The 72,089-nt window shown below is 41.9% G+C and overlaps 1 protein-coding gene across 1 annotated transcript; it reads left to right on the top strand.

Moving 5' to 3' along the window:
• Positions 1 to 20,932: 20,932 nt before the first annotated feature.
• cdh6 (cadherin 6) lies at positions 20,933 to 71,817 on the top strand. The gene is made up of 12 exons (XM_057057542.1): positions 20,933 to 21,183; positions 39,290 to 39,621; positions 45,295 to 45,589; positions 45,678 to 45,797; positions 47,990 to 48,163; positions 57,111 to 57,298; positions 59,294 to 59,544; positions 61,398 to 61,534; positions 62,678 to 62,799; positions 66,453 to 66,570; positions 67,155 to 67,406; positions 69,368 to 71,817. The coding sequence occupies exons 2-12, from the start codon at positions 39,400 to 39,402 to the stop codon at positions 69,913 to 69,915; spliced, it is 2,427 nt and encodes an 808-aa protein (XP_056913522.1). The 5' UTR covers positions 20,933 to 21,183; positions 39,290 to 39,399; the 3' UTR covers positions 69,916 to 71,817.
• Positions 71,818 to 72,089: the final 272 nt, after the last annotated feature.

The raw sequence follows: 72,089 nt of genomic DNA, 5'->3' as shown, positions 1-72,089 counted from the left end.
CTATAATTAATTGAATGTATGTTGTGTTGCATTGCTTAGTAAATGTGAGCATTAGTAGATTAAGAAGTGTATCATTTATTCACCAGTCTTTTGTCCCTGGGGTGTGCAGGCCAAAGACTTCCAGAGGAAATGGGTGCCCTTTCTCCATCAAGGGCAGGGTGATGTCCCAACTGAATGTAGGTAAAGGCAGAGCACAACTCTGAATGAGTCTCTAGCTCATTGCAGGGCCCCATGTGAGCATTTATAGGTTTGGTACACTGCTCATGGGTAGCTCAGCAGTGCTATTTTTCTGGTTGTGGGTGTGTGCAGGTTAATGATTATACGCTATAAGTATGCACCACTTGGGTGTTGCTGTTCTGATGACTGTGTTGTTGGAGGAGATGGAGTATTAAAAAATCTACATCTGTGACATCCTTCAAACTTGTCTCCAGAGTATTTGTTGCTGGAACATCCAGCTGTAATTGTATTCATTCTCACATGTACTATCTAGCTAAGCGGTGTTGCAAACCCTTTCATAGAGGCAATATTCTCTGATGGCTCTGGCCACTTTCAGCAGCATTATGCTCCCTGACGCAAAGCTGAAATGGTTTAGGAATGTATGAGGAGCTCAATGAGTTTCAGGTGTTGACTTGGCCCCCAAATTATCCAAATCTCAGTCCTATCAAGCATCCATAAAGGCCCACCACACAAATTTCTGGATTTATTGGTGGAGTACAAGAGTTGTTCCTGTAGCGAAAGCAGCCTCAACACAGTATTAGGCAAGTGGTTATAATGCCTGACTGATGTGTGTAACATACAGTATATTAGTGTATGCTGTGTGAGGGTGCACAGTTGCTTCCTCTGGCTGAAAGTTTTGATCCGGTTTGATTTTGCAGCTTGTGTGCATTTTATTTTTTGATTATTTATATATTTTTTGGAATGTCACAACGACCCATTGACAAACCAAGGTTAAGGATTTACATTTTGATTATCCAAAAGCATAGTTGGAGCAGAACAGTTGAACCTTCTTTTCAAGTACTTTATATGTGGAGTTGGACATGGAATGAATGAATTGTGAAACCTGAAATTGAAATTCTGCCCATTTTGTCCCTTTTTGTCCCTTTTTGAAGCCCTGTGTTACAATGATGCAAAGGAGAGTATTCTTAATATGGTGCAATGGTACAGCAACATTTTTGTCTGAAACCACCTCTGTTTTGTAATGATAATTTTAAGGCTTCTAAATTTAAACAATATTATATTGGATGATGATGAGTTGATATTTCTCCATAACTTAATAGGTTATTTAAAGGCTTGCTTAAACTCTCTGACTTGTTCTCACAGAAGTTATAGTCATGTGTTATCTCAGAGTTCCCTGGAGTGGCTTCAAGCTTGACAGTAATACTTCAAGTCAGTGAAATTTAACCTCTTATGACTATATTGAAAACTGCCTCTGAAGCTCACCCAGGGAGTGTTCTGCTCTCCTCTGACTCTAAGCCATGAAAGAAAATATGTCACTTTACTGAACCACTTCTGTTTTTATGAACGATTTATTAAGCTTGGTTTGGCAATGCAGCTTGTAATTTAGACTGCGAACAAGTAATAGAAAAACCATCTCCAGCTGAGACACAGGATGTTGAAACATCAATAGTCACATGGAGAAATCAATTCAGAAGACCAAAGGAAAGCAGATTTTCAGGTTTTGGATGGATTTCCAAACTAGCCATGCTGTTGGATGTTCTGGACTGGGTCACATGTCCTCCTTTGGCAACTTCCCTTATATGGAATCGAAAATCAATCAGCTCTCCCTGTTCTTTTCATCTCCTCTTTCACCATCTATATGCGTGCACTCTGAGCTCCCTTTTTGCCTCTTGAACACTCTCCAGTTTCATGCATTGTAGAGGAAAATGACAAAAAATTTAAATTTAGGAGTCCACAAGTCTTTATCTTTGAGAAAGTCAGCCAAGTTTGACATCTCAAGAACTGTGGTAGATAAATGTAGGTTATATCCAGTTGGGCTGCACCTGTTTTTAAGGAAATATTTTACTGACAAACAGTGAGCTACAGTATTTGATTGATGTAAAGAAAACAGCTAATTGGCTGTACTATATCTTTAATAAGCTTTGTCTAAGAGTTATGTTGCTTATCTACAAGTGGGCTTAATGGGACCAATGTTTTGTGGGAAAATCATTTAAACAGGAAGGATGAGTGAAAGGGTCCAGTTATAAAGACAAGCAGGCAGGATGTGGGTCACAGGAAAAGGAAATTTCTTGGTTCAAGGTGACTGACACCACATGGATCGCATACAAAAAGAAAGCTCTGTGGTAGACATCAACGTCATCATGGCCTGTAAACGTAATAATAAAGTATTAACAGTTATTCATCGGTTACATCTTACTGATATGCATTTATTACTTTTAAGAGGCTTATTTTGTTCCAATACTACAATTTAAAAATCATTCTGCCATCTTGCATGTAACTGTTGCTTCTTTTGAATAAGAGTCCCCAGCAGTGGTGATGAAGTATATACCTGCAGTCTGAAACCATCTTATCATATAATAATAATTATTACTTAAAAACAAACCAAAAATACTTGGCTTGGTCTCAAGTAAGCAGTGACTGAAAGCAGTCAACAAGCTCCTGTCTTGCAGTTCTGCACAGTAATTTAATGTTTTTTTCAAATCACAGAAAAACCTTTACTGTTTCAAAAGTTGGAAATTAAATTAGCAACTGACATTAACACACCTGTAGGTGAAAAGTAAGAATGATTAAAGCATAAACTGGCAATCTGGTGTTGAATAAGGGCTGTTATCACAGTGCAGACCTGTGTGCCGAATGGTAATTTTTCTGTATATCCTGCTGTGATGCAGCTTTCACAACCTGCAGAGAACAATAAACACATAACGAACTTGGCACTTTTCATGATTATTTTCTGATTAATAAGGCTAAGGTTGGGTTAATGGTGCATTGGCACTGTTTTACATCAAAGGAGCTAACACATGGATTTTCTTTCATCTAGAATTTTTAGAGTGTTTCATAAAGAGTTGGGACAGACCAGATATTGAAAACTTGAACCCACCAAGAGACAAATCTCAGAATATTGTTGCCCTCTCTGGGCAGAAATTAAGCATCTATGTGGTCTGTCGACATACAAACAGTAGCATACACATCAGCTAGAACCCTATCTAGAACATCATGGGTGACCTGACATTGATGCTGACTACAGTAATATTGAATGAAATAGACATTTATTTTCTTAGATACTGTGAAAACCTATTCTGTAAATGACACCATGTCCCCATCTCAAAATTGTTGGATTTCTGGAAGTGAGATAAGGAACTGAGCTCCTCTCCTGGACAACGGCAACATTAAATTTAAGCAAGAATGGGGGGGAGATCTCACTCTAAACATGAGAGTCATTCTTTATCAGAAAAAGATGAAAACTTTGACATCCTCAAATGTTTTGTTGAGTGGACCATCCAAAAATATTCAGTTAATTGTCAGGAAATTCAAATATATTAATAGTAGTTAAAAAGTTGGATTCTCCCTGATGCAACTGTGACCAAGCACCATTCAAACGTCGCTGTTTCAACAGAGCTTCACTCAGAAAAGGGAAACTTGAAGGAATTCCTGTGGTTTAATTGCTAAAGTGAGACAGTCACTTAAGAATGGAAAGACAAGGTAGAAGGAGGAAATGAGACAGCAGGAGGGCAAAGCAACCTTGGAGAGGAATGACAAGAGGAGAAATGGCTGATTGAAGAAAGGTTGACAGAAAAGAGAAAGGAGGGTGGGGGGGTTAACATCAGGTCTGAATGGAGGATTAAACCCCCCCCCGCAAACACACGAGATTTGGATTAAGGCTGTACACCTGAAAAAGCCACATTAAAACGAACTAATAATGATAACCAGTGGTCCCCATGCTCATTCCAATGGCTCCTCTTTGGCTCTCAGGATTTTCAGGAAGTCTCATTTCTAAATCTTCTACTGACTCAGAGGATTTTTTTTTTTGAATATTTTGTCCAGCTCCCTGTGAAACTCGTCAATATTATTTGGCAGATGGAGAAATGGTGGCACAAAGCCTTGTGTTTGGTGACAAGCTTGATTCGATTTTCATTATGTTTGTTGAGAAATGCCCCTATGGCTGTTTGACAGAGCCAAAACCAGATTCTGAGGTGTTGTTTGGCGCTGCGGTGTGCCCAGAAACTGATGGTTAAAGCTCAAATATTGGACACCAACTGTGACAAGATTATCGGCCTGGATGTAAAGAAGTGTAATGCCAATAAAGTATGTTGAAAAAAATTTCCTGCTGTTGATGTAATAATGTGGCCAATTTTGTTCATCCTTTGATTGAAACTTACATATCAACAAAGTACCAAAATTTGATTGAGCCCATAATTCTTTGCCAAATCTAGAGTTTTTTTCTACCTATAGAATATGACATGTAGAAATATTTCCTGCTTTAACGAGCCTTCTGGGTGGAGCTGAGTCCAGAATTGACAGTGTGAAAGTCTTTCTGCGGGTTTCACCCCGGTCGTGGAACCGCAGATCACCTCTTTACCCTTGCTGGGGTGCTTGAGGGGAGTTGGGAGTTCGCCCAACCAGTCCACATGTGTTTTGTGGACTTGGAAAAGGCTTATGACCGGGTCCCCAGGAGCATCCTGTGGGGGGTGCTCCGGGAGTATGGGGTGGAAGGTCCCTTGATAAGGGCCGTCCAGTCCCTGTACCAAAGAAGCAGGAGTTGTAAGTCGGACTCGTTCCCAGTGAGGGTTGGACTCCACCAGGGCTGCCCTTTGTCACCGGTTCTGTTCATAACTTTTATGGACAGAATTTCTAGGCGCAGCCGGGGAGTGGAGGGTGTCGAGTTTGGTGGGCGGAAGATCTTGTCGCTGCTTTTTGCGGATGACGTAGTTCTTCTGGCGCCATCGAACAGGGACCTCTAACAAATGCTGGGACAGTTCGCGACCGAGTGTAAAGCGGCAGGGATGCGGATCAGCACCTCCAAGTCAGAGTCCATGGTCCTCGCTCGGAAAAAGGTAGAGTGCCTTCTCCAGGTTGGGGAGGAGGTCCTGCCCCAGGTGGAGGAGTTCAAGTATCTCGGGATGTTGTTCACGAGTGAGGGTAGGATGGAACGGGAGATCGACAGGCGGATCGGAGCGGCATCAGCAGTGATGCGGGCGCTTAACCGATCCGTCGTGGTGAAGAAGGAGCTGAGTCGGAAGGCAAAGCTCTTGATTTACCGGTCGAACTACGTCCCAGTCCTCATCTATGGCCATCAACGCTGGGTGATGACCGAAAGAACAAGATCGCGGATACAAGCAGCTGAAATGAGTTTCCTCCACAGGGTGGCCGGGCTCAGCCTTAGAGATAGGGTGAGAAGCTCGGACATCCGGGAGGGGCTCGGAGTATAACCGCTGCTCCTCCACATCGAGAGGAGTCAGTTGGGCTGGCTCGGGCATCTGGCTAGGATGCCTTCCGGGCGCCTCCCTTTAGAGGTGTTCCGGACATGTCCCACCGGGAGGCGGCCTCGTGGCCGGCCCAGGACTAGGTGGAGAGATTACATCTCTCGTCTGGCTTGGGAGCAGCTGGGGGTTCCCCCGGAAGAGCTGATGGAAGTGGCCGGGGAGAGGGCTGTCTGGGCATCCCCCCTGAAGCTGCTGCCCCCGCGACCCAGATCCGGATAAGCGACAGAAAACAAAATGAAACAAAAAACGAAACAAAGTCTTTCTGAATGCATTCTAATAAGCTTTACTCAGCTGAGTAATAACATCACAGCAAACTGATTATTCCAGGTATGTTTAAATATGACACTGACTCCTTTTAAGGTCTGACTGATATGAGTGTAGCTCTATTGGGGGTGGGGGCGGTGGTTTATTTTCCTTTTATTTGCTAATGCACTGTAATCTAGCTTTATTCATGCCTCAATCATGGAAAGATTTCCTGAGGGTGGTGTGGTGAAAACCCATGCAACACCTGTCTACTTGCAAAGGAATATTGCTTCGATGTGGTAGCCAACAGTATTAAGAGACCTTTTAAGTCCATTGTTCCGTCTTGGGTGTTTTTCATATGCAAACTAGTTTTCTAATGGCAGTGACAGCATCTTAGCACCAGTTATTTCTAGGGTTTGGTTTGTGTTCAGGTTTACTTTCATTCCTGATGTGTGAAGAGGTGCATAAATATGCATCAGCATTTGTTTTGACATAGGAGCCAGGAGGAAATGCCTGAAACAATCTAAAGTGGAACTCCAACTACTTCAGCTACTAGGGCTCACAAAACAACGATAAAATGCAAAATAACTCTTCATGGAGGATTCATCTATGATATGGTATGTCTGTCAACTCTTTACTGCTGAACTGTTTTAATTTTATTAAAGCTTTTATTCAACTTAATAGGTGGTTGGGAGCTCAGTCTGGGACCTTGGCTGAGAAGCGGAGGTTCCTTGGTCTGAGTGTATGAAAGGTAACCTGATAGTAGGGGAAGGTGCCAAAACACCTTCAGAGCACTGCCGAGGTACCCTTGAGCAAGGTACCCAACCCACAAATGCTCATATAGGGTCCTGTGATGAATTGGAAACTCATCAAGGGGTGGACCCTGCCTTCGCCCATATTTGCATCCTCCCCGTGACCCCATAATGGATAAAGTGGTGTGACAGCCCACTAGGTGGCCTCACGTCTGGGTCAATATTTGGAAATGGTGTTTTTGGCTGCGCTTGGTCTTGTGTTGTGTATAGGCTGCAGATGGAGCTATCTGGAGCTGTTTGGTGGCCACCACTCCAGGTGTGGCTCATTGACCTGATGAGCCAGGCGATGGCTTAAAACCACTGATCTGGTGATCGAGACGGAGGTCGGGCGGATCGGAGCGAGGGTCAGCTGCGGCCGTGCGCACTTGGAAAACCTGCCGAACGCGTCAACTTGAGAGTGCCAGACTCACTGCTAAAGCATTGTTGGCTTCCACCCTTTGTTTGGAATCTCGTTCGACCTTTTTGCACCTTACATTTTCATCTTTATTCAATAAATACTCTTTTTGTTAAAATCTTTAAAACGTGTGTGGTCTCCCCTTTTATGTTGTGGTCATTCTGAGCCAAGTGGCCATGACAGTGGTCAAGAAGGCAGCTCAATTTAAAAAAAAATCAATGTCTAAGGAATGATTTTTAACTTCCAAGCCTGAAAAAGGGAGCTGAAGATCTCTTATTACTTTTCATCTCTCTACTACTTGATAGAAAAGCTAACGGCTTATGGTTTCTCCTGAAACAAGTTCTTCCTTCCAAAGTGACATCATCATGAATTTGCATGTTGTGCCACAGTAACACCTAGCACATCCTCTGGTAATACATGTTTATACCTGAATGTCTGCCCCTGCATATTTGGTGAATATTAAGGATTTGAATATTAATTGACACATTCCTTTGTTCTACCTGTAGCTAGTTCAACTACCAACCCATTCCAAAGATATGTGACCTGTATGCCTTCACAAACCACCAGTGCTTGCAGATTTGGTAATTTATTCCATTTGCAAAAACTGTGCCACATTAGTAGAACATCTCAAAAATATATCCCGAGTGTATGTACAATATGCAAAACATGTCCTCTGTCAAGTAAATAATTATTTTCTGTTTTCAATAAAGTATTTCAATAATGTCAGGGTTTTTGGGTTGTGTCGGTCGTTGTCCTACAGGGGGTGGTGTGGGGCACAATTGGTAGCAGCTGGCACTGCTGGCAGGCGCACCTGTAGGCAATTTACATCGGGCTGCCTATTTAAGCAGGTTGCGCCTGCCTGTCAGTGCCAGGGTGTCTGTTTGTGTTGTGTGGGTGTTCTGTTAGTCTTGTCAATGTGTCTGTTGGTCTCGAGGCTGTCTGTTTGTCTTTTTCGTCATGTGCTGGTGTTCTGTGTCTCCTGGAGGGCCGCTCCAGCTTCGTGTCTCCTGGAGGGCCGCTCCACTTCGTGTCTCCTGGAGGGCCGCCCCTGTTCCCTGCACCCTGCAGCGCCGCCCCTGTTCCCTGCACCCTGGAGGGCCGCTCCAGCTTCGTGCCTCCTGAAGGGCCACTCCAGCTTCGTGTCTCCTGGAGGGCCGTCCCTGTTCCCTGCACCCTCCGCAGCCCTGGAGGGCTGCCCTCGTGTTCCCCATGTGCTCCGCAGCCCTGGAGGGCTGCCCTCGTGTTCCTCAGGTGCTCCGCAGCCCTGGAGGGCCACCCTCGTGTTCCTCGTGTGCTCCGTGTTCCTCGTGTTCTTTGTGTGCTCCCTCCTCCCTGTAAATAAAGCTTATTTGACCATTTTACCACTGTGTCCTGGCCTGCGTTCGGGTCCTGATCACCCCGTCCGTGACAAATAAATAATGATATTCTGGGAGCTGATATTGGTTTACAACACTAGTTCCTTATGGACAAAGAGTAGTGTGTGATTTGAGAAAAATGTCAGAGCAGGAGGATGGCAGGAGCCATCTGTGACATTAGAGGGGGGTCTCTAATCTCTGGCTCTCAATCCCCCTCTCCACCTCCCTCCACAGATGCCACAGCAGAAATGGACAGAGGAAACACTCAAATGGGAAGAAAAGGGGGGGGGGGGGGTGTTAGAGTCCAGCAGAGAGGTTCTGATCGTTCAGAGAGGGGTTTTTATTGTATCTCATTTAACACAGCCTTGCTGATTTTACAGTCAGTTTAACTGGATTTAATCCGAGTTTGGCATAGAAAACTCGGTCATGTGAACTGCAAGACTAAACACAAGATTGCAGACTTACTACTTACATCATCATACCTCATATTTTTTCATAAGTTCATGTTGATCATTTGGAAAGATTGTGTCACTGTATCCTCTCGCCATAATTTCTACAGCCTGAAGCATTAAGATCCAAATACAGCAGCAGTAGTAGTCGGGCCTTGACAGCCAGGATAAGCAGAATTCAATCATGCTCAGGCAAATGAGTTTTAATTTAAAATCTTCAAAAAGCAAAGTATTAGCCAAGGGCATTAGAAACGAGTTAGGGATTTCAAAGTAAAAGTACTGACTGACTGACTGACTGACTCCCGTAGAATTCCATTCATGCATTTCCACAGTGATGACTCTTTTCAGTTATTATAGAAACACATGTTTGGCCTTTGGTACCACAACAGCATCAGAGCCTTATTAAATTCCGGTCAGGTGCAGGGTGACAAAGCCAGGCCGTGTTGAGTTATTCAGAACAAACATGTTGATCACGGGTCACCATGATGTAGACCACAAGGAGTTTTATCCAGGACAAAGAAACAGCAATGTTTATCCCGACAGAAATATGACACCTGAAGAATTCTGCTTTAAAGTTCCTGGATATTAGCAAGTAGGAGAATTTAGAATTTGACTGCCACATGAGGACTTGAAAGAGACAACCTTACCCTGCATATTTTCTTTTATAGAGGATGAGATGATTTTTTTAAGGAATATTGTATTTAGAGAAACAGCTCAAAAGATCACTACACAGACAAATTTCTTAGCTCCTCCTCTCTGTTATCAGGGCCTAAAGCAGTCCTGCTCCCCAATCCCTGTGTGTGTGTGTGTGTGTGTGTGTGTGTGTGTGTGTGTGTGTGTGTGCGTGTATTTCTAATGTTGGCTCATCTTTGGATGTTTGTATTAACATTAAGTGCACAGCCATTGAGTAAAGTTTTGAAAATAAATTACTCCAAAGTGTATTAATCATTTAATCCTAGACATACAAACTGAGGAAAAACATCATTTTTCTTGAAATGAAAAGGTGGGTATTACAAAAAAGTGGGAAATACCAAATAAATAAAAGCATCTGCATGAAAAGTTGTGATTAAGTATGAATGAATTTACACATGTAAATGTCAATGTTGTCATGGAAACTCACATGTCAATTTGCAAACAAGGTTGTTCATCAGATTTGATGGATTCAGAACTTGGTGTCATATCTTCATTAACATTTAAAATGTCCATTCTTTTAATTAATAATTCCTAATGAAATTGAGAAAACTAAAGAAGTTTCTGGGCCAAGGCAGTAAAACACATTACCATCAGAATGTACAGCAGTATAGTTCTTTAAGTCTTTTCTCTTTACTCTTTTTGATTTGTCCCATCCTGTTTTTCAATATATTATATTTTGATCATGTTTCTACACTCGATTTATGAATGTGATTAAAATAATTAGTAAACTAAAAGGATTTATTTAAGTCCCTGCAGCCATGCACCTCATAAATATAGATGGATGACATGTTGGAATCCCTCCCTTTGCTCAGTCATCAGAATTTTTATGTATCTGTGTCATTCTGGTTACATCGGAGCTACTGAAGCAGATTGTGCCAAATAAAGGAGGAGCAAAAATGCCTTTTCAGTGTGCTGCACTCTCAAAATGCAGGTGTACTTGTACTTCTAGGGCCTTTTTAAAGTAGTTTGGGTGCTCAGCCTTCAGCCATTAGGCCCTGGTTCCTTGGAACCAGCACCCAGTCTGGAGCTGGGAGGCAGACACACTGAAACCTTCCTTTATGATAAGGCTAAATAAGTAAGGTCAGCACAGAAGTGCTCTGTTATGCTGCTATAGGCTCAGACTGCTGGCTGCTCCTATAATGCACATGCACCTCTCCTTCATTCTCCACCTCCTCTACACTACATAAAAGATAGAAAACTATCTTTTCTTTTTGTTTTAGTTTTCTCCCACTTATCCAGATCCGGGTCGCAGGGGCAGCAGCTTCAGGAGGAAGGCATTCTAGCCAGATGCCCAAGCCACCCCAACTGACTCCTCTCGATGTGGAGAAGCAGCGGTTCTACTCCGAGCTCCTCCCGGCTATCCGAGCTTCACCTTATCTCTAAGGCTCATCCCAGCCACCCTGCGGAGGAAACTCATTTCAGCCGCTTGTATCTGCGATCTCGTTCTTTCGGTCATCACCCAACGTTGATGGCCGTAGGTGAGGATTGGGACGTAGTTCGACCGGTAAATCGAAAGCTTTGCCTTCCGGCTCAGCTCCTTCTTCACCACGATGGATCGGTTAAGCGCCCGCATCACTGCTGACGCCGCTCCAATCCGCCTGTCGATCTCACGTTCCATCCTACCCTCACTCATGAACAACATCCCGAGATACTTGAACTCCTCCACCTGGGGCAGGACCTCCTACCCAACCCGGAGAAGGCACTCTACCTTTTTCTGAGCGAGGACCATGGACTCTGACTAAGTGTGCAGACAACATTTGTTTTAGCAGCTAATAGTTGCAACCTCACCTCTCTTCCACACTCACGATTGTAGGCCTTTCAAGTCTTGGCCTCAAAAGCACCCATATCAGGGTAGACACAACTCATGAACAAGACCCCAAGATACAGAAACTGCTTCACTCGGGGTAGCAGTATGCATATACAATAACACATATGGATAGATAGACAGATAAAAGATATCAGCAGAGACACTGCAAATGCAACTTTTATTGGATAACAACACAAATCGCTGTGAAATTGTCTGGACATGTTTATACAGCCTGGGAAAGATTCAGAATGAAAAGCTAATTTTCCTGCTCAATTTTTCGCTTGGTCTTGGCCAGGCACTCTAAACAGCCCTGCCAGAGCTGACTGGCCAGCCAATATAGTGTAACTGATTTAAGGCGGATTAGAGATTCCTGCACTAAGCCTGAGAGAATCCTCTGAAATATTCAGATTGAATTTAAAGAAAAAAAAAAGAAACAATAAAACCATTTTCAATGCATCTTATTTAGAATGTTCACATACTGAGATATTCATAGACTGAGGTGGGTGGGTGGGTGTCAGTCCCTTAACATGTGAGGGGATTATAAAATAATACAAACTTAACAGTGACACGAGTGAAAAATATTGACTTGCATTTCTATCTATTGATAGAGTGAGGGATCATCAGATGTCATGACTGTCTTTCCAAATCCAAATTTGGGTAATACACACACACACACACACACACACACACACACACACACACACACAATTTTAATAGAAAGGTGTGAAGATTTATGATTAATTACTGCAAAAATTACAGTATTAAACCAGCATAGAGCTGGATAGCTATTATAATCATTTTGTCAGAAGAGTCTCTTTGTGAAATATAATAGTGAATCGTTTCACTTGTAGTTAACTGGTTATAATTGTGATGTAAATGAGAAAAAATAGAAAAAAAAACTGTTTTTGGACTAAAAACTATTTATGATTACACATATGTTCGAATGACAGGGAGAATCAAGCACAACAGTTCTGTATGGGGTGTAAAATCAAAGTGATGTTCAACATAGCGTGGAGCCAATGCTCCAATTATGTTCTTACATTTAGCTCCCAAGGGCCATTTTGTTTTTTTATTTGGTTACTTGCAACCAAATCGTTCTTTATCTTTTAAAGTGAAGTTCAGCAGAAAAAAAATTGCTAGAGCGGCAAACGTTGATTTTCAACACCTCACATCTGTGATTAAGAAATTTCTTCATATTCGAATATGATATCAAAAGTGGATTCAATGTGAAACATGATTAGCATAATCTTTTAAGAGCAGTGGCCTCTTAGCAATGCGCAGACATGTGGAGGAGTGACAAGGACAGCCAGAAAATAGAATCTTGCAACAGTATACATTAACATCACCAGTTCATAGTCCAACATCAACTTTCAAGAATTGTCTGAGGGCTGATGGCTGTATTAACATCACAGGAGGACAGACATTCCCCAAGGAGATGAAATGAATGATGAACCACAACTGAAGAGCTTGTGCAGCCTCAAGTATCACCACACAGTGAACTGGATTACAAAGCCACCCGCTCTGCACATTAGAAATCAGGGTCACAAGTGTTGCAGCAATTTCAGACATTTCCTGTGAAGGTTGCTGGACAGTTGATTTTTCTTTGAATATTCTATAGGTCTTCATGGTGTTTGAAGAAAGATCACAAATAATACAGTGTTGATTTGTGTTATTCTTTATAAGTTTAGAGGAAATTCCACAATTGATTTAACAAATATTGGACTTGTCATGGCCCATTCTATCGGACTTGTTGCAGGTCAACTTGCAACAGTGGCATCCAAAAATGTAAATAATTACTTTTAATAACATAATCTGGTCTATTCGGTGGCTGCAATGAGTGAGTTTGGAAGTCTGGACTGTGCTAAAGTGATTTTACCAGCAGAAGCTAGTGTCTAGTGTAGTTTCCACATGAAGGCAGGCAGATAAAGCATGTGACAAATCAGACAGAGAATAAAAACCAAATAAACCCCAATGGAAATTTCAGTGTTATTGTCTGACAAAGACATGATTATTAACCTTGAAACTATGGAATTAAAAAAGGGCTGAATTGCAAAAAAGAAAAACAGATTATTTTTCTTTAGAGCAGAGGTGTCAAACTCAAATACCCAGTGGGCCAAAATTCAAAACTGGGATAAAGTCACTGGCCAACATTGATATTCATTGAAAAAACTCCTCCAGCTATAACATGGAACCTTTTGGTATGGACCCAAACTAGTTTTGCTCAACAACTTAACCTGGAACAAGCAAAGCTTAAGACGATACAATATATAATTTATCATTGCACACATGCAAAATCGAAATTCAAATAAAAAAACACATCACTGGCATTCATTTCTTCTCTTTTAAATTTCAACATTAATCTTTTACCATTGTAGGTTAATGTAATGTAAATGTAATGCTTTTTCATCTCTTCTACTTTCTGGCACCTTTGAGTCATTTCAAGGTGTTTGTGCTTGTCTTGGTGTTGCGTTTTATAGTGTAATCTGTTGTTGCTCTCCTTGTAATGCACATTAGCTCCACATACAAGACAGACAGGTCTGTCTTTTACATATCTAAACAGATATTCTGCCTCCTACCTGTTCTGTTATTTTCTGCCTTTCTTTTAATCATTTTTCAGAGGGGTACTGCCAGAATTAGCATTAGCATATAAGGTTGCTATGACTACTTCCTCTCTCTTGGTGGTTGGCAAGCCACATATTGATGCGTTACCACCACCAACTGATGTAGAGTGGATTTTCACACCAAAACACCAGCAGAGCATTCTGGTTTAAGCGATAATACTGGCGGGTCAGCACTAATAGTCAATTGGTATGGCTTCGCGGGCCAAATATAACTACATTGCGGGCCAAATTTGGCCCACGGGCCAGAGTGAGACACCGATGCTTTAGAGGCTCTATGAATTGTCTGTTACATGTGAAGTTTGCTCAGTTTCTCATATTCTGTCTTGGATTCTGTCTTACATGTTGCCTTCCCTCACATCAGGCAAAAGAGAGGTGATTGATAAATAGGGTGTTGTTTTTGCATTAATGTATTAGAAAAGAAATTACATAAACAGGATAGGAAATTTGCTTTGCAATCCACTTGTAGTATGATTTTCATTCTTTGGGAGGATCTTCCTGAGGCATGTACAGCATCCTTTAACACAAATGTGCAACCATGTGCTAGCTTTTATTATCGGTGACTGCCAGTCATGTGTTGATTTTTTTCAAGCCGGTGTGGAATATCCTGGTTCGTGTTTGTCCAATACAAAAATTGTGTAGGAGGGTAAAGAGAGTATACATAACAGATCAATCGCAGTTATCTGTACTGCAACAGTGTGAAGCGCATGGATGGGAAGTGCAAATTCATCCAGAGTTGGTCAATGCAGAGGGCATTTAAGAGTTAGAGCCCTTGACTGCTACAAGTGTTACAATGGCCGAATGGAAGCACTCTGGACATGAATGTGTGGACCTCAATAAATGCACACGCCCACCTCCTCCCCCACTCCAACACCTGCTTTCTCCAAATGGTGAACTGACCAGAACACAGACAGGATTTGTCGGACTGAGTCAGAATTTGTTGCTGCTTTATATGGGCATTATTTTGTGAAAGTCACTACCCCGAATGTGTGCGTGTGCACACACACACACAAACAGGCATACACACAAGCACACACATAAAACATTGTTTAATTATGATGTCTGTAGATGTAGTAAGCCCAACAGAGTGACAATTAATAAAAAAGGGAGTGTTGTGGAGATATAACACAAGAAATACCGTGCGAACAAACCTGCGTGGCCAACATCCTGGCTCACTGACCCCCTTGATCTTATTGGCCGTGTGCTTCAGTTTCATGAAATCTATTCATTGCACAGAGCACAATTCATGGCATCTTTTCAAAGACTGTGAGAAGTCCCAAACTCCCTAATGAAAAATTCTTGAGCCAGAACATGAGTGAAAACAAGAGTGTGCACACACTAGAGAGGAAGGGTCACATCCTGCGTGTTGAGCCAATTGTTAGTCCCATCTCAATGTTGGAAATGTTTCCTGAAGGTCTGATGTTGGTCTGGCTGACCGTCTTGATTTTATTTTTACTGAAGGATTTTAGTATGAGATGGGCTTTACAATAAATTCTCATAATTCAAATAAGCAGAGCTTTAGTCAAAAGTTTCCTGAATAATAAGCTATGAATTTTTGATGCTGTAATGTTTCCTAAACACATCTCAACCTTGATCACGGCTTGTCTATATTTATTTTACATTATCTATTATTTTGCCTTTGAAAGCAGCAAAGGCTGACTCAAGAACAGCTCCACATTGAGGCCACAGGAAATATTTCAAGCTATACTCCTCATTGCTACATTGCATTCCAAAAAAAAAAAGCCCAATCTGAATCTTAACATGCATGGAAAAAGGCCACAAGTCACAGTTAGACTAGAAAACAAGAGAATGAATCAAGCGCTACAACCTAAGAAAAGACAGCAACGTGACTGGAAATGCAATGGCTATTGACTTTCCTGGGTATTATCCACAGGAAAACATTAACAGCTCAGATAAATGGGACTAAATGGGCCAATCGAAACATCTGTCTCACAGCAGCTGAATAATTAAGAAGTGATTGTTTCCATTATGAACTTTAAACATGTATTTGTACTTGCAAAATGATGGCACCTAGTGCACTCAAACACATGTTGTTGTTTGCTTGTTTGTTTGTGTTTATTTGTGGGTAGTTAGGTAAACACACTTGGTAATTGCATTTTCCTTTGCTAAGAAATCTAAAAATTAGAGCACAAAAAAGACACAGGTATCAGACATTAAGTTATCACATTGAAGTTAGGTGAAGGAGAGGGACAACACAAAAACAATGACAGAGGAGGATAGCAAACAATCCAAACATGAAACTAAACCCAATCCTGAATAAAAGAAATGGACTGCCATGACACAGGCTTCATCTTTAGGTCTCCATGGTGACTATGCAGCTCCATTCTGTCCAGCAGCTGCCAAAACTTGCTCACTTATCTACCAGTAAAGAAACACAGCAGCTAGGCCCCATCCTGGCTGCCCTGCACCTCTCCATTTTATAATTGATTCCAGGACTTTACTGATCACCCTTGGAACACTTCTTGCTCTGGTCCCATGTTAAATGACAGAGTTCTTGGTCTTTTCTGAGCTGGTCCGCAGCCCGGGACCCTCAGTAGGATCTTTCTAATTTTTTCTGAACTCAAGGTTAATTAAAGACTTAAGGTGATAAGGCTTTTACCTTCAGGGCCCCTCCACTTTACAGTGATCAAGCTGCCAAGGTCAGTGAATTATTTTCAGACTGTTCTTTAATCCAATTTCTAGACTCAGGACTTTATGCCATTTTGATTGTGCTTTTTGGACCTTTTACATTTCTTATTGTTGATTTATTATTGTTGGCTTGTTTCTTTACTGCCTAGTAGCTAGTTTTTGGATTTAGCTGTTGGTTTAGCTGCTTTAAAATCAGAGATTATTGTAAAATATATGGTTGTTGTTTTTATTGGTTGTATTCAGCATGTCCCCTTCTGACAGGTGATGGTTTCATTGTGTGTAAAGCTCAGGGCGGTACCAGACAAAGTGTCATTGTTTGATGAGCTGGCAGTGAGAACGTGTCGGCCTGTCACAGCGCCACAGAGGTGTCCTTACACAACACTGTCAGGTGTTACTTTGACAGGGACTCGTGTTCAATGCCAGAGCCCTGAGCACCACCTACATGTCCCACTGAGGATTCACATGTTGTCTTCTAACTGTAACATGCAAGAAACATGTCATTGGACTGTAGCCGATGGGATTTCAGAAAAGCCTGCTGACAAAAGCTGGGAGAGGGTGGGCAACAGAATAATAGAATAGAGTTTGAGCGAACACTGCACTGTCACTGCCAGAATTTCTGAGACACTGTTGAGAAGGTATGAGGAAGAGGCCTCAACATCATATTGTGTTGCCAAGAAAGTGACAGTCGGCTCGCATCACTATGGCTCCAACTACTGAGTAGGAGCCATTGTGATCAATGTGTTGTTGAGGTTTACCTTTATTTATAAGTTCAGATCTTCAGCTTCTTCTAACATTACAGCGTATTGATCTGCTGTCAGTTTCAACAGTTGTGCCACTATTCCCATTTCTCACAGCCCAACAGTGGCCAGAAATCTACGGTTGAGTTGAAGAAATTGGTTGAGTCAACAGCTCCATGACAGTGATGCATATTACAGCATCAATACTTGGTATCCATAAACTATGTAAGCATTTTCAATTCTGAACCCTACAAACCTGATTCAACAAGACTTGGACAATGGTAATATCTGACTCTTTATCCAGACTTTAGATTTCAGGGTGATGGAGGCCACTGTGAACTCTTCAGTGCAGCAGAAGAGTTTTTGGAATCTCCTCCTCCTCTGTGCCTGGATAAAATCCTCCCTCTGAGCTCTGGAACCAGTTCTTTAGACCTCACACTTTGGTTTTTACTCTGATATTGTTAGATGAGACCGTAGCTTGTGTGTATTTCTAAATCATTTCCTATTAATGGATTTTTGGTGGACGTGAAAAACGTGAAAAAGTTAAATGGCCTGAGAGCTTTCTGAGTGCAACATAAGACTTCCATGGAAAACCTATTCAATGTTGATGGTGGGATGTGATGCTTTTGTGAAGGAAAGTCCATTTTTGTGTTCCCTTGGAGACAAAACATCACCCTTTTCTTGGCTACAAGCTTAACAATGTTCACATGGTAACTTATTTGTATCCACAACCTAGTATCTAATGGATTTTGTTTGCAGTTTGGCTTGAAGGAACTGGCAGTCAATCAGTCATTTTGTCCTCTGATTTCCATGCTCTGACTGCATTTGTCACATCATACTCCAAAAAAAACAATGTAAGGACAGAACTCAGATCAAAAAGTACTTGTTCCAAATATCTGTTGACACAGAACATTTCACACATTAACATCCCACGTTGGTTACACTGGGGTTTGCTTCCATGGGCAGGAATTATGCTTACAATGAAAACACAAAACTCTGATGCTCTGTTCTGCTGAAAGTGCCTGGAAGTGTTGTGCAAAGTTACATACATACAGATGGGTGCTGTTATCTGCAGTTATTGGCAGCATGACAGTCCCTTCATTTTGAAATCTGTTTATAACAAGCTGATTGTATAAATCATTGATGGGATCATTTTTATATAAGATAATTCATCAGTGACTCCATCCATCCATCCATCCATCCATCCACTACCGCTTATCCGGGGTCGGGTCACGGGGGCAGCAGCCTAAGGAGAGAAGCCCAGACTTCCATCTCCCCAGCTACCTCCTCCAGCTCATCCGGAGGGATCCCCAGGCGTTCCCAGGCCAGTCGAGAGACATAGTCTCTCCAACGTGTCCTGGGTCTCCCCGGGGGTCTCCTACCGGAGGGACATGCCCTGAACACCTCACCAGGGAGGCGTCCAGGGGGCATCCTGACTAGATGCCCAAGCCACCCCATCTGGCTCCTCTCAACGCGGAGGAGCAGCGACTCTACTCCGAGCTCCTCCCGGATGGCAGAGCTTCTCACCCTATCTCTAAGGGAGAGCCCAGCCACCCTACGGAGGAAGCTCATTTCAGCCGCTTGTACCTGTGATCTTGTTCTTTCGGTCATTACCCAAAGCTCATGACCATAGGTGAGGGTAGGAACAAAGATCGACCGGTAAATCGAGAGCTTCGCCTTTCGGCTCAGCTCTCTCTTCACCACAACGGACCGGTGCAGAGTCCGCATTACTGCGGATGCCGCACCGATCCGCCTGTCGATCTCCCGCTCCATTCTTCCCTCACTCGTGAACAAGACCCCGAGGTACTTGAACTCCTCCACTTGGGGCAGGATCTCCTCCTTGACCCGGAGAAGGCACTCCACTTTTTTCCAGTCGAGAACTATGGCCTCGGATTTGGAGGTGCTGATTTTCATCCCAGCCGCTTCACATGCGGCGGCCAACCGATCCAGTGATAGTTGGAGGTCACGGGCCGATGACGCCAACAGGACCACATCATCTGCAAAAAGCAGAGACCCGATCCTGAGGTCACCAAACCGGATCCCCTCAACACCATGACTGCACCTAGAAATTCTGTCCATAAAAATTATGAACAGAATCGGTGACAAAGGGCAGCCCTGGAGGAGACCAACCCTCACCGGAAACGAGTTCGACTTACTGCCAGCAATTCGGACCAAACTCTGGCACAGGGAGCGGGCGGCCCGTATCAGCGGGCTCGACACCCCATACTCTCGGAGGACCCCCCACAGGACCCCCCCGAGGGACACGGTCGAATGCCTTCTCCAAGTCCACAAAACACATGTGGACTGGTTGGGCAAACTCCCATGCACCCTCGAAGACCCTGCTGAGGGTGTAGAGCTGGTCCACTGTTCCACGCCCAGGACGAAAACCACATTGCTCCTCCTGAATCCGAGGTTCGACTATCCGGCGGACCCTCCTCTCCAGTACCCCTGAATAGACCTTACCAGGGAGGCTGAGGAGTGTGATCCCCCTATAGTTGGAACACACCCTCCGGTCCCCCTTCTTAAAAAGAGGGACTACCACCCCGGTCTGCCAATCCAGCGGCACTGCCCCCGATGTCCACGTGATGTTGCAGAGTTGAGTCAACCACGACAGCCCTACAACATCTAGAGCCTTAAGGAACTCTGGGCGGATCTCATCCCCCCGCGGGGCCTTGCCACCGAGGAGTTTTTTGACTACCTCGGCAACTTCAGCCCCGGAGATATGAGAGCCCATCTCCAGGTCCCCGGGCCCTACTTCCACACTGGAAGGCGTGTTGGTGGGATTGAGGAGGTCCTCGAAGTATTCCTTCCACCGATCCACAACATCCCGAGTTGAGGTCAACAGCACACCATCACCACTATACACAGTGTTGACAGTGCACTGCTTCCCCCTCCTCAGACGCCGGATGGTGGTCCAGAACCATCAGTGACTCATTTGCTCAAAAATTATTCAAAAGGATTGGAGTAATTGTATACTTTGATAGATGTGGAACTGCACACTGACCTTAGGACAGTTTGAAGATCTGTCATTACAAATGATTATGCATTGTGCTGAAGGGGTTTTAGAAGTTCAGCATGAGTTTAAATTTAAGGCAAACGTTAAATTGCAGATCTGTCTTATTAACCTCAATTGCAGCTACCAAAGCCCAGAGAGTGGTACCAAAACACAAAATGTGTCTTCACTTTCTACTGATTTCAGGATTCCAAACATCTCATAAGCAATGAGTGAAGATGATTAGCTGTGAATGGTGAAGCAGAAGTGCCTCCATTATCCAGGAGGAGCCATTATTCTGAAAAAGGTCATTTGGTATGATTATTCAACACGGTGACAGCAAAACTTAAATATTTCCTGGTATATTCCCTATTATGTTCCCTGGTCGAGCCACTGGTGGGCCGACGGCCGCATCACTTCCTGTGGAGACAAATGAGGGACAGCATGGAGTCCAGATGTAAAAAATACATTTTATAAAAGTAACAGAGCTGTCATTTTACAGTGGTGAACAACAGCAATTACTTTAATTTTTGAGGTAGCAATTAAAATTGTGAAGTGCAGCATGAAGCAGAAAATCCACTTTCCCACCTATCTTCATCTCTTCCATTGTTTTGTTTTTTTTCCGGCTCCCACTGTCGCCCCCTGCTGAACTTTAAACTCAACGCAAGTTTGAAGCGCCGGGATCTTCTTTAAAACTCCACCGATATTTGTAGGGTATTTAGTTTGCAGTCGGGAAGAGAGAAAGGCGGCGAATTCCTTTAATTGACAATTTCACTGTGAAGTCCAACCAGCAGCGGTTCCAGTTTGTTGAAAAGAAACAGAACGGGGGTTACTATGGAGTGAGGGAGAGAGAAAGAGAGATAGTGTGTGTGTGTGTGTTTGTGTGTGTGTAAGAGAGAGAGGGAACGATAGCGTGAGAGAGAGGGAGAGCGCGCGCTAGGGGGACAGAGATCTGGCAGCAGTCCGTCTTTAGGGCTCCATCCTCGGTGCGCCGCGGTAAGTGGTTCTGCTTTCTCCTCGTCGGTTTCAGTGTCATCAGAGCGGCTTTGGGTGGAAATTTTCCCCACAAATGTCAATGGGTATTTCCTCACCCCCGCATTTAAAAATTTCTGCTTAGATTTGTTGGTTTCTTGCGTGTGCTTTTGTACATGTACTTAAATGATGTGCTCAAATTGGAATCTGGTGCGGCGCGGCATGGTGGTCGCTGACGGCACATGGACCCACTTTCATGTCAAATGTGAGAAATAATGTGAGGTTTTTAACTAACTTTTATTCTATAAGGGATGCTTTTCTATTATCTATCACTAAGTAAAGGTGTTTCCTAGTTCGGTCTGAAAGTTCCAAGGTTCACTCACGCGTAAATTAGAACGCAAAACTTTGACGTAAATAATTACATATTAGCATAACTAAGTGTTTTGTCTTGTCCATTTAAATATTTATATTGTTTTTTTAAATAAAAGAATACACTGATCATTTATTTATTTCAATGTTGTAGATTTTATATTTTAATTATCTTTAATTATCTCTTAATTATCTTGTGACCGGGATTCTGAAGGAACATCACAGCCTTGCCGTCAAATATGGCAAATATGGCATTTATGAATCAGAGCTGTTCAAAGTGAAATGGTTTCATTTGATAAACCTTGAAACATCAACAGCATTGTACGGTTTTTCTTTGCCCCTGTTGTGATTTAATCTGGGGAGGGACAGAGAGATCTGAATCATGACGCTTCTTCTCTGTTTCTGCCTTTGACTCCATCTTAGACCCTCCACAGTTACATCTGAGACATCTGACACTTTATTCTGCTGATCTGGATGAGGATTCTTCTGTAAGATTGAGTTCATTTACGTGGATCCCATTAGAGGGCTTGATCGCTCACAAGAGTCAGCAAAACAGGCTAATCTTTGTGGGCTTTAATTTGGTTAAAGTCGGCAACATCTGGCCACTTGTGTAGCAACAGTTTTTTAATTAAATGCAAAACTAAATTGTATTTTAATCCTGTTTTGTACAATTGGTATTGAGTTGTGATGATGGATTTGTGATATACTGTAGCTTTGTGAGAATTAGCGGTTAAAGTAGTTTTCGTAGGTATTCATTTTTTATGTATGGTTCAGTATAATCTCATGTAACAAAATCCCTTCCATAACAGCAGCATTTGTAAAACTCTTCTGTTCTTGTTGCACTGACAATTAGAAATTGAAGAATTAAGTGAAGAGGCAATGTAGTTATCTTTTCTTGGCATGTTTCATCCACATTTTCACAATGAAATCTTCTTCATTTTAATGAAAATGCACCTGCAGTAAACTGGCTTTGTTCTAAATGATGATTTTAAGATGAAATCTTTCGTCCTTTTTAAAGCTGTGACACTTGTTTGCCCCTCAGTGGGTGGAGTGGTGTCTTTGTCTGGCTTGGTGATGGAAAATATTTGGCTTTTTGTGTCCCAGCACATGTTGAGCGCACTGTATTTCCGCCTGCTTTTGTGTTGATAGGTTTGATTTTTGTTGGAAAGTGTGAGGTATTTGTGAGGCATAGAAACAAACAAGAGTGTGAATTTATTGGTGTTTCTGGTTGTTGTGCTGCTCTCTAACTGATTCTTGAAAGTATGTTAGTTAAAATTTGAGAAGGGGCCTCAGATAAATGCTCATTTCTTCTGATGTGTTAATTGTTTTCATTAGTACATCGTCAAATATATTTTAATTATTTTAATCACAGCAAACCTCCCTTAACCACTAAAACATCAGGACCAAACCAGGACCACTTCTTTTCATAGCCTCAGCTAATTCAGACTAATTCTACCCACCCCCTATTGAGACCCACTGATTTATACCTTGAATGATTTGGGGATTTCCCAGCATGCCTGGCAAGATTCTAGAATCTATTGGCATATATCGTCCATGTTAGGAGGTGTGAGTCAGTCCTCACAGTCATTTCTCAGTGGCTCAGCTATGACTTTACAGCAGCCACTTAATTAACAACCATTCAGCATTGAGATATCGGAAGTGTAACTCAACTTTTCACCTGATTAAAGGTTCCCATCTACTGATCCCAGTGCATGCGAATTCAAAACATTCTTCTGATTTTGGTCTGCCCTCCACGGTGTCTCCACTGGGGACAGAGGAAGAACTTCTAGATCATGGTTTCTACATGTATCAGTATATATCAGCGTGGCTAATTTCACTTCTTCAACCACAATAGAGCACTTTGTTTCCTTGAGCTGAGCCTGCAGAAAAACACAGCCTCTGGGGGCATTCCAGGGTGGTCATAACCCTAAAGCCATGATCCTTTAACTGTCTTTAATCCAAAACTAATCAGAATGTGTGAATGGCAGGCTTTGTTGGGAATGGGAGCTGACAGAACTGTAGAACAGGGCCAGAACTTTTTAAAAGATTGCTTCCAAAAGAGGTTTTTCAGGTTTCACCCCTAACCATTGGCTTTTAGATTTTTGTCAGGGGCTCTTTGGTTCCAACAGCAAACCTTCTGTGACAACCAATCGAAACTGTATTGTTGCTCATAGAACCAAAACTTTTTTCTTAAGACCTTGATGGTTGTTTTTGTTGTTAGAAAACCTTTTTATGTCAACAGAAGAGTTCCTTCAGGAAATGATTATCAATCTTTTTTTCAAGTTTTTTAAATCTAGTTTCTTTATCAAAATTGTATGGAAATATTCAGTGATTTTTCTCTCCGGTAATTAAATGTCGCCCTCTGAAGAAATCTAAAAATATGTTCCATGTGCCAACTGGAAAGAAAAACCCACCAAACCCCTTTGTGGTTTAATTTAGCAGCTTTATTTTCAAGAGTACAGCATACACCAGGGCAAATAAACACTTCAACAAAAATCATTTTCAACAAAAGCTCTTTATCTAAAAGATGGCAAAAAAGAACCTTTTCAGGTAAATTCCTGTGCTCAGACTTTTTCCAGTTCACAATCAGTGAAAAATATTATTAAAAAGGAAAAGAATAAAAAACTTTCTCAATGATCGTAAAGATATAAATGTGGCTTTAATCAAGCACCAGGGAGATGTTTACAGACAACCCCAACACCAATAAAGTCAGCCACCTTTGCTCTTGCATTTGGTTCAATCGTGCAGCCTGTGGACATCTGAACAGTCCAGAGTTCTCAGACGGAACCTGGATCAAGAACAAGTCATTATTTGCACACAATTGCTGCAGAAAACAGGGTGCAATCAGAGAGAACAAGGTGTCGTTTGTCCTTCTCTTTGTTCAGGGTGAGAGCCTGACAGTCCCACCACACTGGGGGCAAAGGTTCTTTCTTTCCTTTGAAGAAGGGAGGAATGAAGACATAAAAGCATGTAATCCTCTGGATCACAGAGAAAAACTCAGAGCATCTATTTGACTGTGTCGTTCCAAATCAGGGCTTGGGAAAAACACCTACTGTGCTTATTAAGCTGGCAGAGCAGAGTTTGGGATGAAAATGCTGATTTTTTTTTTATACAGTGTATGCAGAGGCAGCAGTTTCACTTAAACAAATAAGATCAGCACCTGTCAGCTTCAATGTAAAGATGCGACTTGTTCCAAATTTACTTAAACAAATGGAAATCCAGGCAACAATATATGTTATATCGAAGAACATTCAGAAAAATGAATGATATTCCCATTTATGTAATTTATACTGAACCAGTTCTGGGGTTGGAATTTTTCATTTAAACTATAATGGTTTGGGATTTACTTTGCTGCAAACTGGGATGAAAGACTTTGGGGATTATGTTCAGAATGCTTTATCAGCAAAAATGGAGCACAAAGAATTGATTGAAATAGAAGCCATCTAATCATCAATCTTTTTTGGCAAAGCTTTCCTTGTCTTTAGAAGTGTTGGATTATGTTTAAATCATTAAATGTTTCCACCTTCATAATCAGTTATTTGCAATTTGTATTTTCTTTCTTTAGTTTAGCTACTTTCTCTTGGTGTCTTGAAAACATCAACATTTTCCTTTTATTCAGAAGAGGAGTGCTTAGTGAGCTGTACTATATATATTGGCAGAAGCTTCCATTGTAACCAAGAATACAAGTATGGTTTATAGATGTTTCCACATGATGATAGACTACAGAATTTTAAAGTAACTCTTGGTGAAATACCTGCAACTATTAGCCAAGTTATTGCGATGCGATGACGTGATGGTTAATCAGTGGAATGCTAAACTGCTAAAAGATCTGAGGTTCACACTGATATCTGTACGATGGGTCTTGGGAAATCATATAATCTACTCAGTCCTTGTTTTCTCGAGTGTGAGACTGTATTACAGTGAAACAAAACAGAAATGTCTCGCTGACACTGGGCACAGAGAAGTACAGGATGAGTTAATTTAGCTCTAGATAGACTTCACTTGCTGGTGTGGGAGTAAACACTGTTTTTTGACTATGATTGCTTCATTTAACAAGTCTAAACGAATAATTTTGCTTTGGATGCTGCTGGTCTGGGATGACTTGCTTTCTCTTTCAAGCTCAGTTTTAAAAATATATATATTATTCAGCATGTTTGATTTGTAGAAGCTGTGCAAACGAAGCCCTGAAACTTTACTGTGTGCTAATTGTGTTGACTTAGGAAACAGCCCCGACAATAGCCTTTGTATTCATGTGTGGTGGAGTGTGATAACACTCAGTCGGTCCAGGTGCATCATCAGCATCACTAATTTGATTAATGGAATGATTTCTATCACTTTTCAAGGCAAAGCACTTTCTGACCTGGGAAATTTACTGATGCAACCAGGTCTGCTTTTGTAACTCCTTCTCCAGGAATGTGAATAATTACCCAGGATACCTTGAGCCTTGAGCCAACCATACCAGTCAGCCTCCACCAGCGGTTCATATTGTAACTTTGGTTGACAGCAGATATCAAACAGGCAACTAGCACATGGAGGAGAAGCTGGGATCAACAAAGTAGCTTTGCTACGAAACTGCTGTTTATTCATGCACTTCAACATTTTTGGCTCAGCCGTACCTCCACTGAGGCCAAGATAACATTAGGATAATTCCCGAACTTCATCAAAGCCAGGAAAGTATCTTCTGTTTTGTCATCGCGTACATAATGTACTCCTAAATAGCAAACAGAAATATAAAATGTACCATTAACTTATACAATCAAGAGAAACAAATCACTAAAAATATGTTTCAAAGGATCTGAAAAAGTGATTTTGCTTGAGGTCACCTGATTCCTTTCGGTCTTACATTTTTAGTCAGTAATTATATCATTGTTGTAAGCCTGAAACCAAACCATAATGTGTGTGTGCCAAAATATACAAATCAAATGCAATATTGAAACAAACCAAACACTTTCTAAATCATAATTACAGACACCAACAGCAATAAAACACCAGTTACCTTATTATTAGAGAATTATTCAAGAGTTGTTATGTTTTGCATCTTGACTAGTGGCACGGTAACTTTTTGGTTTACATTTAACAATTTTTTGGTTTATTAATCATGCACGGTTATCTATTCATTTTTCATTTTGTTTAATTGCGATTATTTGTCTTTTGACATGGTCAGTAAAAAAGTAAAAGTGTAGTTCACCTTTTGGCAGGAGTCTTTAGAAGAATTATTATAAATTGCTTGTTAATGTCCTCACATTCAGGCAGAAAGCAGACTTTAATTCAACTTCTGCCATAACAAGGTTCAGAAAATCCGATATCTTCAATCAATTTTTTATTATTTTGTTAAATATTTTGCTCTTTTTCTTTAAATGCATCTAATAGTATAGCCAGCAAATCACAGGGAAGGGGACGATATTGTTAAAAGAGATATTTTGAAGTGGCTGATCGTGATAGTGTAGGATTATGAACTCCTGACTGTATGCAGACAGCCAAACATGATGGAATCAATCAAGTAGAAGACTGATGACTGCATGTTTACTGACATCAGGAGGGAAAAAATGCTCACTGACGATCCCGCGTTAGCTGGCATCCTGCTTGTTTGGCTGAAAAACTTGTCGTCAGATTTTGTCTGTATTAATTGGATGGGTGAAGGAAGAGCAGGAGCATGACAAAGCCAGTGTGTTGGGATCTGAGAAACATAGCATGCTGGTGGTGCTTGCTGGGTTTTGTAGGGTGTTTGGGCAGTACAACAGGGTAAAGACATGAGTTTCTATTCATTTTCTGACATGTCTGAATGTCATAGAAGGTTTCAAGTGGCAGGCATGGAGCACCCAGATTACCATCCAAAACCAGATTAACAGCTTTCATCCCAAATTAGTAGCTGGTGAATAGATTGGGAAACAAATCACTGCAGGGAAGATGGGTTTAATTGATATTGAATGTTATCAGAAAATATTTTAGCTTTGTATCCCTAATGAGCATTGAAAACATCTTACATAATCATAGTTGACATTACACGAAATCTGGCTTCATATTAAGTGCCTTCACTTCCATTCAGCCCCGACTGAGTATGAATACTTCATATATATATATATATATGATATTCATATATATTGATGGAACATTTGGATTTGACACCAAAACAAGTGGCAGACTAGTTTGACGGTGTGATGAGGGGCTTCTGCTCATCAGACTCAACTGAACCACTTACAAAGAGGATTGAACCTGTGTAAGATTAAGAAAGAAGTACTTGGACTCCCTGTAGTGAAGAGGAGGTTTTATTTTCCAGAAGAGCCTGAAGAGGCAAAGTCAGGAAATTAAAGTAGATTACAGGATGATGCTATAAATGTTCATCTCAACGGGTGACTCTCCTCAAAACAAGCTGGCTTCCTTCTGAGTGTTTTCTCATTGTTCCACCACATCCTTAAACACTTACATGTAAACACGCTGGTTTACATGAGACCTTGTTTGCTCATTTGCATAGTAAAGACCTGGAGCATTCCAGAGCTGACTGACAACAGCTCCATCACTGCCACTGCGGGTCCTCCTGCTGTTTTCTGGGCTCTGTGGCTGCCATAAAACTTGATCTCTCATCATAAAACACAACAGTGAATGAAAGATATGTATATACACACACAAACACACACACACACACGCAAACAAAGGTTCAGTGTGGTCGCTGTAAAATGAATTGGTGTATTTTCATGTTATCTGCAGGAGGTTGTTGGCCCTCTAAGGCTGGAACAATGGCAAATATAACAACAAATTGGAAAAACAAAAGACACATTGATATTATTTTAACAGCAGTACGTAGAGCAGCGTTGTAGAAATACTATCCATCCATCCATCCATCCATCCATCCATCCATCCATCCTCTACCGCTTATCCGGGGTCGGGTCGCGGGGGCAGCAGCCTAAGAAGAGAAGCCCAGACTTCCCTTTCCCCAGCTACTTCTTCCAGCTCATCCGGGGGGATCCCCAGGCGTTCCCAGGTGTTGCCGGGGGTCTCCTACCGGAGGGACATGCCCTGTACACCTCACCAGGGAGGCGCCCAGAGGGCATCCTAAGTAGGTGCCCAAGCCACCTCATCTGGCTCCTCTCAATGCGAAGGAGCAGTGGCTGTACTCCGAGCTCCTCCCGGATGGCAGAGCTTCTCACCCTATCTCTAAGGGAGAGCCCAGCCACCCTACGGAGGAAGCTCATTTCGGCCGCTTGTACCCGTGATCTTGTTCTTTCGGTCATGACCCAAAGCTCATGACCATAGGTGAGGGTAGAAACGAAGATCGACCAGTAAATCGAGAGCTTCGCCTTTTGGCTCAGCTCTCTCTTCACCACTATGGATCCGCCTGTTAATCTCCTGCTCCATTCTTCCCTCACTCATGAACAAGACCCCGAGGTACTTGAACTCCTCCACTTGGGGTAGGATCTCCTCCTTGACCCTGAGAAGGCACTCCACCTTTTTCCGGTTGAGAACCATGGCCTCGGATTTGGAGGTGCTGATTTTCATCCCAGCCGCTTCACATGCGGCGGCGAACCGATCCAGTGATCGTTGGAGGTCACGGGCTGATGACGCCAACAGGACCACATCATCTGCAAAAAGCAGAGATCCAATCCTGAGGTCACCAAACCGGACCCCCTCAACACCATGACACCTAGAAATTCTGTCCATCAGTGACAAAGGGCAGCCCTGGCGGAGACCAACCCCCACCGGAAACGAGTGCGACTTACTGCCAGCAATGCGGACCAAACTCTGACACCGATCGTACAGGGAGCGGACGGCCCGTATCAGGGGGCCCGGCACCCCATACTCTCGGAGAACCCCCCACAGGACCCCCCGAGGGACACGGTCGAATGCCTTCTCCAAGTCCACAAAACACATGTGGACTGGTTGGGCAAACTCTCATGCACCCTCGAAGACCCTGCTGAGTGTGTAGAGCTGGTCCACTGTTCCACGCCCAGGACGAAAACCACATTGTTCCCCCTGAATCCGAGGTTCGACGATCTGGCGGACCCTTCTCTCCAGTACCCCTGAATAGACCTTACCAAGGAGGCTGAGGGTTTTGATCCTCCTATAGTTGGAACACACCCTCCGGTCCCCCTTCTTAAAAAGAGGGACTACCATCCCGGTCTGCCAATCCAGTGGCACCACCCCCGATGTCCACGCGATGTTGCAGAGTCGGCTCAACCACGACAGCCCTACAACATCTAGAGCCTTAAGGAACTCTGGGCGGATCTCATCCACCCCCGGGGCCTTGCCACCGAGGAGTTTTTTGACTACCTCGGCAACTTCAGCCCCGGAGATATGAGAGCCTGTCCTCAGGTCCCCAGGCTCTACTTCCTCACTGGAAGGCATGTTGGTGGGATTGAGGAAGTCCTCGAAGTATTCCTTCCACCGATCCACAACATCCCGAGTTGAGGTCAACAGCACACCATCACCACTATACAGTCCCCCTCCTCAGATGCCGGATGGTTGTCCAGAACCTTTTCAAGGCCGTCCGAAAGTGGCTTTCCATGGCCTCACCGAACTCTTCCCATGCCCGGGTTTTTGCCTCGGCAACAGCCGTAGCTGCACTCCGCTTGGCCTGCCGGTACCTATCTGCTTCCTCAGGAGTCCCACAGGCCAGTAAGGCCCGATACGACTCCTTCTTCAGCCTGACGGTATCCCTCACCTCTGGTGTCCACCAACGGGTTCGGGCATTGCCGCCACAACAGGCACCAACCACCTTGCGGCCACAGCACCGGTCAGCTGCCTCAACAATGGAGGCACGTAACATGGTCCACTCGGACTCAATGTCCCCCGCCTCCCCCGGGACATAGTCAAAGCTCTCCCGGAGATGTGAGTTGAAGCTCCTTCTGACAGGAGACTCTGCCAGGCGTTCCTAGCACACCCTCACAATACATTTGGGTCTGCCGGGTCTGTCCGGCATCCTTCCCCACCATCGGAGCCAACTCACCACCAGGTGGTGATCAGTTGACAGCTCCGCCCCTCTCTTCACCCGAGTGTCCAGAACACGCGGCCGCAGATCAGATGATACGACCACAAAGTCGATCATCGATCTGCGGCCTAAGGCGTCCTTGTGCCAAGTGCACATGTGGACACCTTTATGCCTGAACAAGGTGTTTGTTATGGACAATCTAAGACGAGCACGGAAGTCCAATAACAGAACACCATTCGGGTTCAGATCAGGGGGGCCTTCCCAATCACACCTCTCAAGGTCACACTGTCCTTGCCAACGTGAGCATTGAAGTCACCCAGGAGGACGAGGGAGCCCCCAGAAGGAGCACTCTCCAGCACTCCCTCTAAGGACTCCAAAAAGGGTGGATACGCTGAACTGCTGTTTGGACCATAGGCACAAGCAACAGTCAGGATCCATCCCCCCACCTGAAGGCGAAGGGAGGCTACCCTCTCATCCACCGGGGTAAACTCCAATATACAGGCACTAATCTGGGGAGCAACGAGAATTGCCACTCCTGCCCTCCGCCTCTCACCATCGGCAACTCCAGAGTGGTAGAGAGTCCAACCCCTCTCGAGAAGACTGGTTCTAGAGCCCTTGCTGTGCGCCGAGGTGAGGCCAACTATGTCTAGTCAGAACTTCTCAACCTCGCGCACCAGCTCAGGCTCCTTTCCCACCAGAGAGGTGACATTCCATGTCCCTAGAGCCAGTTTATGCAGCCGGGGATCAGACCGCCAAGGTCCCTGCCTTCGGCCGCTACCCAAAACACAATGCACCCGACCCCCTTGGCCCCTTCTGCAGGTGGTGAGCCCACGGGAAGGGGGTCCCATGTTGGCTCTTCTGGCTGTGCCCGGCCAGACTCCATGGGCAGAGGTCCGGCCACCAGGCGCTCGCCAACGTGCCCCACCCCCAGGCCTGGCTCCAGGAGGGGGCCCCGGGAACCCGCATCCGGGCAAGGGAAACTTGGCACCAATGTTGTTTATCATCATTAGGGGGTCATGGGCTATGCTTTGTCTGATCCCTCACCTAGGACCTGTTTGCCATGGGTGGCCATACCAGGGGCATAAAGCCCCAGACAAATGAGCTCCTAGGATCATTGGGACACGCAAACCCCTCCACCACGGTAAGGTGGTAGCCCAGGAGGGGCGTAGAAATACTAATATGTACCAAATTTATCTTGACTACACCAACTGTTGAAATTATAGCTGAACGCCGTCTTATTGATTCATGTTATATTTGTTTAACGTGATCAACAAGTTCAGGCTCTTGCTTCTGTAAAGTGTCTTAACATGATTGATTCTGTATTAAGATGCTTGTTAATATTGAGTCTAATAGCTGATCAACTTAACATTTCAAAAAGCAAAACTCCTTTTCCAAAATTGCTGCAATGATGGCCCAAAGTGTTGCGATACTTTGATATTAATTGTGATATTTCTCGTCTCTTAGTAGTCCCTCTGATTTTTTTTTCAGTCCACTTACATCTCAGTGTTCTTGCTGTCTAATCAAAATCTTTTACAATGTGCCGTGACATTTCAATATTTTCAGAAGGATGTTTTTCTGAATAAAACAACTGCTGTGCCACCATCCGTGCTGCAGCTGTAGTTGCATGTGTATATCATTATCATCTTTTTGATGATATAGCTGAAAGTACAAGTCATAGTTATAAAACTGGACTTGCCGGACAAAATATAAGAAAAGATAAGTTTCATTAAGATTAATAGATGCTCTCCCCCCAGATAATGTATCTACAAAGGAGATGATTGTGAACAGACAGCCTCCTCCTGCTCTCTGGAGTCTGCTGCTGTGTGATAAAAAAAACTATTCCTGATGTGTCAGGTCTCTCATCTTCCTCAGTCCTGCTGATGCAGCCTCTTTCCTCCTCAAGCCCTCACTGATGGTTACGTAACTGTGTAAATCCTAAAGAGCCATCTGCTACCAACAACATGCTCCCTCACTAATTGTTCTTGATGAACATGGCAACAGTCACAATACTGGAGAACACACACACACACACACACACAAACACATACACACACACAAAGCCTCAAATATCTCTATCTTCGTCATGCCTTTCATAGACATACTGCATTGCTCAGTCTCCTACCATAACCTAAACTATCCCAACTAACCCATTATCCTAAACTTAACTGAACCCAATTCTAATCTTGACCTTGAAAACATTTCTTAACCCTTAAACAGTTCTTCCAAGGTATCAGGACAAGTAAAATCTATCTATCTGTCCGCCCGCCCGTCCGTCCGTCCGTCCATCCATCCATCCATCCATCCATCCATCCATCCATCCAGAGCAGATTCCACTGGTGAGATTTCAGTTAATGCTTCATAATTAGGCCCATAGATTGGTTTAATACTCTTTTCCAAGTTCAGCACCAACAAATCCCGCTATCTGTTGCCAAATCCAAGCTGTGGATCACAACCAAACATTGCAGAAAAAGCAACAGTTTCTTCTGACTGATGCTGGGTCAGTTTGTGCCGAGGAGTTCTGCTGATTTGTATTGTGTAAACGCTACATTTTAGTTTCTATCAAAAAGTACAAAAAAGAACTAGAAATCTTTCTCTCATTTTCTCGCTCTAGCACACATGTGTGCACACGCAGACACACATGCACACACTCTTCAAAATCTATTATCTCCCCTTTGTTCAGATTAAAGCTGCTCAGGTTGTCAGGGGGATTAGGCTGGTTGGGACATTGTAATTGCTCAGAATGGGTCAACCACATCGTGCACGCGTGCTTGTGTGTGTGTTATGGGGGTCAGGCATAAGGGTAAGGATTACACGACCTTGCCATGTACATGTCCTATTGTTTGTTTTGTCAATTCCTGTCACCCGTTGCACTCCACTAAAAGCATTCTTGTAAAAGCACTCCAGCTGGATAATGCACAAGAGCTTTAGATTAAAGGCTTCATGTAGTTTAGTTTAAATCTAAGATATTACAGAATTGAATATTCTTTCAAATTACAACACTGTACACAAATACATTTGTATGCAAGTAGTAGAGAAGGATGTTGAGGTTCTATTGATACTAATAGTTTTTCTATATGAAGTAGAGATGCTAAACACAGGAGATGTCAGGAGCATCCTCTCCTTACTTAAAGATAAGCCATCAGTGCCAGCTGACTGACTGTACTTACTAGCCCTGCTGGCACATTGTGAGTGAGAGCATCGACCAGTTCAGTGATTCCTAAAATGCAGAGTGACCCCCAAAAATCAGTCCTAACCCTGTCATAGCAAAACAGATCCCTTGGGTGGACAGAGGACACTCACTAATTTCACTAAGGCCAGGATTAGAAAAGTTGATTTAATGTTTTTGAGCCTAATCATGATCATCCCACTTTGGAAACATTATATTTTATGGTTTCAGTTAATTTAGTAGAAAACATAAACCAGGCTGACAACGAACAAGTTGCAACATTTTGTTTTGCACTGGAAAACTGTTGTCTCAACTGAAATGTGCAACCCTACAGACACGCAGCTTCTTTTAAGCACACATTAAATACACATAAATTCCAGCATCACTGTCTCATCACGATGTCTAGAGAAACCCCAGATGCACAGACAAAACTATCGTTTTGTCCTTTATGTCTACATCCTGTGAATATAAATATTTTCACTCAGTAATTATTTTCTATATTATCATATTACTGTAGCTTTTTTCCGAAACTTGATGAGGGATTTGCCTCTTACTTCAAAAATTAAAACAAAATTATATCATTACATCCAGAAACATGTTCACCTGACAGGCCTCTGTCACCCCAACGGGTCATGACTGCCTCTCCTCTCCTCTCCTCTCCTCTCCTCTCCTCTCCTCTCCTCTCCTCTCCTCTCCTCTCCTCTCCTCTCCTCCACCTGTCCTCCACCTGTCCTCCAACCTTCTCCTCCCTCTCTACCCAGCTGGCCATCTGCAGGATGGTCCCCCTACATGAGCCTGGTCCTGCTCACGGTTTCTTCCTGTTCAGGGAGAGTTTTTCCTTGCCACTATTGCTTGTTGGTCGGTCAGGCCCTGGGATTCTGTAAAGCACCTAGAAACAATTTTGATTGTAACAGACACTATATAAATAAAGACTGATTGATTGATTGATTGATTACATATATAGTTGTATCATTTTATCATCATATCAATGTAACCGGTGTAATTAGTTAAATAATATAACAATAGTTAGGATTCTGGGCCAGTATTATTGCTTATTTGAACGGTGATAGACATAATCTGCATGTTTTTTGTTTTTTTTGTGCAGCATCTTTGTTCTCCTACAAAAATATCATGGGACCACATGGGTGAATCTAATATGGACCAGGAGGAGTTGCTGATCTTTGCTGCAGGGCTTGGGCAGCTCATTGTCATTGTTTTTGCTTTTTCTCCTTAGAACTAAAGTGTTGACTTGGAGCTCTTTGTTGTGTTTTGAAGCATCAGTGAGTAGGCTGGTGATAATAGCAGTCTTGATCACAGTTGGAGTTTTGAGACCAGAGAGAGTATAAACTGCAATGGCCCTAGATCTGTGTGTGTGTGTGTGTGCGTGCGTGCGTGCGTGCGTGCATGTGTGTGCAAAATGTGGATCTGTATTTACAGTACATTTTTACAAGGCTCCATAAAGCCTCACTTGGCAGAGAACCTTATTTTTATTCAGGGTCAGTGTTTACTTTTTGTTAATTCAAGTCTCTTATTCCCATACTTGTGCTCTTTCGACTGCTCATTCACACAACATGACACACACACACAGACAGTCAATAGCAGATCAATATGGCCATAAATAAGTGGCAGTGGACATCATCCCCTGTTTGGATTGCGGAGCAGTGGAGGCTCACTTCTCATGGGGAGAGATGTAATGTGATGTAATTTGCCCTTTGGCAGCCATATTGTAGGTCATTGGTTCATGTGCAATGATAAATGTCAGCGGCTGAAAATATTTCAACATTTGACTTTTCCATCTTAACAAATATCCAGACTGAAGGTCCTTATTTCACAGAGACACATCTTCAAATGCAGCCTTGTTCTGTTTTATGTACCGTTTTGACTGTTTCTCTTTTTTCTAATTTACATCTAAGTGCAAAAAGGTGTGACATTAAATCCAGAGATCCTTCATTCTGAATATTTTAAAACATAACTGAATTAGGAAAACAACTGTGTGCTGATTCTGGACTGAAGTCAGTTAATTACAGTGCTACTACTGTAGTGTCAGTGACTTAGAAGAGAGTGACTTATATGGGTCACAAAAAGGAAAAGTTGTTTTAAAAGTTTTCTATTTTTGTTGTGAAAAGTCTAAAGTCAAGGTGCAAGTTCACTTTCTCATTTATGGTTTATTCATAATGAGGCTTGATTCTGCCAAAGCTCGGGGACTGGACAGGATTTATGTGTGCGTGCGTGCGTGCGTGCGTGCGTGCGTGCGTGCGTGCGTGCGTGCGTGTGACTGTTGGGGGACTGGACAGGGAGTGGATGCTGTTGGCTGCTTTCAGATGACTGCTCTGGTCTGATGTGAAAGTGTAGCTTGTACTTGTCAGCCTCTGTCTCTTTCCCTTTTTCTCTCTTTCTCTCTCTCTCTCTCTCTCTCACACACACACATGCTGCTCTGCGGCTGAAATTGTCTTTTTCACCTCTAATTAGTCCTTTGGGAATTCTCTGGTCTGGGCGACTGTCTGCGGAGTGGTGCCTTGCACAGCAGGTGATGACAGGCACAGTGATTGCCATGTGAAGATCATGAACATTTGATGCAGAAGAGAGCTTCTGCAGGTAGTCTGTCTGCTACTCTGACTTACACACATCGATGAATCCTGAGTGCCTCCACCTGTCATACCATCTCATACGGGCTGTCTAATTGCACTACTGTAAAAAGGTCGTCCACGGTAAACTGTACTGCTTCGGCCTCCGGTGTGTCCCACAGGCTCGCAAAGGTCTGATACACACCCATCTGAGTATTCTTCTTCTTGTATTTGCTGTGCACTTGTTTATCTTATTAGTTGATTTGAAAGATAAGGTTACTGCATGTCACCAGCTTAGCATTCACTTACTATCCACCGCAGAGTTTACGGGTTTAGTTATGAATGTGTGATTGATTCTACACAAATCAGACAAGAGGTTATTGTTACTACAACATGCTGTCCTTGCACGATCTCAGGGAAAATCGATGCGGGTCTTTCCAGCAGTTTGAAAGGATTTTTGCGGCATTTTCTCCTGGGTCAAATGACCATGCCAGTGACCTTGGAAATTTGTGTCTTGTCTTGCCTGCAAAATGAAGGGCATCCAGTGCCGTAAATGTACCTGGCTGTCACGTTTGGATATTGTCACTGGGCAGCCTTTCAACAACCTGTCATTGTTGAAGCTGCAGCGCTGTGAGAGCTGCTCATTCTGATCTAAAAATGATCAAAATTTTGGATGACTTTCATAAGGTTTTCCTGTTGAGCTCCCCCAAAAATGATCTCTGAAGGGCAGAATTTTTCTCTCTCCATGTTTTAGAATCAAATGTGTCACTACATGATTTTTAATGGATGAACATACGTGAATTTCATCATGTAGCTCAACGACATCCCAACAATCGGGGAATACTGATATAAACTGCACATGTGCAAGAGTATATATGTACAACTTGTGTAACGATATAGCAAACTTCGTGTTATTATTACTGATAGCACGGTGGCAAGATCACAAGATACACTAGCTGCTCAACAAAGTGTGAAAAAAAAATGCTGACGTATGAGGGAGAGGCAAAAATATGCAACTCTCAGTGGGAGGTCGGACAATATGAAAATTCCCAAATGGCGAAAACCTTGCACATTAATGTGCAAGCGGTGTATGTTTCTCTGGTCCTGTCTGGTCCATTACCGCCACCTATTGGCTTGATTTGTATGACAACATGTTGGTGGTCTGCGGATATCAAAAAAACATCAAGTAAACAGGGCTTCTGTCTCTCTCTTTATGCACACACAAATACTTGCAGAGCTACATGCACATTTGAGAAAATAACATAATTAGCAAACTTTAGTCGCTTAAAAGTGTAAAAGTTGACAACATAAAAAAATCCAAGATATTTTCTCATATTTGTTTTATAAATTCAAATGTCTCAAATTATGCTTGATTATAAAATATCAATTGAAACCCAGCATTGCTTTATTTTGTCAACAGTGAGGAAATTGAAAGGAGCAAACTGAATTCTGAACAGAAGCCTGTATTCACTTGTGGTACAGACTGCTGTAAGACAGGCACAGTGATGCTTTAAGGAGTATTTTGGTAATTTGAGTCAAACTCTGAGGCTCATTAAAATAACTTTAAAAAACTATGTAAAACTGTTATGGGACATTAAATATAATACTGCTGCAGAAAGACTTGAAAAGAAAAACCCCAAAAAACAGAGTGAAGGCACCCAGCTGGGAATCTCTCCATTTTATAACTTTTAATTCACAGCTTTTTGCAGAGCACTATTTCATTAGAATGAGCGGTAAGAAGAATAAGGTGGTAGAAATGAATGTAAAGGAGTCTTACTTTGAAATTAAAAGCTACACATGGTTGAAGTAAGATCCACTCTTTCCATAAGAGAAATGAAAAAGACTGAGCTGTATGTCCTGCAAGCAGAACATTTACCTGCAGAAATCTCTGTTGGACTCTTGAGCTGAAATCTTAATATGAACTGATGGACTGGTTCATCCTTCATCTTCCTCTGGAGGAGAAAATAACTATATAACAAGGGGTGAAGGATAGAAAGAGGAGTAGAAGAAACACATCACATATGCAGCTGCATCAGGTGTAGCACTGTTCATGATTCTTTTACTGCAAACCCAATATACAGTATACATACACACACACACACACACACACACATATATATATAAGTCCAAACAAACATAGAAGTACAAGGTGTGTGTGTGTGTGTGCGTGCGTGCGTGTGCGTGCGTGTGCGTGCGTGCGTGCGTCAGGAAAAGGAAAAGCTTCAAAATCCCTGAGTAGATTCTAGTTATTTGTTGCAGCCCAACCCTTATTAATAACACTTATAAGAAGGAATAATGATGAGTGGAAGTTGGATTTGGTCCACTGCTGCAGTTTTCTACGCAACAATGATGATGTGTTACTAATCGAAGTAAAAACTCTTTCTTTTCCAGTATTTATTCACTGTAGTGAGAAAGTAGTAAAAAAAAAATTATTATTATAGTAGTTTCAGAAATCAAGCTCACTATATTAGCATCGTATTTTCATTCATTTGAAATACAGACAATTCTAAAATGATTTTTTTTCTCCTCTCCATTATTTCCGTTTACTGCCTTTTGGAAATGATGGTGATGTGGGACAGGACTGTTCTGGAGAAATGATTGTTCAGTGCACTTTTCAAAAAACATTTTCCTGGGTTACTAGTTACTATGGTGACAAGGCTTTTGGATATCTCATGGTTGTAGAATTCAAACCTTATACACTGGGAGGCAAGGAGATGGTTGCTTTAAAGGCTCAGTGGAGTGATGGTGGAGGCTGGGGATGAGAACAAAGAACATGGTAAAAAGCAAGTATTTAGCATTGTCTTCATGATGAGTAGGTCAGTCCTGTCACTGCGAAGAAAAGAAGTGTCACAGGATTAGGGAATAAAGAATATTCATGTTCTTTTTTTCTTAACATTTGAATCAGTCCTCTCTGATGTCACTAATGTTTCCATTGCTGCAGCATTTTTGTCTTTTCGTGGCTCTCTTTCATGGCTTGGGTCTTTTAATTTCAAATTGTCATCTGGTAAGACTTTCTGCTGCTACTGCAGGCTGGTGGGTAGATTAAGTGTCTCCACGTGCTGTTTCTGTTACACAAGGTTAACATATACTTTTGTTTTTCTTTTACAGCTTCAAAAATCTAAAGGACTACAGCTGACAGAAATCTGCCCATTCGGGTGGTACAATTTGAAACGAGAGAATACTGGTGACATTTGCATCCCTCACTCCCTTCAGGCAAAATGAGGACTATCATTCTGGCCATATTCTGTGTTCTCTGTCTGGGCCTGTCTCTGGATGCTTTGTCACTGAATGGACAGAGGACATGGAGAGCTAACAGAAAGGAAGCTGCAGCAGCACCCAGGGGAGAGAAGCTGCTCAAAAGAGTGAGACGAGGTTGGATGTGGAACCAGTTTTTCCTGCAAGAGGAGTATACAGGCAGCGACTACCAGTACATTGGCAAGGTAGGACCTGCACTCCAAATATGTGTTGCATACCTCCTGCAGACCCCTGTGACGTAGACTTAAGTTAGACTTAGACTAATTTATGTAAATCCTACAACTTGAATCTCTTCACAGATTGAAATTAGAATACCGGTACTATGTTGGTTTGTCTCCTCACAACTTTGTGTGCAAGTTGTAGGAGCAATCTCAAAAACTTACCCAGGCACAGTTGCATGATATGACTGTAATGTATGCATCAGTTTTCCCTCAACTTTTGGGTTCCTGATTTTGGCTCACAAATATATATAAAGTCTTATCTTATTCAATGCTGATTTGAGATATATCAATTTGGATCAGTTAGTCAAATGAAATAATAAAATATAGGATGTATTTATTTTCCATCTCAAACATTTCACTGTCTATAGCAGGCCTGACCAACCCGCGGCTCCTGAGCCGCATGCGGCTCTTTGCCTGGTTTCATGCGGCTCTAACGTTCATACCGAAGTTTGGGTTTGTGTTTTTTTAATGTGCGTGTTCGCTTCGCTTGAGTTCAATACGGTCTTTTGCCAAAAGCGCATGCGCGTTAGATGAAAATACCGCAAAGTTTCTCAGTAGAGACAAGATCTTTTGAGTAAACAATTAGTGTCAAATTCGCCTTCAAAATGGCAGGGAAAAAATGCACAGCCAAACGAGAAAACCTGCACGAAAGCTTCGTGACTCGGTTCCGTGATCTACAACTGAAAAGGCCACAAATTGCATTCCTCGTTGCCCCTTTTAATGTGGAGCCGCACTGTTTGAAAGCCCTGCTAGTCACAGATGAGGCTGCAGCTGAGTTGGAGATTATCGATCTTTATGAGGAGCACCAACTGAAACGTGCTTTAAGGGAAGGGGCCATTGAGTTCTGGCAAAGTGTGCCAATGGAAAATACCCCAATGTCAAATGTGCTGCGCTTAAGATACTGTCAATATTTGGGTCAACATACGTCTGCGAGTCTGTTTTTTACCCTAAAACACGTGAAACCAAAGCATCGATCTGTTCTGACTGACACCCATGTGAAAGAATTGCTTTGCGTGGCAACAACTGAATACAAGCCAGATTTAAAGAAGATTGTTCAAAGCAAGGAATACCAGAAGTCCCACTAAGCAACATGCATAGTAAGAGAAAAAAAGATATTTTAATTATTATATTTTTGTTTGTGGACTTAGTTGAATTGAGAGTTTGTGTGTGAGAGACAGTGCACACAATGTTCATTGTTGAAAATGACTGGCCCGTGGTCTGTGGAAGTCAAATTCTGTCATTATCATGTTGGTGTTTGCCATTTACAATAAATCTGGCTAAGCAGAGGTCTGTGTGTGTGAGGAAGGGATGAGGTGATGTTCATGTGTGCCCATGTGTATGATGTGGCTCGTTGCGGTAACACAGTAAAAAATCTCTTAGGCTCTTAGGCTCTGACTGGTTGGCCACCCCTGGTCTATAGAAATCTAACAGCATGATAAAACCCCCAAAACTTTTGATTTATCAGACGATTGGTGAATTAATTAGTAACTAGAATGAGATGAAAGATGCATCTGTGGGTTGTCTTCGTCTTCATGCAGTCCACAGTCTGACTGCACAAGCTGGACTTTTCCACCTTTTATGCAAACAAAGAAGCAAGATGGAGTCTGCATTCTTCTCCTTCTTTACCTGTTACATTGTGCTTAGGGGCAACAATATAGTTTGGAGACAGATTAGCAAAGAGGAGCCTGTTTTGATTCCAATACCAGGAAGCATATATATATAACAAAAAAAGACAAGATTAATGCCATCCTGTGTCCATGTTGTCAAGTCCAGCTTTCAGTCTGGAAATCACCTCAGTTGTGTTTAAAGAAAATCTAATCCAGGAAGCGATATGGTGCATTTATGGCCTGTTCGCAGCCCAAGCCCAAGTCTGCAAGAGCGATTCATCAGTCAAAAGCCAAGCAGACATGAAGACATGTCACTGTCCTGACAGTCATGGGAGCTTATCTCACAGCCTCATGTCCCCTGTCTTTGAATGACACATTGCTATGACATAGTGATTTATGATGCCATTTAGTTGATTCCATAACTACAACCATTGTTCACATAGTGGGAACAGCTTTGATGTTTATTACAGACTCCCTCTGTTATAAAGTGAGAATAGGATGCTTATCATAAATTCCAAGTATTATTTGATGTCTTTAGGGCGGCAATGTGTCTGCAGCTGTATAAAGGTCAAAGCTTTATATGACAAACTCATCCTGAACACACATATCGGTGTGATCACAGCAGAACACATGGAAGTTGTGTGTGTGCGTGCGTGCACAGGCCTCAAATCGTCCATCTTTATTTAAACTGTGACTTCACGATGAAGGTGGAAATCACTATGCCAATCACAACGAAAAAGAGAGATGCTGTAACTGAAATATGGGTTGTGTAAGATGCTGCTCATAATGTGTGTTAGGTGCACCGCACACCGGTGCAGACGTTTGAAAACCTCAATAAGAAGGAAGAGTGTTTCTGTATGGAAAGAGTGTTGTGAGAAGCCATCTGGTGGAGATGCTGTAGAAGAGGCAGCAATCTGGGACACATAAGGACTCTAGGAAGCAAAGTCTACTGCGGAAATAGACTGTGGTGAAATGTCTGCAGGCTTCGTCAGCTTGTGTTAGGTGAAAGCTACAGAGGTGTTGCAGCCCTGCAAGACTGACAGATCAAATCAGACCCAACTCTGCTGGGGAGAAAAGGCGGGGAGGATCAAAACGACGGGGGAGGGAGAGACTGAGGGCAAAGTGAAGAATCAAATAAAGTGTTGTTTCTTTTTTCTGATGTAAAGAGATGATGTTGTCTAACCACTTTAGTTTGTGAAAATAAACAGACATTTGTTTTATCCATCAGCATAACAAGGTGTTACTAATTCCACCAAATGCATTTCTGTGGTGAGTGTGTGTGCATGTGTATGAGGACGTATCAGCAGAAGTGCCCCTGAGGTTGAAGCTTGTTGCTGTCTTTTGAAAACTGCTGCTTCTGTCAAAGGGCTTAATTACCCCCCAGCCTCATTATAGTGCAGAATTTTGTTTAGAGTGGTTTGCTTCTTCCCAAATTTATCTATCATCCACTGCAACACCAATGGCACACAGAGACTCACGCTTTATTAAAATCATTACTCTACACAACACTGCAGTATTTATGAGGAACACATGCTTGTAATACTCTATTAACATTTCGTTTTAATGGAAGGGTTTTTTTTGGACCACTGTTGCTGTCCACTCTCTTTCTGTGAAAGGGAATTCACAAAGACACAAAAGGTGTACCATTTAAGTTCTCGGCTCATCTCTTGCACAAATCTTGTTGTTGTTGTGACTTCTTGAGAATGTGGGCAAGGACACACAAAAAACCTTTAACCTTTATTAAAATTCAGAAAATATGGGGACTTTTCTATTCAGATTTTTCAGAAAAGAAAATTAAGTAACTAAACTCTCACTAACTGCATTCATTAAATGTATAAACGATTTTTTTTTTATTCCTCATGGAGGCAGCTCTCACTGCCTAAAATCTGTAAAAATGTATATTACCCTTAGTGGAGTCCTTTTATCGGTGATAGCTAATAGATGCTGTTGTCATTGACAATTTTGCTTGTATTGATGAAAGGATGTTGCCTTTATTGATTGCTAAAGAGAACAGATGCAGTTTTGATGTACGGCGTGAAGCAATAAGCATGGCACTAGAGTGGAGGCCACTAAAACGTGACATGTGTACCTGAACAGATGAAACTGCAAAATATTTTCTGTTGAAATATGAACTAAAAAGGTGCCTCTGCAGGAACTCATGTCCACATGGACATAATGGCTCCTCATATGTTTGTCATCAGACTCACAAGACATGTCGATGCATAAATGCTCATTGCAGATTCAGCGTTTAGTTAGTTACTCTGCAGCCGAAACTCCTGCATGTTTTGTACTCAAAAAACTGAGATTGTGCGACTTTCTTTGTCCGATAAAAGACTCCATTTTAAGATGAATATGAGCTACACTGGCCCTGATGGCCCCTGCAGTGACATAAACTTGGTTCTCAGAACTTTTATCAGGTTTATGTGACCCCTGATTTTGAGCTACGCAATCACAGCCACTCAGCTTTGCCCTTTCAGGTGTTAACACGTGCTTGTATGATTTCTGTAACAGACTGCAAAGATGTCTGTTGGACAACCACCAAACTTGTCTCTTTTCTGATAAACCCATGACTTCTGGAAGGTGTGCTGCTGGAGATGGTGTTAGATTTTGTCCTGTGGCGGGGAAACAGGAAGTGCTGATTGTTTTCATATCTACAGAAATTTCCACAGGTTGCTAGGTTTCCATCTGAAATCTTGAATACACTGCTGAGCTCTGTTATCTGCTGAAACTGTCAGTGGTTCTAAAGTTGTTACTGGAATACATTATTCTGAAATATAATCAAAGCTGGATATAGAACAGCTTTAGTTTCAGAAATGTAAACGGTTTCTATGATATATATCAATAGGTAAAAAACACAATATGAGATGTGTGGCAGATTTTTCATACGACTAAATATTAAATAGGTGGCCTAACAAGTCTCATAGCCTATAATTTCAAGAAGCTTTTTCCACCAGCACTGTGTTAAGCAACAAAATGGAAAAGGCTTCTTGGTCTTCCTCTTTCTGTCTCTCTCACACACGCACACACACACACACACACACACACACACACACACACATACACACGCATAATATATAATCAAGTATTCACCCAAGTACCTGCCCTCAAGGAGTAAACCAGGGATGAAGGGAAGAAAGGTGAACAACAAGCCAGTTTAGGTCAAGAGATGCAGACAAAGACGAGAGACGAGAAGGAGTGCTGCCGGGTTCTTGCTGCAGGTGTTGGAGTAAAAGCGGCCGATCTCACAGCAGATCCAATAGATGGTTACTCCTTCAGGAACAGTACAAACTGTGTCTTATTTCCAAGTGCAGTTTCTCTGAAGTTTTTTTTTTTTGTCAGTTGTCAAATCTGTCATTTGGGGTCCTTTTGATTCATCTTGTGTAAGGATGTTATCTTCATGGTAACCACATCATCCTGTATTCATTCAACCAGGCATCGCTTCTTTTGCTGTAAATATATATGGTAGTATATGACCTGAAGTTTAAAGTTGCTTGAGGCTGTCTACTGACCAAGAAGACTGCTTTTAAAACCACTGTAACTAGCAATAGCTGGATATAGGATCCAACACGTTTGATGTATATCAGACTGATTATGATCAAGCATACAGATGTGTATTAAGATTTCTGTTTAAAAGAAGTAATGGTAAAATTTTTGTCCCATGCTGTGTTTTATCCATGTCCCAGTACTATTTTATTTCTTTTTCAACCTTGCGTTTTTCAAAATATGCCCAAGAATAAAGTGACCCTAATACTATTATTATAAATTAATATGTACCCAATAATTTAACACAATATAAATAGTTAATGGAAATTGGGTTGAGCATTTTAGCATTCATTATTGATATTTGCAGAGGAAACAAATGTACTTACATCTGTGTGTATTTGCATCATGTGTAATACAGTGACAATGACAGAAACCTGAATCAGCAAAAACAAAAGTACAAGGAAAAAGTACAGCTGATAATTTTCTGTGAATAGTTTATTTTTAGAGGATATTAATGAGGAACTCTTGCGTTTGTGTCCATCTGCAGCTCCAGTCTGATCAGGACCATGGCAACGGCTTGGTCAAGTACGTTCTGTCTGGTGAAGGAGCTGGCACCATATTTGTTATTGATGAGAATAATGGTGATCTGCATGCCACCCGCCGCCTGGATCGGGAAGAGAAGGCTTTTTATATCCTGAAAGCAACAGTGGTCAACAAGAGGACGGGACAGAAGCTGGAGCCAGAGACAGAGTTCATCATCAAGCTCCATGACATCAACGACAATGAGCCTCACTTCAGTCAGGAGGTTTACACGGGCACTGTGCCAGAGAGGTCCGACATCGGTGAGGAAACGTCTTTGTTGCTCATTTGGATGAGAAACTAGCACTTGCGAATATTGTTCAGTGACAATTATGTCAACTTGTATCTCAGGAACATCAGTCATCCAAGTGACTGCCACGGACGCCGATGATGGGATGTACGGCAACAGCGCAAAACTGGTCTACAGCATCAGTCAGGGACACCCTTACTTCTCTGTTGACCCAAACACAGGTAAATTCCACAATTATTTCTGCCTTTCATAAATCAAAGTCCCTATAAATACATATGCATACATATGTCCACTAATGCAGATGCCTCACTATATCAAAAAATGTTCTTCAATAATAGGAGCATGTAAACAAGGCCATTTTCTGTGATCTCCAAGGGATGACATTGATGCACAGCATGAAGAAAATTATGATATACAGAGAAAAGATTCATTCTTAGTTGGAACATTTCACATGAAGAAGTACAGTATGTATTGGAGGCACAAGAGATATTCTCCCACCTTAAATTTAAAAAATTGTTCATTTTCATATGCAGTTTACTATTAGCCTACTTATGCTTACTGCTGTGCACATTTAGCATTAAGTTCAGTTCACACACACACACACACACACACACACACACACACACACACACACACACACACACACACACAGTTCCCTTTAAATCAGAATGACATTTTGGGAAATGTCAGGGTTTAAACAGAACAGACCACAGGCCTTCATCTTTATACAGTACACACAGAGTGTCAGGGACCAGATAAGAACCCAAATGCGACACACGAGTTTGGCTGAACACCGCTTTATTGTCGGACACAGACAACAGACAGGATTCACCCGGGAGCGAGCAGAACAGAATAGTCGTGGACAGGCAAGGTCGAGATCGGGCAGAAGCCAGACAGAATTTACAGGGGAGCAGGCTAAACAGAATGGTCAGGAACAGGCAAGGTCGGAACCGGGCAGGCAGGCAAACAGGAATACGCTGGAAAGTCATTGGGAACGAATAACGATCTGGCAGAGAGCAGGTGTGTCTCCGGGGTTTAAGATGAGCGCTCATTAGAGTCCTGATGTACAACAGGTGTGCAGGGCGAAGCGGCTCACGGGCATGAGTGCCCGCAGCTGTGACACAGAGATGAAAGTTGACATCGGCCTTTACGTCAAACTTTCAAACTGATGTATGACTATCCTCCACAATGGCATACCATGTCTTCAATAGCGCAAAACCAAAGCACTGGGTTTTCCTATTGTTGCGTTGACATGATCGACAGCTTGTGGGACAAATACAAGCTGCACTCAAGCAGTGGCTCCCATTAAATTTGGATTAGACTTTCACATTCTGCTTTGCACTTACCTGAAACGGCTCGCACCCCTGCATTTTCATTAGACATTTTTATCTTTGTGCAAACATCAGAATTTAAACAGAGTGACTCGTTGGTGTCTCTGGTGGCAGGATTTGGGTGTTCTTTGTTCTCTATATCCCATTAATCCATAACAATCTGGGAAGAGGTGGTAATGAAAAGTAAATACACTTATACGCTCTGCGCTGTATTGTTCATGCCACACTAAGAAACATTGCTTTGAAAGCTGCTATAGTAAAACTCAGCCAGGACAGCAGCTCAAATGGGCTACTGTCGAAACTTTTGTAGCTCTTCTGCAGAGATATTTAGCTGACCATTTACATAATCTGCACATGCAGATAATGTCACTCTCTGCTTATGTGTTTGTCTGTCTGCTGTGAATAAGAAAAGTCAGGGCTATGAGTCAGTAAAGAGGCAGAGACGGATGATTTCCTCTTCTGCTATCACTGCATGTATGGAAAAGAACAAGTAGTTTCAAGCAAAGGTCAAGTCTGACATTAATGTGAGGAAAATTTGTTTAACACATTGGAAAAGCCTGATAGTTCAACAGCAGCGTGTTGTGATGTCAACATCGGCACATTTGTTTCCTAGTATTTGACAGGCAAACGTAACAAACTGCATCATGTCCTGTTTTCTTCTGTCACATTTAAGGTATTTTTTTGTTTTCTTTCCTTTTTCCTTTCAATAGTAGTTTACACAAAAAGTGTGAAGTCAGATAAGTCGCTTTAAGTCAGGATCTGCTTATTTTGTAGGTCAAAGGAGAAAATTACCTTTAAGCTTCGACTCAGTTTTTTTGGTAGTGAAGTTTGAAGTTCAAACTAAAACTTTCAACTGCATGAAAGAGCAACATCAGACATGTCAAGATCCCAGCATGTAAATCTGTGATCGTCCGAGTCATTAACATTTGATTTTGTTGTACAATGAAACAAATGTATGACTATATTAATAACAATGAGCAAGAACAAAATTACCTTTTCATAAAATCCAAACGTTACTTCTACAACCTGTTTTGTCTGATGAAGAACAACAATCAAAAGAGTGGTGGCATCTGTTTTGACAGGCGTTATCCGGACAGCTTTGGGTCCTGGTGACATGGACCGGGAGCAGAGAGAAAATTACCAGGTGGTGATCGAAGCAAAAGACATGGCAGGGCAGAGAGGGGGCCTGACTGGGACCACCATGGTCAACATCACCCTGACAGATGTGAATGACAACCCTCCACGCTTCACTCAAAGTAAGATAACAGCAGTCAGGCCACATACAAAGGCTGAAACACACACACATTGACTTCAGAGGCAGAAGAAAGCAGTTTAATTATCAACAGAAGATGTTTCTCCAGTGCCCCACACTTGTATTTTCCTTATCCTTATCCTTTCCTTAAAATAATATTGCTGCACTGTGTTCAGTATCAATATTGAAATTTTTTGTGGCTGATTTTTTGCAGTATCAGTGTCAATCAATTCAGTTTGTTTTATAAGGCTGTTATTAACATTAATTCCATTCAGCAATCATCTGGCATTAAACCTTTATCGTGTATTTGTTATTTTATAAATCTACATTGAAAAAGCAGTTTGTTTAAATTGCTTTCCCCGTATATTCCATGTAGCAAAGATTACTTTCAAGTCCTCAGATGCTGCTGCTTCTGCTGCTGCTGCTCTGCACCAAATAACACAGTATACTGTAGAAATGGAGCGCTGCAGGGAAAGCCGGAACATTGTAAACAGGCAGGCGAACACAGAGGAGATTTCAGTGGAGGGCATGTTTGCACATATCAAGGAATGACACATGATGTAGAAAATTTCTGCATCACCTTTGATTCCACAGTAATGTTGCAGCCCTGCTGGTCCTGCTAATTAGTGTTGAAACATGAGCACTCATGCTACAGCCTTTATTGATGAGATGACTGAGCACAGAGGGATGGCTGTTTTTTTTACACTTGCTGGCTGCCTTATTACTTATGCAAGCAGCTCTCCTAATCAGTCCTTTTACTGATTGAGGTTTGTGGCAGCTGTCGTCAGTGCAGTGACTCCTGTCCGTTCAAGTGCAGGTGAAATCAGCACACCCCCAATCATCATCATCATCATCAGCATCGTACAGAAAAACATATTTATCCCGAATTATTCCAGATGAGCACTAACAAGGAAAGCACACCTCCTTGATTAACTTGTAGAGGTTAGTGCCACACAGTGAACTACTGCCTTCAGTTAACAGTTAGACCATAGTTGCAGTAGCAGTGTGATAAATTTCAAACCTAGAAACCAGATAGAAACTGACAGAAACCACAGTTTTAAATTTGAATGTAACTAGCACAAGCAGCGAATGAACATTGAATAGGTTGATTATATTTGGACAAGTAAATGTCATAACTTGGTAGAGAGGCTCTTTCTGACCGTTTGGAAGAGGTTACCACAGCACTCAAGATTTCGGCCACCGCACGGTCCCCATTCTGCCAGAATGAATGCATAAACTGCTGGGAAAGATGGAGAGAAACAGACAGCGAAGCATCCAAGCAGAATTTGGTCATTTTGAATGTTTAAGACCTTGCAGTGTCCAGCAGTCTGGTGGTAGCAGGATGTAACTCTGTGGCCAGAATGAGGTCTGAACGAGCCCCAACACACAGAGATGCTGCATGATGCTTTGCTGAAATGTAATTTTAGCACTCTTGACTGAGTGTCACAAGCAGCCCTCAGCGCAGATGCTGTACCAGTCTGAATGAGCTGTTTTTGTTTATCAGAACAGAAAGATTGAAATGTAAAAGTCACTTACAGTACCTTGATGTTATCCCTGTGCTGATTTGATCGCTCTTCTTTGTGCTGTCCTCATTATGTTCTTCATCATCGAAAGATCAGTATAGTTCCTGGAAGTTTTGTCTTTCCGTGATCACAAAAACATGTGGGTCTCCTACTCAGCACAGATTGTTATAGCTTTAGTCTTAACACTGGATTTTATCCTGCTGGAAAATGTATTTTCTATATTAAAATAAAGTCAAATGATTATTGCCACCACGTGGAGCCATAAAACGTGGGACTTAAAGTAGCAGCTGCTGATAGCAGTACTGTAATCATTTTAATAATTTGAGGCTGTGCTATCATAGAGAAGACATATCTTTGACTTCAGCCTTTGTAAAACCATCCTTTTCCAAAGAAAAATTGTACATTCTATCTTCAAAGAGAATCAAGCCAAGTAGTGTAAATTCCTACAATTTCTTTAATTATTGAAACCTAATTAATCCTGAAATTGGAGGAACACTCTGTGTAAACATGTGGGATTTGCACCTCAAATTCTTAAAAGACTCTTCTGTAATCAAAGAGACTCAAGGGAAAAATCAACAGTAGTAAACCTCCAAAAGCAACAGATAACTGTTAAAAACTATATTATTAATAATCATTACAAAAATCATTACAACAATAATTATTGTTGAAAGTAGTGATGTTATCTGGTTATATATGTAAACATGTTAACTAAACTGTCATCATGTAAGCACGGAGGCTTAAAAATGGGTTAAGCTGCGAGAAAAAGCACCTCAAACCTGCACGATGGAGTTGAACCATGGTTGGCACCATCCAGTAGCTTGCCCATACAGTATACTCGTTAACGAGCATTTGTTGTTATATGCCTGTGTGCGCTTGTGTCTGCAACTCCATTTGTGTGTGTGTGTGTGTGTGTGTTCACTCTCGCATTTCCAGAGCAGTCTTTCTAGTGTTTCTGTGAAAAGACAAACATTTCTGTCTTCAGACTTTCTTAATCACCTTCAAATTGGTCCAAGGTGGAAACTGAAGCGAAAAGTATAAATACATAACAACAACAGTCAGGCATGGTGTGTTTGGCATTTAGCTACTTTTGTAGCATGTTCATGTTATGAAAGATGGACAAATATTGAAAGTAGAGCATGACCACATCCTTACTAGTACATTCTTAATTGTAACATTTGTCTTTAAGATGTATGTGCTATATATCAGAAATCACACAGGGTGAATGTTGTCTGAATGTTGTTCTTAAAAAGAACTAATCAGGTGAACAGTCGTCACTGTGTTGATGGACGAGTGGATGGATGGGCCCGTGGACAAGGCTGAAAGTTGTCATCTGCACCAGTTATCGCCCCCATTTTTAAGTAATTCTGCATGAGTAGCTGGCCGAGTGTAGGGTGTGTAGGAGCGGTGCATCTTTCGAGATAAGGAAATATTGTGATAGTGTATTTTCAGTATAGTTTTAGTAACTTCAAAGACTTGAAAAGATCAGTTTTTTTTTTACCGATCAACTGGGGTTTTCTCTGCTGAAGGATTGGGTCTGAGGTAGTGGTGCAGTGAGGCCTGCATAGCAACTGCAGTCACGCACAGAGAGGCATTCCACAAGATGACATTTCAAAAAAATATTTACTCCACCATTATGAGTATAAATTGGTAGTGTGCAGATGCTCTCGTACTATGACTCCTGACATGAGGTTCACTAGTTTTTGTCACAGTTACTCGTGTTCCTCAGTTGGTAAAAGCCGAGATCTGAATGCAGGCGCAGTTGATGCCTTTGTGACATCTGACTATCAGCAGTGTTTTGGCTGTTTAGGCTCAGTGAGTAATTCTTTGCTCCATTGGCTTCAGTCAGATCAGTCATTCCACTCATCCACTTCATTCCTCACTCACTTTCTCACAGTCACTCACTTCTTCTGGCACTCTGATTTCAATTCTTCAGCTCTTGTTGTTGTTTTTCCTCATCTTCTCCATCTCAGCCTCCTTTAATCACAGCCGCGACATCAGTATTAGTATGTCGTTCCTCCTCTCCACCCAGCCTCAACACCCAGTCATTTACTCTTTGGTACTCTAATGCTGGGATGCTGAGCAGATTGCATGTGGCATCATTAATCTCTTTAAATCCCCACATGAAGTGCACAGACACATCCATTTATTTATGTGACCAATTCTTTTCGCGTTGCAGGTAAATCATCAACTGGTAAAATGAAACAGGCAAATTAGAAGGCCACCTATCTGAAAATGCCAGTTTGGAGTTAATTGGATATATGGACTTGTATGTTAAAAAAATAAAAAATAAATAAAACCTGCTTTCAGATTTAAATTAAATTAGATATATCTTGTGATGATTCTACTAATGTGTCTGCTGCAATTAAGTGCTCCCTGGTCCTGTTGACATTTAATTTCTCCTCATCTTGAGATTTAGTTTAGTTCCTCAAAGCCAGGAGGCAACACAATCTCCTGCAGGAAAGTGAGTAGAGATCACAGACACTCCCCAACATTTGAGTCAGTGGTATTTTCTCATGGATGTATGTCCCCTGGTCTTTTCTTAAAATCGGAGCTGTCATTTTAAAAAAAAAAACATCCTTTGAAAGTTTTAAGTAATTTTTTGTGCTGTGGTATCACTATAGTTAGTATCATTTACAAGATTTGAAACGGTATTTGGCAGAATACAATCAGAATAAAATACATTGTGTTTTGTTACAGCTTCTCAATTCAAATGAACTTTGTTGATATAGGATCTCTTTAAAACATTATTTCTAGGTGCAAAAAATGATGACTGCATTAAACTGTGTTAAACTTTAATGGGAAGAAACTGAGCAGGACAAGGCTCATATTGGGGGGAAGCCTCCTGCTGATGAATGGGTGGATGAAGGAGAAAGATGAGGACAGATAAGGAGAGGAGAGGAGGAGAGGAGAGGAGAGAGGAGAGGAGAGGAGAGGAGAGGAGAGGAGGGGAGGAAGCCTCTGTATTCTTCAGAGGCCCCCACCCCCCATTCTACTGATATTGTTTCTGGGAAGCACAAGTAAACCAGCATTCTGAGAGAAGAGTAGTCTAATGGGATGAACTGGTGCTAAGAGCTTCTCCAGATATAATGGAGCTTGGCCTCTGAGGACCTTGTAGGTACTGTTTCTGCACTATGATGAAATGACTGAAATAGATTTTTTTCTCTGCAGGTGGTCACCACCACCTTCTCAAGATCTATAGAGATGAAGGGATAGTCATTGGCTAACAATTTAACTGATATATGTGGATCAAGTGATATTTTTTAATGCAATGGTCAGCTTCCTGTTCCTCCAGAAAAAATAATCTGGCCTTGAACGGACCTGCCAATCAAGGGAAAAATATCCCTCACTAAGATCATTGAGATGGGCTCTAAGAGACATGTGGTAGATGTGGATCTACGAATTAGAAAAGACTTCACCAAAATTTCTGTGAGTTCTGGTGAGTTTAAGGGCCTGATTCTTTTTCCTCTAATAGTTAAAATTTCATTCGTGATGGCTCTCATGATGTCTCAAGTAATAAAATTAGTGAAGGTTGTTGAAGGTTGAAGGTTGTTCTTGTTTTCCTAAATTAGAAAAGAATAAAAGGCAGTTCTGCCTTATGGAGGGTCTTTCTTATAAGCTATCAGACTGTCCCTCCAGGCTGGATGGTAACCTTTTATTTTGGAAGAAAACCACTTTCTTTCCAATCTGCCTTTTTTTGCTTGAGGGTTCTAATCTGTGAATTATAACAAGGAGCAAATGGCCTCTAGTTTTCTATTGTTATCAGAGTGATTCACAGTCAGGCTGGTGCACCTTCAGCAGGTTTCAGTTTATAATCATGGTACAAACACTTGGTGGTCTCGGGGTTGACACAGGGGTCACTTCCTTAAACTTAGCTACAGCATAACTGTGAACTGCACCAGGATGAACCTCAATTATGATTTCTTATCAAAGAATGATCTGAGAGCAGCGGGTTCAGAGGGGACGCTGACAGTGAGGTTGTGACTTATTTTTTGGAAGTATCCATCTGGCTGGAATGTGATGAATCCCTGCTTAAATCTATCATTTTCAACATTTACAGGTTGAGAAAAAAATCTGTCGTGAGCATCACGTAAGACCAAAAGTTTGAGGACTCAAACAGAAACTGGAAATAAGTTCTTTAGCACCACCATTTCCAGGAAATGATGTATGGCGAGTGATAAAAGTCACCAAATTTCTTCCTCTGCGAATGTGCTGAAAGCATGGAACTGATCATGCAGCTTCTTCTCTTAGCTTCTTTTTATTTGCTACATTTTCCAAATTATCAAAATATAAACAAACTGAGTCTCATTAAAATTAAATAAGCATATTTGCAAAGGTTAACTAGAGTAACATGTGGAACGTTGCAAGCGTGTTCCACCAATCGAGTTTCAGCATTGTTGGGGTTTCACAAGCAAAACTGCAGATGTATATAGAGGGTGGACATTTGGTTAATAAATTCAGTTTAAGAATCTGCAGCAGCAAATTAAAATGATATCTGACAACAACTTTGGAGTTAATTGAGGAGATCAGTGCAACATTCACACTTTTTTCCACAAATTCTAGAAATGGCTTTCATCATTTTCCACCTAATCTCAGATTGCTGAGGAAGGAGAAAACTGCAGTTTCCATGTCATCCCTGCAAAAGGCAGCTTTATCACCTGTACAGGAGAACAAAAGGATGTATCAAATCCCGAGGCTTTGTTCATGATAGTCTGACAGATGCCCATCATCACAATGCCCGGCTTCTTTTCTAATGCTTTCTTTCGTCTTGCTGCCTGTTTAACATGCTTTCTGAAGTTAAAGCCTTTAGAACTCTCCCATTTCTACATTTACAATTGATACTTCCATCATCTCTAAAGGTAAACTCCCTCCATCTTTTGGTCTTTTTGTCAACACCAGTGGTCAATCCATTTGCTTCGAGATATTAGTCACACCATCAGACTGTATTTTCAAAAGACTGCACAAAGTCAATTTGTTTGCCAGTTCTCAGCAGCTCAGGTGATGTTCCGGCTTTGTGCATCTTTTAATCCCAGTGAAGGTCTCACAGGTCTACATTTGACAGGAAACACAAAGAGGATTAAACAGACTAAAACCAGGCCTAAAGGGACAATTCTAAGAGATTTTTTGAGCGATTACTTGAGACGAATCCCTGTGCTGGGCAAATGACAAGGTAGTGGGTTACTGACACTAAAAGACAGGATCATTCAATTACTCAACTGCATGAAAGAAAAACTTCATGTTTTATATTTTTGTGTTTGGTGTCTGTACATCATAGCACACATACACGAGCATTAGTGTAATCTGCCCTAGAATTTTTATGTTGACTCAGAAGGGAAGTGAGAAAGTTATGTATTATACCGCAGAATGGGGTGCATTTCTAAAAGTGAAATGCTTCACTTGTTCTCGTTTACATTTAACATCTTTGTACCGCTTAAGTCAACACTCAATGGGAAACACAACCGTGAGGTTTGACAAAACGCAGAGAGCGAATATCCTCACCGTGAGTGCTCTGCCATGACTTACGAAATAAAGTTGATATGATAATCTGCTGTTACATAAACATGTTTATGGAACATTACATTTGCTTCTTTATGATACTGTACTATATACTACACCACTGGATAATTCCAAAGTAAGATTGTGTTAAAGACATGACTGGCCCACAGTTGTTGGAAATTCTGGTTTGTGTCTGTCTTTGGCCTGCAGGGTGTGGTGTTGAGAACAATTGGGTGCAGCTGGCACTGCAGGCAGGCGCACCTGTAGGCAATTTACATCTTGCTGCCTATTTAAGCAGGTTGTGCCTGGCTGTTTGTGTGGGGAGTGTGTTTGGGTGTCTAGTGTGGGTGTTGGTTCGGGTTCCCTGGTGTTGGTTCGGGTCCCTGGTGTTGGTTCGGGTTCCCTGGTGTTGGTTCGGGTTCCCTGGTGTTGGTTCGGGTTCCCTGGTGTTGGTTCGGGATCCCTGGTGTTGGTTCGGGTTCCCTGGTGTTGGTAGGGTGTCTGTTCGTGGTAAAACTGTTTGGTCGCTTCCCCTGTCGTGTGTTGGTGCTCTGCGTCTCCTGGAGGGTCGCTCCTGTTCCCAAGCTTCCGGTTTCCCTGGAGGACTGCTCCTGTGTTCCTGTTGCCCTGGAGGGCTGTTCCTGTCCCCGAGCTTCCTGTTTTCCTGGAGGGCCGCTCCTGTTCCTGTGTTCCTGGTCTCCTGGAGGACCGCTCCTGCTCCCCTTGCAGCCTAGGACGACTGCCTCTGCCTTCAGTGTCTCGGGGCACGCTCGTGTGGTGCCTGTGTCGCGCCGGACTCCCAAGTCCTCGCCGGTCCTGGATGACTGCTGCGGGTTGAGGACTCACCGGTGTTCCGAGTTCCCCGCAGTCCAGGGGGACTGCGTCTGGTTGGGGACTCGCCGATGGACCTGTGAGGGGCAGACGCTGCCTCCTAATCGCCGGCAGTCCAAGAGGACTGTCTTGTCGCCAGTGTCTCGGGGCACGTTCGTGTGGTGAGCGTGTCGCCTCCCAAGTCCTCACAGTGACCCCCCTCAAATGATGTCATGGTGCTAATGGAAGTCCGGTTCATCTGACCACCCTGTTGCAGCTGTAACAGTGGTGATTTCTCTGAAAGAATAAGAGTAGCCAGCTTCCCCTAAAATGTCACAAATTTAATGGTCTAATATGTACTGACACGCTAACATTTCTCCGACTACAAATGTGTTGGGACACTGTCATCTTGAAGATTAATTTGTTCAGAATCAGCTACTTATCACATGTCAACTGATTCATTTTGAAACCTCTCGTGCATTCCTGTAGCACTGATGCATTTATCCATTGAAGCTTAGCAGGACTGCACAGAACAGCTTTTTTCATTGCCTTGAAACACAATGATCATTGGGAAAATGGCACAATTAACCCCCGGATACTCAGCATCTCTAGGGCAGCAGTGGGCTGACCTCGGCCAGCCTGGATGCTGGGCCACCACGCATGGAGTTTTGGTCGAATGGCTGAATCCCTTTTTGGATTGTCAGTGATTCTGTACAATACGCAAATTAACCCTCTGTTCTCGTAAGCCAAGAGACAAACTGCATTTATTTGTATTTGCTGGGGAATTTATTCCACTACCGTTATAATTTTAAAATTTCCGTTATTGATAATACTGTGTTTTACCAGCAACACAGGATGAAGACTGTTTAAGCTTTTTTTTTATTGTTTGAAACTCCAGCAGCCTTTGACAGTGGACTTTCTTCCATATTGCACTGCGCCTGCTGCAATCTGACCAAAATTGGGATTAGCCACAAAGCAGTTCATCTGAGAGCTTTGCTGCTTTTGACAACTCAAAAAAATTGCAGTTCCACACAGCAGCCAAAAGAAACTAAGACATCTGCATACATTACCTGCCTACATTACACCGTGCTGTGACTCAGCCGTATACATTTTTGCATTTTCCAGGCATTTATCAGTTCAGAGTTCCTGAGTCATCCAAATCTGGCACCCCAGTGGGGCGAATTAGAGCCGCTGACAAGGATGTCGGGAAGAATGCTGAAATGTATTTCACCATCGTCAGTGGAGACGGCTTGGATACATTTGATATCTTCACTGACAAAGCCACCCAGGAGGGAGTCATCACTGTCAGCAAGGTAAGACTGGGAATGCGGAGCAGTTTAATGACTATATTAAGAATCTTAATTGCTTTTGCGTGACTTCATGACTGTTGAAAATTACATTCACATGCAATAATATTTTTACACTATTGAAGCCAGAAATGTGAATTCATTTCAATATGCAATGTATTTTTATTTTTTTACATTACTGTCAGATTCAAGCAATTTTACTCAACAATTAAAACTGAGGAAAATACTCTTTAAAATGTCACTTCTGCTGAAATGCTATTCCTGGAGAGGAATAATCACCCCCACAATTATTTCCATTCAAAATAGAATCATGCACAGTTGTTTGGTGCCTGTGTATGTTCAGAACATGGTTAATCAGCATACTGAAGGTCGCTTGTTGACTTTAAACATCTGACATTTAGTTTGAGTTTCTGACTGTCGAAGTGAGCGTGAACACCATGGTGAGATGGAGGGAGCTGCCTGAGACCATCGGAGGGAAGAATAGAGCAATTTGAGTCTGGTCAGAGATTTAAAAAGATCTCAAACGAATTTCAAATCAGCCATTCTGCCATCCAGGAAGAAGGCAATTCAACACAACTGCCAACATTTCCAGGTCTGGATGTCCAGGCAAGTCAGCCCAAGAGCAGACCTCAAGATGCTAAGGGAAGTCTCTAAAACCTCTAAAATTTCATCCAGCAAGCTCTTGCAACTGCTGATGTAGACATGCTTCTACAATCACAAAGAGAAATTTAAACTGTTATGGGAGGATTTTGAGGAAACTCTTGGATAAACATGGAGACCAGACTGACGTTTGACAATTTGGACACCAGAACAAAGGACATGCTGGACCTCAGACAATTTATGCCTCTTGGATGCGGTAGCATCAGATACCCTGGACCCTGCAACACGACAATGATCCAAGACATACCAGTGAAACTATCAAGGACTCTCCTCAAAATGGTGGTAGATGTGAAATGATACACATTTCTGGTTGATATTTTTTGTTCAATAAATGCCTGTGCAGATTCTCATTCATCCACGTCATAGTTATCCAAAGTTTAATTGAACATCCAAAGATGGATTTAAGTGATCTTTGAGTAAACCAATGTTGATTTTTGGTGTTTAGCCACAAATAAATGACTTCTTCTCAGAGATACCTATAAATCACATAAGACATAGATGTGGGAACTTTTCTTAGTCAAGAACTAAATATTTAATGTAATTTTATTTAGTATCTTTAAAAAAAAAATAAAATTCATGTGAGTGAATTTTGGGGTTTGCCAGCATTGCGATTTCATGTTGCAAAAGTCTGCCAGACTCTGTTCCTCTGACCACCATCGCCAACCACTTTTAAAAGAAAAGATATAAGAATAATTGCATGCATGTGATGTATCATAACATAAAAAGAACTTTTGGAATATTTTCTTGCTGCATGAAAGTTCTCACATGTTGGTTAAATGAGTTCCAAAGCAGTGAATCAGCAGATCCCACAGTCAGCTCATTAGGACCCTGCCTGTGTAGTCTATTTTGCTCATACTGTTAAATATGCAAAGCCTGAGCATGCTTGACAGATGAAAGCATCCAAATTAAACTTATTCATCTCCACCTCAAAACCCCAAGTCCTTGCCTTTTCAGCAGGCAAGCACAGCACAGTGCAGTGCTGCACCTTTTTAATACCCCTGGTGTTATTAGAAATTAATTGTGAGTCCTTGCTCTATGAATATTTACTGATGTACAATCAATTTTTTTTCTTAGAAATTATTTTGTTCATAGTCACATTATGCAAGCCTTGGAAAATATTTTGTTTTGTCAGCATAATGCACGCCGAGCACAATATCTACACATATTAAAGCGGCAAGGCTGTTTTTTTTCATATTTTCATTTTATCTTTACCGTCAAATTGAGCCATATGTTCCATATATCTTTTTGTAGGTTTTCACATCCAAAAAATACATTTCAAGGATGATACAAGCAGCAGTAATAGTAATGTCATGTGTAATAATTTTGTCTTTATCTCAACAGCCTTTAGATTATGAGAAAAAACCTTCATACACAGTCGAGATCCAAGTCCAGAACACCCAGATTGACCCACGCTTCATGTCGGCTGGCTCCAAAGATATGGCCACAGTTCGCATTGCAGTGGAAGATGAGGACGAGCCACCGCTGTTTGACAAAGATAGTTATCTGATGGAAGTGAAGGAGGATGCTGCTGTGGGCACAGCTTTAGGATCAGTCAGCGCAATCGACCCCGATGGAGCACGCAGCATTGTCAAGTAAGGCAAAGACCTCTACTGTATACAAGCACCTTTTATAGCTGTGTCTTTTTAATAAAATAACATGTGGAATCTATTCGGAGGTTTCCTCTCCCCACACACTTTTATTTGCTACAGAATCTCTGGCCAGAAGCACTAAAAAATGGTGAAATGCTGAGTGAATACAGACAGACACCAATACGTCTGCATACAATAGAGACTACCACACATTTCTCATTATAAAATCATATGCTTTTGTCTGTTTATAATCATGCCCACTCTTTTTTTTTTTTTTTTTTTTAATCAACCACTGACATTAAAAGACAACACGTTTGGTGATCAATGCATGAGAGTTGCTGTGTATAAAAGAAGAGTGTACCTTCGGGCCGGGGAATAAATCCCACTGCCTCACTGCAATACTCTTTATATTGATACTTGGCATTAGGAGAGCTTGAGCTCTGCTGTTCTGCTGCTGGTAACTGTCCATTACTCTAACGGTGTCACCATGCCCTGGGAATTTTTTGATGTTTACAAAATGAAGCCCCGAAACCCTGCTGTATTGCCCTGTGATTTAACAAGCATTGATCAGAAGCCTCACAAGTGTTACACTAATTTGAAGTCTTCCGGACATTAAAGCGTAGTAAAAGTTTATTGAAAAGCTCACAAATGTAGAAATCAAGGGACTGCAGATGCAGACGGGCAGAATAGACCATGCATCAGTGGGGAACTACAGACAATGGGGCAATTGACACCCTGAAAGGAGATCTAGGTTTCAATTAAAAGTGCCATGCTTTTAAAAATAATTAACGATCTCTTTCACACACACATGCAAACATATGCACAGTTTTTATTGTGCATGTGAATGTATTGTCACATTTGTTGTGTCAGTGAATTATTTTAAAGCTGAGCGTGCTCCAATTTTGATTGTGTATGCGTCAACGAGGTCCCGTTTGGTTTCGGATGACCATATTTCTATGTGGGGGGAAAAAGTAAATCTGGATACGCATAATTAAAAGCTGTTTGTTATATTTAAGTAGTGAAGCCAGCAGATGCAAACATGTTTGTTTACAGAAGGAGATGCAGCGTTGACAGGCGGGAGAAAAGGCCAGAAGCAAGACGCATCACAGTTCCATTATCTGGGAAGTGCATTGAAGCTCTGAATAGCTGCATTCAGCAGTGACTAGTTCAAAAACAGAGAGCTCAGTGAATAGTCTGCTGACAGTGGAAGAGCTTTTCAGTAGATGGAATGTTTGCAACTTACTACGCAAAATGAAATGTGAGGAAAAGAGATCGCTGCAGCATCATTAGATTATAATCATGGCAAAATCAAAATGAATTTTGATTCCTGCATTGTTTTTAAATTTCCTTGATGTGTTCATACATGTGTGTTTGTATGAAGATGATTTTGACCAAATTTAGGTCAAATTATGTCCAATTTTGATTTTGCCATGATTTGATCTATTGATGCTCTTTTGCTCTAATTTCATTTGTTGTAGCATGTTGCAAACATCCCATCCACTTGAAAAGCTCTTCCACTATCAGCAGACTCTCTCTGTTTTTGAACTAGTTGCTGCTGAATGCAGCTATTCAGAGATTCACAGCACTTCACAGATAATGGAATCGCGATGCCTCTTGCTTCTGGCTTTTTCTGCCTGTCAAAGTTGCATCTCCTTCCATAAAGAACATGATTGCATCTGCAGACAGGCAGGCCTCACCCAAATATAACATACAAAACACAAGTGAATAAATTGCAGTCGTGCTTGTATTCTGTTTGCATGTCCCCATTTAATCATATTTGCTGGGGAAAAAGGTAAATGTAGTTGATCCAATCCACCAACTCACAGTATCCTTCCTCCCTCTCATCTTCATTGCAGGTACGCTATCGACCGCCGCACTGACATGGACCACCTGTTTAATGTCCATCCAGAGAACGGCTCCGTGTTCCTACTCAAAAGCCTCGACAGAGAGGAGGCTGCATGGCACAATATTTCAGTGATTGCCATTGAACTACGTAAGTCTGTGGGGGGGGGGGGGCTGTTTGCAGAAAAATGTATACAGCAAAAATAAAGGCAATGCACAGAACTCTGGAAGAAATATATTTGAATGGTTATTTCTGCCTTTGAAAGTGACATTTAGCCCAAGTTCAGGCTAATTTCACCTCATCCAACCCAGCTGCAGTCTTAACTGTATGATGCTCAAATGAATATCCCTCTTTGGTTTGATTTGAATCAGTCATTTATGTTTTCTAAAACAACCCACTTTTTTTAATGATTGCACAATATCAGTTTTTTTTTCATCCCGCTGCAACATTTACAGAAGTCTTTGACCAGAATTTAAGTATCATTTTGGTTTTCCATCTTGAAATGAATTGATGGCCTTGATGTTTTGTTTGTACTGTTTATTGTGGACAGACATGAATGTCATTTCAAACACAAAATCCTGCAGCTATAAATTCCTGCATATTTGTGCTCGGAGGTTACAGAAGGAGTTTTAAGCAGTTGAAAAATGAAGTCACCAGAAAAGACATGTTAAAAGGTTAAAACTAGAGAAAGGAGACTGCATTGCATAGAAACTTATTAAAATTATTTGATGTTTTTACTTATTTTCTTCTCAACAGCCAGGTATTTTTAGCTATGTTAGGAGAGTAGAATTTGAGTTGCTTAGAAAGTGATTTTGACTGTTTGGAAGTGATTATATTTTTCCAGCCACCTGAACACCTCCTGAGGAAATAACACCACAGGTCTTGAAAATGATTTTTGTTCACTCCTCATTTCACCTGTGGTATTTATGTGTCACTGCAAAATGCAGCTTGTTACCAAAAGATATGGAGGCTCACACCTCTTTCCACACAAGTACATGAACAATCAAATCAGTGTGATGTGGTGGAAGTTCACCAGTAAGCAGGGCAGTTTGGCTGATGGTGACTGATTATATGAACATATTTTTCAACATTATTTTGTTCAAGAATGAGGTTCAAAAGGGGAGCAGCATCCCATCAGCAGTTCAGAAGGAATGGTGTATTTCCTGTTTTGATCTTTTTTGGGTTTGTTTCATGAAATTTCCTCCTTTATTGTAGTGCCTTAAATGTGCCACAGTGTGCGAGGGGTTGTTTGCTGAATAGGGTGAGGCTGATTTCTCTGTGTTTGATCTGCAGATAATTCTCGCCAGAGCAGCCATGTTTCTGTCTTCATCCATCTGCTGGACGTCAATGACAACGCTCCCACATTCGCAACTGTGTACGAAACCTTTGTCTGTGAGAGGACAAAAGCTGGCCAGGTAGCTGTCTGTTTGTCTGTCTGGTTCTCTGTCTGTTAGTCACTTAGAACACTGCTAGATACCAAAAATACCCTGTGGTCAACAAACACAAGCAGCCATGCAGACAGGGTGTAAGTCCATCATTGAAAGGTCAGACTATCAGTGAGCACACATGAAATGTGGCTGATAATCTGACTTTGCCTTGGAAACCTGAGGTGCAGCGGGGTTATTGCAAAAGCAGGAAGTCAGTGTTCCGGACAGTAGGAAGTCCAGTTAACCTCGAGGTGTGTTTACAGTGTGTTTGTTTGAAGTCAGGGGTTCTGGTTTTTCACATGTTTGCAGAACTTTCAAATGAAATGAAGATAACTAAAACAGGCTATCTCTCTCATGTCTGAACCCACTATGTTAACATTGCCCTGAAGCGTCTGTTTGCTTTTTTACCTACAGCACGTAAACATTCACACAGCTCAGTGGTATTTCCCATCTTTAACATGCATCTACGGGACTTTTATAATTCAAAGCAATGCACACGTTTGCTGCAATCTTCTCTTCTGCCCTGTCCTCACTCTGTTGGTTCCTGTGCTACAGCTGACGGACGTGTGTGTGTGTGTGTGTGTGTGGGGAGGGGGGGTGATAAAGAGCAGCTCTTCCACACAACTGTCTCTGAAACCGAAGACCATAGCTGAATTTCTCATGGTTAATGTTTGGCTTTCTTTCAATCTTCACTTCAATCAGTCAATTTTTATTTATATTAAAATTACCCTTTAACAGGAAGAAACCTTGAGCAGTACCAGGCTCATGTAGGGGGACCCGCCTGCTGATGGCCGGCTGGGTAGAGAGAGAAGAGGAGAAGGGGGAGGACGACAGGGAGAGGAGAGAATAGGCAGAGGTCATGGAAATACATTATAACAAAGTGCTGGTGTAGGAGTTGAGTGGGTCAGCGGGGTCTGAGGTCAGAAGGTCAGCATACAGCTATGAAGGCAGCAATACCTATCGATGGATACAAAGAAAGGGGGGGGGGAGAAGCAGAAAAACTACACAAGAAATAACATCACTGATCTACTCGGTGAGGAGGAGAGGAGAGGAGACCATGACCCAGTGAGGTGACAGAGGCCTGTCAGGTGATCATGTTTCTGGACCCCAGCAGCCTCGGTCTATAGCAGCATAACTAAGGTGTTAACCTAATAATTAGACAACCCTCTAAATATGATAATTAGTCTGTCTAGGATAATAACTGGAGCTACAAAATTACTGAAAATAAGCTTTTTCAAAGAGGAAGGTTTTAAGTCTAATCTTAAAAGGAGAGATGGAGTCAGCCTGGAGCCGGGCCCCCCATTCTATCTTTAGAGACTCTGGGGACCACAAGTAAACCAGCGGTCTACTGGGATTATAAGATGTCACTAGCTCCTCCGGCTAGGATGGAGCGAGTAGTGGAGTATAGTACAGGAGTATGTGATCTATGTTGTCAATACCTGTCAGAACTCTAGCTGTGGCATTTTGGATCACCTGGAGGCTTCTTAAAGAGTCGTTTGGACACCCTGATGATAAAGAATTACAATAGCCTGGAAGTAACAAATGCATGGACTAACTTTTTTACTACTGTATCAGTAGTTTCCTGATCTTTGCGATATTTACTTACTGATTTTGATGTCCTCAAGGGAATCCCCCCCCCCCCCCCAAAATGGTGTTAACATGTAGGACATAGTATCCCTTATGTTGCTGTGTTCCGTGTGTTTTATGTTTTTATTTTCACATCATACCTGTGCATCCTTCTCCTGACCCTGTTCCCTTTAAATCTGTCTCCTGCTGCCATTCTTGTATGAAAAGCAGTGATTGTGCCATACAGTATATGAACCACTCCTCCTCCATTCACGGGACCTCCTGCATGACCTCCATGCATCTAAAGTGGGAAAAAAACCCAGAGGTGGAGACCAAACACAGGTGTGAAAGCACCCCAAAACACTGCTGCTGCCACTTTTCCCCAGCATGGCTGTGAATTTTCAAGCAGCTTATTTGTGAATCATAGGGACCATTAGAGCAGGATAAAATAAGCTGCTAATCCCCATGAATGAATAGAAGCGGAGCTCTCCTCTTTTTTTAAATAGAATAAATGACAGTCACGTCATGTTTGTTGTCACACAGCCAAAGTGCAAATAAAAGTATCGACATGCCGATAAACCGTTTTTAATTATGTCCCCTTCTAGTCTGTTAATTGATTTTTGCTGTCGAATGTGACACAGCAACTTTTTGTGTCATGTTCATTGGCTGTGAATTTGAAGAGTTCAGTGTTTAATGCAATAATTGTTGAAACCGCACTCAGCTGTGACACCACATAATACGATGTACTGCATAGGATCCAGCTAATGTGATTAAAACACACTCATGCACTTTTCTGCTGCTCTGAAGCAGATTGCTTTTGCTCCTGGAGGCCACTTGATCTCTTCCTTTGTTGTGCCTGACAAGATAATCTGTTAAGAGCTTTCACACTTGAAGAATTATAAATAAGATTTTACACACATGCAGGGATCTTTCATCTACTGTCGTTCAACAATTAATCTGCCTATGTAATCACAGGAAGAATAGGTTAAATATAACTCAGTATGCTGATGTTATGAAGGCTAACGCATAACATCATCCTGACATTCATCACATTTGCACTGTTGATCATCAGCTTTCCTCACTTAAATGCCTCTTCTGCCTCCCACTTGCATGTGCATATGCCTATACTATCTGGTTTGCCTCAGATTCAATTGAACCAGAGTTGTAAATAGGTGGTTTTAAAGATTGGGATAGAATTGGGTTTAATTTTGAATCATACCCGTAAGTCGCCTAGCCCCACACACCTGTTGTGCATCAGGACTCTAATGAGCACTCTTCTTAAACCCCGGAGGCACACCTGCTCCCTGCCAGATCGTTATTTGTTCCCGATGACTTTCCAGCGTATTCCTGTTGGCCTGCCTGCCTGGTTCCGACCTTGCCTGTTCCTGACCATTCTGTTTAGCCTGCTCCCCTGTAAATTCTGTCTGGCTTCTGCCCGATCTCGACCTTGCCTGTCCACGACTATTCTGTTCTGCTCGCTCCCCGGAGAATCCTGTCTGTATGTGTCCGACAATAAAGCGGTGTTCAGCCAGAGTCGTGTGTCCCATTTGGGTTCTTATCTGGTTCCTGACAGATCAGTGTTGATGTGTAGTTTCGGAGTAATGTGTGTTTGTGTAGGAGAGAGGAAATGGGGTGGGGGACATGGAGATTATTATTAATACATGATTATATAAACTCATTCACATCACTGTGACATGGTGCACACATTCAACTGTTTTTTGTTTTATTTCAACTTTATCAGTGTTTTAGTCACATCAATAATAAAATGAAAAGCTCATTGCTCACCATTGTTTAACTTCATGTACAGCGAGTGTGTGTTTGGTTTCACGGTGGTTTAAAACTTCTGAGGAATGGACTGAGGAGAGGAAGAGCAGGATTAGATTAATAGAGTTCATCTGAGAGACTGATGAACCGAGTGGAGTGGTTAAAAATTTATCTATAAATTGTGCCAAAAAGGTTAACATACATTTAAATTTTCTTAGACATATCAAAATTTATTGCCTACCAAAGATAACATTTTAATACCCTTTTTATAAAGTTTTTTTTTTAAATATAATTTGCGGTGTGTTTGACAGAGGATCCAGACAGTGAGTGCAGTTGATGCTGATGAGCCATCTGCTGGACACAAATTCTTCTTCAGCCTGGCTCCTGAGGGAACTTACCGCAGCAACTTCACCATTCGGGACAATGGAGGTAGAAAAAAAAAAAGGTTTAATGTAAAGCTGGGAAAGTCTTTCTGGGCTTCTTCTGAGACCATCCCACCTTTTGAGGTTTTACTTTATATACCTTATAATGTTGTGGTTTCATCCTAAATCACAAGAGTAAATCCACAAGAATCCATTTATATTTCTCCACATTTAGCAAGTTTAGCCAAGGCTTACTCAGTAATCTTAGATGAGTAAGCTCTAATCAGCACCTTTATGTCTTTTTCTTGACCACTATATCCCTTTTGGAGTCATGGGGAGGTTGCCGGAGCCTAATCCAGCTGCATGTGGGTGAAGGCGGGGTGGCCCCCTAAATGATAGGGGCTATTTGAGCATTTCTTGGATTGGTACATTGTTCAAGGGTACCTCAGTGGGTACTCTGGGTATATCCTGGCACCTCCCTCACTATTAGAAGTCTTCCTTTGTCTGCACTGGGGCTTGAACCATGATCCATCTGCTTCTCAGCCTAGTCCTTTACAGACTGAGATACTGCAACCCCCAACCTGTTTATACAGATATTTATTTGTGCCTTCGCTGCCCGGTAAAGAACCTAACATGAACTTTTCCTCTCAGATAGCACCGCCAGCATCCTCACACGCCGCGCCAGCTATAGTCGTCTCCAGCAAAGCATGTATCTGGTTCCTGTGGTGATCACTGATGGGGATTTTCCCATGCAGAGCAGTACTGGTACCCTCACAGTGAGAGTGTGCACCTGTGACCGTGAAGGCAACATGGAACTGTGTAACGCTCAGCCTCTGAGCAGCGCTCCTGGCCTCAGTACTGGAGCGCTTATTGCTATTCTCCTGTGTGCCATCATACTGCTGAGTAAGTAATCAGCTGTGGGGCTTTGCATGAACCCATGTCTGACTTAAAACACTAATTATAAGTATTTAAGTATTTCAGCTGATAAAAAAACAGCCTGTTTCTGCGAAGTCCTGTAAGTGAAACCATTTGGTTTAAAAATTCATCTGTTGCTGCTGTCGCTGCTGCCGGTCACAATCAGACCTCTGGTTAAAGGAACTGCATATCAGCTGCACCACATCCCAAACCATCTGCTTATTCATGCGGCGGTCACAGTTTGTTGGGCTGCTGGGGAAATCAATACATATTTATGGATCTGGAAATGCCGCCATGGCAGATTTTAGCAGTCACATACTGGTAACACAGAGAGGAGATGCTGGTGAGACAAAGGTAATTTATATGCATCAACATTTATGGAGGCTCATAAATGGACAGGATCATGACATTCCAGCTCAGAATCATTTCACAGTGGATATAGACATAAAAGGTGACAGCACAGGGTGCGGCAGCGGCAGGCATAGGTATGTTTATTAGGTGTGAACGATGGACCTAATCACTCAGTGGAGAACTTGCTGCTATTTGACAGCTGTCAGTCACTGTAAACTGCAACTTTAGTCTGCGGGGAAGTTCTACTTGCTGGGAATTACAGTCGCTGTCATTTTTGTTAAAGGTCATCTATTTTTCACATACAGGCACATCTATTCTTATAAAATCAGACAGCACACAGGCACCAAATTACGGGAAAAAATTCATGTTTGTTTTGAAAAGCATGTACTTCACCATCATATAACTAGCTGCATTATGCGTTTTAATGTTCTTTGTCTATATAAAACCTCTGTCCTGTTTAGTATGCAGTTAGTATTTGCCCTCCTCTCGCTATCTGATGTTCCCTGAAACTTGTCGCAGTACACATCCTGCTGCCTCTTGTAGCTTCTCCATGCTGTGTTTTGTGCCGCATTATCAGCCATTTCACCTTCGATTCCGCCTCTCCTCTTTCCTCCAGCCACTCTGCTGCAACTTGATTTAAATTCAAACTGGCCTGTGTGAGCTTAGCCAATCAAATTTTCTGCATGATTACTCCTGGATATCCGAGGCTGCTGTCTGTTCTGTCTGCCTGTAACCATTTTGTGCAGAACGTAACTTTTTCACACTGTTTCATAGAATACATTTTCATTTGCATTTAGAGATCCATATGTTGGCCTGAATCCAGATTAAATATAGTCCTTAAAACAAAAGTGCGTTCTGAGTTAGTATACTGTGTAGTTCTTCAGCTTGCTAGGACAACATTTTGACATTTAAACTATCCCTCCATAATATTTTAACTATAGCCTCTTTGCAGGGTCTACCATTGATCAAACTGAGGAGCTGATAATAGAGAACTTATTTATTTTGGAATATGTTAAAATAATACAATAGCAAAAATTAAAAATATCAATGTAGCAAAACGGCAGCAAGCTTTTTGCTGCTGAGTTTTTATTTTCCAAAAGAGAGAAGGATGAAGTCAAAAACTTTTCTGGTCCTGCTACCTTTTTTAAATTATTTAAAACAAATTTTGCAAATCCAACTTTTTCAAGTTGAAATGACCCAGTAGGCTCTACAGGGACTTCTCTCATATTTTACTCGTCTCACTTGAAACTCTGAGGTCAAACAGTGAGGTCAACAAAAAAAAAAAATTGTGATGCGTGTCATGAAGACAGAAATTTATCTTGAACCAAATATTCCATCGATATTAAAAAAGAAAGTTTCTTAGAGAAGGAGTATCTGGCTGCGAGGCAGATGTAGTCAGACAGAGGTGGTTGGCTCAATGCTCTGCAGTTTAAATGTTTTTAAGCAGGGTATTGAACACTGCGCTCCTTTCGAATGTATTTTTGATGTATGAATGTGCACTTAACTGGTCTAAAGTGGGCTTGAAAAGCTCTATATTGATTCATTTCATTTGATACTTCTAAAGTCATCTAATCACTCTTTTTTCCCATTCCTTGCAGTGATCGTGGTTCTGTTTACAGCTCTGAAACGTCAAAGGAAGCAGGAGCCTCTCATAATCTCAAAGGAAGATGTTCGGGACAACGTGGTGAGCTACAACGATGAGGGTGGAGGCGAGGAAGACACCCAGGCCTTTGACATCGGCGCTCTGCGTCACCCACAGTCTACTGCCATACTGGAAGAGTCCACCAAGCAGAGGCGAGACATCATCCCTACGGACACGCTGCTGTATGCGCCATACCGCCAACATGGGTCCTGCTCCTCGGGATTGTTAATGCCTCCTGTTGGTGTTCCATCACGGGACAATGGGGACGTTTGTGAATTCATTAATCAGAGGGTTTTGGACAATGACTGTAATCCAACAGCACCTCCTTATGACTCACTGGCCACTTATGCGTATGAAGGTGCCGGTTCCGTGGCTGAGTCTCTCAGCTCTCTAGGCTCAATGTCCTCTGAGGCTGACCAGGACTACCAGTACTTGAGTGACTGGGGACCCCGCTTCAGAAAACTAGCTGATCTGTATGGAGCTGAGGACAGTGATTTCTCCTAAGACTTGTTTTGAGGAGTGTTTCTGCCACAGCATCAGTCCGCTGCTCACACTCAGCGTCTCTGCTTGAGGAATCAAGATTGAATGGTTAAACCTCATATTTACGAGCCCAACACTTAATTGTTTAACTGCCTTTGCAAATTATCACTGAGTCAAATGGAAACTTCAACCCAATTGACAGTTTTAAGGGATAAAAATCATGGATGTAGATATGTAAAATAACCAGCAATCTGGAGGAACATGTCAATCTTGATTTCCATCATTCTGAACTTCTATGTCAGGACAGACATTTTAAATCAAAATTTAGACAGTGTTTTATTTATGCTCTTAGATTGATTCCTAAATGTTAGGAACAAGCTCAGTCAACATGACACCACATACCTCTGATGTGAGGAGTTTTCTCTGCTTGTTTTGTCTAAGTGCCCTTCTGCTGCCCTTCAAGACGAAGTGTGGTTACCTATAGGTTAGCTGACAAAGGAGGGAGTCTTTATAGACGGCTGCTTCCTCGTCTTTCTAGAAGAAGTTTATAAAAGAATCTTTGCCTGAGAATTGCCTTCTGTTGGCCATATAGGAAAATAGGACTGAATGCACTGATTTCCTTTTTTTAATTTTTTTGGTGCTGCACACTAAACCGTCACAAACATTGCTTGAATTTTTATGAAACCTATTTTGTGATTAATGTTGGAATGAGACAAACGAGTCATGTGAAAGAAAGCTGAACAAAATGTGCTACAAGCTTGTCTTAGCCTACGAATTGGAAAATAATCAGTTAAAATGATACATGTCCAGGGTGACTGCATTCATTGACCTTGGTACTATATTGGAATATTTTAGATTTTCCAAATTTCACAATCAGCATCAAATGACAACATAATAAATTGAAGTACTTCAAATGTTCAACTCAGGACTACAATGCCACCAATAAAATCTATAGGCACATCACTCTTGAGATTTTTATTGTCGAAACTATAAAAAATAAATCTAATGTAATATTCCAGGTTGGTCAAAACTGCTTTGTCCAAAGATTAGAAATTTAATCCTGGTATTATTGTTCATTGCTTTTTAAGAATAGTCTTAGATACCAGATTCAACCACTGCAAAACTCTCAGATTGACTTTATTTTGATGGCGCTCCCCTTTAAGCCTGGAACCAGACTGGACCACTTTGATCAATTTCATTCCCTGTTTGCTCTCATTAGACAAATTGTACAGACAGACATTTCTCCAGATTATTTTCTTTTACAGCTCGACTGCTTTCATGACCTGATTTTGAGTTTCACTGTTTCTGCTTTTCTTTTGTCATCATTTTAGCCTCTCCAAATGTTTCTGCAGAACAGTATCCTGATACAGAACAGTCTATTGCTTATTCACTCTTTCATTCGTTTCGCTGCATCTACTGTTGTGTTGTACATGGAGCAATGAGGTTTTCTTGTTAAATGTTGTATTTAAGTCACGCTGCCGCATGTTTTTTTATTTGCTTCAGTGTCACAGCCTTTTCTGAAGCTTTGGATCACTGTGCTATGTTCAGAATAACAGTTGCCAATGGAGAGCTGAAACTTTTAAAGTCAAAAGTGATCAAATGCTGTTTTTTTATTCTTTGGACTTGGTGTTTGTTTTTGTCTCTTTTGGCAGTTAAAACAGCATTTTCTTTTCATTTTTCCATTTGTATTGTGTGGCCACCATCCATTTTGAACGCTTTCGAAATTCCACATTTCCACATGTGTTTCTTTTTCGAAATTCATCATTTTGTACCAAATATTTATAAGCATTCAAAGTCCCGGGTTGAAAAAAGTGAAAATACCGTCCAACTTTATTGTTTCTTAATGTGATTTTGGATGTGTGAATCTCTCCGTATATGATGTTTTATCAAGTTGTTTAATTTTATCAAATAAACCTTTACAGTTAAGTTGTTTATTTGTTTGTCTTTTCTCTGCCAGACTCCGATTCCAAGAAACCTATTTGCTCTCTCCCTAATGGTTATTTCCTATGGATGTTCAATAATTTATGTTAGTAACTGACAGATCATCTTCTGCAAATGCAAGGACATTTTCCTCATGAGGCTTTTTATCTAAAAACTAGGCTAAAACAGGAAGCTGCCAGATTCCTGGACCTATATACCCATATTCTGGTCTGGTTTCTTCCCACCATCCTGTCACACACCCATTAGATTAAATTGTT

The sequence above is a fragment of the Takifugu flavidus genome, chromosome 15 (genome assembly GCF_003711565.1).
Source record: "Takifugu flavidus isolate HTHZ2018 chromosome 15, ASM371156v2, whole genome shotgun sequence".
Classification (NCBI taxonomy): domain Eukaryota; kingdom Metazoa; phylum Chordata; class Actinopteri; order Tetraodontiformes; family Tetraodontidae; genus Takifugu; species Takifugu flavidus.
This window is presented reverse-complemented; position numbering and strand designations above follow the sequence as displayed.

Excerpts from the sequence above, each read along its gene's own strand:
- cdh6 (XM_057057542.1), top strand. The coding sequence starts at position 39,400 with ATGAGGACTATCATTCTGGCCATATTCTGTGTTCTCTGTCTGGGCCTG. Across the intron at positions 45,590-45,677 it reads GCCAGAGAGGTCCGACATCG|GAACATCAGTCATCCAAGTG; the intron begins GTGAGGAAACGT and ends CTTGTATCTCAG. Across the intron at positions 67,407-69,367 it reads GTGTGCCATCATACTGCTGA|TGATCGTGGTTCTGTTTACA; the intron begins GTAAGTAATCAG and ends CATTCCTTGCAG.